At 44.0% G+C, this 72089-nt stretch overlaps 1 protein-coding gene across 3 annotated transcripts; it reads right to left on the reverse strand.

Annotated features, from left to right (window-relative positions):
- Nucleotides 1-9104: 9104 nt before the first annotated feature.
- On the reverse strand, nucleotides 9105-37728 carry MAPK6 (mitogen-activated protein kinase 6). Of its 3 annotated transcripts, XM_031046181.2 has the most exons (7): nucleotides 37514-37728; nucleotides 27402-27539; nucleotides 16172-17377; nucleotides 15318-15462; nucleotides 12881-13045; nucleotides 12081-12282; nucleotides 9105-11480 (listed from the first exon to the last, which is right to left on the reverse strand). In XM_031046181.2, exons 3-7 carry the CDS (start codon nucleotides 16724-16726, stop codon nucleotides 10382-10384), a joined length of 2166 nt encoding a protein of 721 aa, XP_030902041.1. In that variant the 5' UTR covers nucleotides 16727-17377; nucleotides 27402-27539; nucleotides 37514-37728; the 3' UTR covers nucleotides 9105-10381. The 3 variants fall into 3 exon arrangements, with proteins under 3 accessions (XP_030902041.1, XP_005145949.1, XP_005145950.1); XM_005145892.3 differs by lacking the exon at nucleotides 27402-27539; XM_005145893.2 differs by lacking the exons at nucleotides 27402-27539; nucleotides 37514-37728 and adding an exon at nucleotides 23382-23514.
- Between the last annotated feature and the right edge of the window lie 34361 nt (nucleotides 37729-72089).

Consider the following 72089-nt stretch of genomic DNA (forward strand, 5'->3'; position numbering starts at 1 on the left):
ATATATAGACACACAATCCCTGTGTGCACACTGGGATGAAGAATTACAGCTCTCAATATTCAAAACAGTTTCCTTTGCTTAAAAGACCAAAGAGGTTGACCCCAAGGGACTGTATCTATAGCATCCAGCTGCTGAGTCTGGATAATCACCACTATCACAGCACTGCTGCTGGAAAATGGGGGTGTCCTCACAGGAGCTGACACCAACGGGAACACCATGAGAGTATCCTGCAATTGCTGCTGTGAGCGAGGAGAAGGAAGGGATCCAAACATAACAAGTACCAACCAAACGATGTCCCTTCAGCAGGCACCATCCCTGGACAGGCACTGGCTGGCAGGTTGGGGATGGGATGGGGATTGGTCTGTGGCTGCAAAGGCCAGCACAGTCCCACAGCCATGGCCAGGCAGACATCTGAGCAGGGCACTGTGGCACCATTACCCCCACCGCTGGGCTGCTGGCTGGTGGAGCTGTTGGGTGCAATGCCAACAAAGGGTTATATAAATGTAAAAGCATTTTATATAAGCCTATTTTATCTGCACATCACTTATATTTAGAACACCTATTTCTACTGGAAACACTAAAACCGTGTTACATAAGAGCTCATTTAAGTCCTTTGGCTTAAGGTTTGGGCAGGGGGAGGGGTTGGTTCAGGCATGGTGCATTCGGTCTGTGTTTATAATCAGAGCCTGGACAGGCAGCCAAAAGGAGTCTTGAAATCCTTTTTGCTTTCACTCCACACTGCCCTGACAATAGCAGAATACTGCACCTGGGGGAAGTTTCCCTCCTCCTCAGTGCTGCCTTCGTATTTAGAAACGTTCATTGGTAGTGCTCTGGATGTGTTGCCAGCATAGCAGAGGCAGCAGCTCACACTGCCTGGCCAGCATCCCGACATCCGGGCTGCAATAGCAGGCAAGAACACCACTGACATCACCCGAGCGACTGCAGTGTGTTCTCAGAAACTGAAAACCCCATTAACTGGAACTGACGATTTAGCAATATAAAATGACTGATGTTGGCATTTGTGCAATAGTGTTTTTGAATGAATTTATGATTCCCCAAGCCCACCTCTGAGGGAAAAACAGGAAGGATGGTGACGCTGGCCATAAAATACATGTACAACTGCACTGGATGCAGCTGAATCACTCTGGATGCATGGCCACCTTGGGCCAGCTCTGCTGTGGCTGTGAAAAGGTTTGTTTCCTGTCACATGCCAGAACAAACTGCTTTGGGTTGTAATAAGACTGCACTGCACTGTGCTGTTGGGCCATGGATGCACATGGGCTTCATCACAGCTTTACAGCAGGGCTCACAGGGGAAGGCAGTCTCTGCCTGCACAGAAGTGCTGTGGTGGCCACTGCCAGCAATGTGTGGTGGGCTCCAGCACCATCATGCAAACAAGTCCTTAAGCAGTGGCTGGATGCTGGTCCCACCTCAGCTTCCCAGAGCTAGAAACTCCCAAAGAGAGAAGTGGAATATCCCACCTCACAATGGTGATGCCATCCCTGAGACCTCTTTGCTGGCCCAAGTCATGAATGCTACCTCTGTCATAGGGCGCTGCTCCCTGGCTCACTTTGCCCTCCCAAAGGAGCAGCACTGAGCTCTCATCTGAACGCTACCTTCAATCACTATCACTGCTGCAATTCTCACTGCAACTGCTCCATATTCAGATGATGTGGTTCATTAGTTTCTATAAATGGCCATGACATTGCATAGATTTCAGGGACAAAGTAAGAGCTGAAGCTCTAAATGACTTATTCCTTATCTTAAGGCTTCTTGCAGGGTGACTCAAACTCCAGCGTCTGTCTCCAGTTTCTGTGAGCTGCAATGGGAGTGGGGTGGTGTGCGGCACTGAGATGGTGTCCCTGACACCTGGAAGCAAATGCCCTGATGGAAAACTACCCAAAGGCAGGAGCAGTGGAGTCTCTGACTTGTTTTTCAGAGCAGCTTCATGGGCATTTTAAGGAGAAGGCAGGGAAAGACCGGTGGGCCGATGACCGACTGCCACTGTCCTCACAGGGTGCCTGTGCTGGCCAGCAGGAGCTTTCCCAAGCCCTCCTGGCTACTCAGCCGCCTGCTCCCAGGGGACAGGGGCAGTGCCCTGCCTGCATGCCCAGTTCCCCACAGAGGCACATCCCTGCTCCAATAGCTGGAGCAAAGTCTTCTCATCCTTCACTTGAGCCAGACACTGTAAATTGGATTAAAGTAGTGCCTGGAGAGATTTCTACCTCCAAACATTTGAAACTAACATGAACATGAAACTGACTCCCCTCTGGCATGCAGGGGGCTCCCCAGCTCTGGCTCCCCAGGCTTGAAGCCAGCTCTCCTGTGACACCACCAGCAGGTGACAAAATTCATGTCAAAACCTGCAATAGTGAAGAATTTCAGCTTAAAAAGATGCTTTTTCAATTTCTGCTTGGACAAAAATTGTACTGGGGCTGTTAAAGGAGCTGGGCATCCCCCTGAGCTCCTGGGCCTGGCAGGCCACTAACTCCAGCTAATTATTTCACTTTAAGCCCTCAATCATCTTCTGTTGTTTCTCACCTGCCATAAAAGTCAAGAGATGTAGTGAACATCTGTGATGTACATGGATGAGCATTTTGAGGTTTTTGGACCTGAAGAGCAAATCTGTCCCACTGAGCATGGAAGAACTGAAACCAAGGTGACAGAAAACACGAATCAGGCTGGCATCCTCAGGACCCAAATCATCTGGAACATGGATGAGGAAAGTAACTTGCAGGTACATCAGGGAAAGCCAGTGGAGCCCAGGTGCACAGCCAGAGGACCTGCATGGTGCTGGGCAGAGCCAGGGAGCCTGTCACTTACTGAGCTTTCCTTCCTTTGCTGAAAGGCTGCAGAGCACTGCAGTGATGCCTCTCAAGCTGTGATCCTAACTGGGAGATCACCAGATGACCAAGGAGAATTGCTCTGTGTTGACCAGCCCAGCTGATTAAAGCTGATGACATGGTCCTCACCCAGGGGCCGTTGTGCATTCGATTCTGCGTTGACAAACACCCACGGCTTGCAATGTACACAGCAGATTCAGTTTGACAGTGGAAGGTTAAAAAGTGGATAGCAGCACGGACTCATGGAAAAGATCAATTTTTCTTGTATCTTAAGGAATAAACCAGTTTGGTTTAGACTCAGAGATTTTATTACATATTTTCTACTGGCTCAGTGAACTCATACATCATGGAGTTAGGGCTGAGTTCGTGCTTGCTTCTGAGCATGGCCTACATGGGCTGGAGAATGGGACTTTGTAATGTAAAGACCTCTCATGAGCCCACCACATTCTCTCAGGCAGAAACCAGCCTCTGGCATCAAACCTCTCCCTGCTTGCAGAGGAGCAGAAATGCCTCAGTGATGGGTGTGTGAGGGTTTCGATGAGCTGCCAAGCACCCATCAGCAGCAAAACCTCTGATGGTCACAAACCAGCTACTGGCACTGGGAACCAACGCCCTGTCTGCAGGGACCTGCCAGCTTTGCTGTAAATCTGCACCGGTAACTGCTGCTGTCAGCCCCTGAAAGGAAGAGACAGTTAGCAAGAGAAAAAACAGTTTCGTTTTTACTTTGTCTGCGGCTGGAAGGGAGCCACGGATCACAGCTCGGAGAGCAGGAGAGAAATACAGCTCCCTGGTGACAGCCGAGCTGTGAAATAGAGCTGCCTCTTGCTGCTTGGCAGCGCCTGCGAGGTCATATCAATTAAATAAATGCGATGCCAGACTGCTGTGCTGCAGGGAATGGTTTATGACCTTCATCCGGTGAGAAAGGGAGAAGGCAGGTGTTGAGAGAAGGTGAGCGAATACATTGGTGTAAATAGCTGTAATCAGTCATATTTTGGGAACACAAAACGCCAGCCTGCTGCCAGCACAGCCTCTGCCTCAGGGCATTGGTGTGTCCTATAGGCACATGGGAACCGGGTGTTCTCCCCCGGACAGCCCCCATTTGAGAGCCTCCCAGCACCATCTGCCCAGCCAGCCCTGCAGCCCCACTCTGTGACCAGTTTTCCAGCATCCTGTTTTCACTGGGGTTATTTTAATCTCCCTGTTTCCCATCGTGTTTTTCATCCTGTCCATGCCAACACAGACTGATTCCTGGCAGCCAGGGCGGAAATCTCCTCCCCGGGCCATACCAGCATTCCTGGGGATGAGCTGGACTCGGCCCTGGTCACTCCTGGCTCCTCTCCCTCCAGGCACTGGTATCTGCTACTGGCTCAAAACCCCTACCATGACCAAATGCCTGCTTCACATCAAGCCATTCTGTGTTCACTCAACCACTAAATGGCTCAAGCAGCTCTGTGCTTCCATATTTTGCTCTATGGCAACTGAAGAACCAAAAAACCTGCTTTGCTGCTGACGGTTTGCTTTTACTGGGACAAGAGAAGTTGATGCAAGGTACGGATGAGCTATTCAAGAGCCACACACGAATGCTAGCAGTGAGTTTTTGGCAGCTGCAAAGTGTGAGCTGCTCAGTGGCTGCCCAGTTGCCACAGCTCCACTCTGGACTTCAGGGTTTGCTTCACTCCTGTATTTCCTCTGTCCTGGATGATGAATGTCCTTGCCCTGTACAGGTCCCTAAGCCAGTCACGGTGAGATTTTATATCTTGTCTCACTGGAAATCGATGCTGTGTGCTAGGTGATGTGGTTAGCAAGGCCAATAGAAATAAGGACAGAAGGGCCGGCAATACCCAAAGAACATTCCTGTCCACTCTGCACTCCAATAGCTGCATGGAACTGCACTTTGCTGCTTCACAGGGCTAGGTGTACAAAACTGAGAGACTCAAACAACTGAGAGTCTCTCTGCATAAAGCAAGAAAAACAAATGATGGAAAAATCAGTGAAATATCACATGTAAGGGTGCAAAAGATAATGTATTACATGGAAGTAACCCAATGTTTCAGTATGTGTCAACATCAAATTCACTATGAGACTGTAGCATTAGCTGGAAAAAATCTGAGGCAGACATAACAAAAGAAAACACAAACCTATCTACTTTCTTAATCACAGGCTTTAAAAATGTCTCTGCTAGCTATCCAGGTATTTAAAGAACTGTACCGTTTAAATCTATATCCAAACACAGAAGTCACAATAAATCTGTCATTCAGTTATTCAACTCTACGGATTCAAAAGATTAAAACCGATAAAATTCACAACAGATGTTAAATGGAAACACTGTTCCTCTACAGCCTCTAGCAATGAAGATTTGAGTTCTAATCCAGTCTGAACAGCACCCAAAAGAACAAGACAATGTCCTTTTATTGACAGAGTCTGGGTTTGGAGCATCAGTCCCTGAAGGCTCAGCTGCAAAGTAAAAGTGTGCCTAAGGATCAACCATTTGGTAAAGCAGAAACTCTGCCCTGGCTACACCTGCAGCACAGACACACCTTGAGAAAGATGCTGTGAGGATGGTGGCATGGGAAAATGACTGGGTTTATACTGACCTTGCACCAGCCATGGTGGGATTGGGGTGGCAAAAGCGCTTCCATGCTGCACAGCACCAGAGCCTTGGGGTATGGCTTGAGGAACAAATCAGGTACCAAGGAAGGCCTGTATCACATCTATTCTGAAAGTGGCCTCCAATCTTTAACCGAGCAGGCAGTGGAATGTCCACATGCCTTGGACTACAGTCCATGAATGGCTACTGTAAGTCTATAGAAGTCTAAACCAGAAGTTACAACAAGTCATGTAAGAGCCAGAGCTGGAGCGTTGCTGCACCGCTGCAGTCCTGCACCCACAGCTCAGCACCTTTATTCTATCAGCAAGAGAACCAAAGCTGGGGAGGTGAGCGGGTTGTCAAAAGCAGTATCACTGGCTCTGAAGCCAGACAAGTCATAAGTTCCCTGTCCCACACCCAACCGCAAAAAGCAGACTTTTGTATTTCATACCACACATAACAGCCAGGCCGGGTGACATAAAGGTTAAAAGTGATTTTGGCTGCAGTAGACCAGCACACAGATTATAAGAGGAATTTTATTATCAGAGTTCTCTATAGAAGGGCTGCTTTCCAGTCAGGATGCAATAGACAAATTCCAGAGGAAAGCCAGTGGTGTTATGTGCCTGCTGCTGGCTATTGAGACAGCTATTTGCAAAGCACAACGTCCACATGGGCTACCAGGGCAGAGCTCCCCCCTGCACATGGTGCATGCAAACCACCTCATCAGTGATGTTAATTCTCAGTCAAAAGAAGTCATTGAACTTTTCAACAGTCTATATTTTAAGGAGTTCTCAAATAGCACTTGGAGTAAGCAGATAACCACTTTAAATATAGAGACACGGGAATGGAAGCCCAAGAGTGCTGTGGTGATCTGGATTATTTGCTTGTTGCTAAATACCCTGCAGCATTACTTCCCAGGTTATTCCACTCACTGACGCAAACACTGGCAGAAGAACAAACAGGAATTTGCAGGGTTTTGTAAGAATTGAGGTAACTCAAAGAATAAGGAGCAAATTGGTTCAGGGTTGCTTTGCTCAGGATTGCATCTTTGGAGGAATGAGGACAGTTTACTGTTTAATTACATATAAACCCTAAGCGAAGGCTTGACAAGCACTTCTAAACCTCAGCAACAGAAAAGCAACACGAGTATAAATAAAGATGACTTGCAAGAGCAGATTTAGTTCAAGGATGCTTTTCCCCTCTATTGATACCCAGAAATAACATGAACCACAGCATGTCACTGCATTCCTAAGGACCCCAAGTACAGTTCTCTGTGGTTTGTAGTATACATGCCTGTAGAATAGGGAATGAAAGTCCACACATGGAAAAACTTGTTACCTCTGACTATCGCAGAGTTTAGAAGGGGACAGAAAAAGACAGCAAAAATAGCCCCAGAATAACATCAGTTTCATATGGAAGAAAAACTCTCCAGGAAGAAGCCTCCCCTCTACAAAAAAGGGTATTAAAAACCTGTTTGTAAACATCTCCAGGCAATAAGCCAGATTGAAGTGAGAACTTTGCAAGGTTTTAAATGAGGTATCAGCCACGCTTCTAAGAACTGCTGCAGCACAGAAAAAGCAACAGGAAGGTGACAGGAAAACAAAGTAAATTAAGGCATGCAACCTCAGCTCTAGGTGGCAGAGCTACTGCTGCAGGTCGAGGCTGTCCTGCTGACCAGGGCCATGGAGGAAACTCATGCTGTACTCATACCCTAACAGTCGCATGGGCAAAGTCTCATATAAATAGCTAAGGTATATATAGCAACTCTCATTTAATTATAATTAAATACAATTGTGAGGAAGTTAACTGACCATGACTGACAACTCCTGATCAGGACAAACTGTTCAGCATTGTGCCACTCTGCAATTATTAGATCTCATGTGATGGCAGAGCGCATGTAAAATGCTCTGTCCTGGCCTGTTCCATAAGGGTAAACATCACCTCTTTTAGCTGAAGTTCTTGTTGGATATACTTTAAAATGCTGCCTTTCCACTAAAGACCACAGAGAGAAGAAAAGGTATTTTGAAAAGATGGTTAGTATCATCATTCCTTACTGCTTTTTTGTTAAATAAGAGTGTTCCATTTTACTTGGCAAGTACCTTGGCATGGAACAGCAGCCCCTTTATCTAGTTTAAAAACAAATTATGGAAGAGGCTTTAATTATACATATCAGTTGCTAGGTCACAGCCAAAGGGTGACACATGTAACTGCCCTAGGATGGGCACAGCTGACAAGTGTGGGACAAAAACCACCTTCTATCCGCTGGAAGCATTCCAAGAAAGCCTGCTCTGCCCGCAGACTGCTCTCCTAACACAGGACTCCTTTGCTTTGCCAAGGGAGAAACCACCACCACACTCAGTATCTTTCTACCAGTAGACTTCACTTTGTCTTACAAAGCACTTTTACTCTCTTTAATCATCTCCACACAGGAAATTACTTCCAAGTAATAAGCCTGACTGCCCAGCTGAAACCTCCAACAACGGAGCCCATTTAGGGGAGCAGGGTTTTCACCAATGCAGCCAGCAGTACCTGTACAGCATTGTGTCCCCAGTGCAAGAAGTCCAAGGCAGTGAGAGCACTGTGCTGGATTTAAGCTCAGTGCTAGCATCTCCCTTTTTGAGTTTAAAAACGTTCCCTTTCTACCATTACAGGCTCAAGTTCCACTGGGTGTCACTGGTATGCTTAAAAGCTAAACAAATAAAGAAGATTCATTTGCCGAAGATGTGTTTTCAAGCTGAAATTTGTTTCCAGTTTCTAAGCACTCCCCACCCACTGCTTTCCATCTCAATAAAACCTACCACAGTCCCCTGCCTAGGAGAAAAGGCAATGAGCTATTTCTTCCTCCCCACAGCCCCATACATACAAACTGATGTAGCTAAGCATTCCCATGCCATACCCAACGACATACTCTGGGGCCCATCTCCCCAAGTGACCACTGTCTGCCACATTGAAGGGCACCTCCTTGCTTTATGCAAACTGTGTCTGTGCTACTTACCAGAGGAGGAGGGATGGAAAAACTGAAGGAACTAAGATACCATCATGGAAAAAGCTGCAGGGTTTGCCAAAAGATGTAGCTTTATTGCACAGGTAATTAGCTCCCCCAGGAACGGCTCTGACAGGAGGAACTGGAAGAGAAATACTCACTGATCTTAGGGCTTGCTGCAACAGAGACCTGATCTGCACATTTTGAAAACCCCATCGGAATTACCTGGTCCCACTCCTTGTGAAAGTGCTTCACAGGCTCTTGGCTGAAGGACCTGCATCAACGCCTTCATCCCATGTTGCCCGCAACATGAAGATGCTTACAGCAGCTTTTCTGCTTTAATGCTGTTATGTTTAAAAAGTTGATAGAACAGTAAGGCTCACTTACACCTGCAAGTCAGCTGTATTTTCAACAAAAATGATTATTGATGCTATGCACACCCACACACCCATAGTCATACCATTACACAATATTCTCTTTATTACAGGCCATGTGCACTGGGACAGTTACATTTCTGGAGGCTCCTTTCACTAGGACGCTGCACCCCCAGCAGCAGCACATCTAGTGTAAACTCCTAGAGAAAGCAATTCCTCCTGTTTCCCTGAGCGGGAATGTAGTAGAGGGAGTGCTGCCTTTCACAACATTACAGCAGCAGCTCTTTATCTTACATTGCACAAAGCAACACCAGTCATTTTTGCTGGCCATGTTTTTATTTGTTCTTCGTTTTAAACAGGGGAGCCAATGATACATCCAGTATTTAAAAAATAATCAGAAGGTAAAACAAATTTTCAGAAGACTGAGATGCTACATGCTATATTTATCCTAATTTTAGTCATGCTTGCTTTTGAGGGGGGGTGGGAGCGGGACAGGAATCATTCAGTAAAAACATACAGTAAAAACAAAATGTCTCACCATATAGAACTTTAACCTACAGTAATGTTGTACCTTAATTATTTCCATGCACACAACTAACATTACAAAATCTTTAAAAATGAACACAATTAAGACTTCTAGGAGCATTTGATAATAAAGCAATTCCTAATTTCTTTTGTCGAGATCAAGCACCTCCAATTACAAATTCCTATACACAGTGAGTGCTTTCATTGAAATGAAAACTAAGAAATAAAAATAAAAAGAATGTATTTGATAGCCTCAGAATAAGCTGATGTTAATATATATCCAGCTATGTAGGCAATAAAACCATAGTGCTAAACAGAAACTTTTATCTGAAAAGTAACTCAAAAATTAAGTTGACTTTCTATAATTACAGAAATATACTTATTTGCTAAAATAAATAAAAGTGCTGCATATTAACACTTCACTATAAAGAATGCATACCAGAACATTTATAAATATTGAATGATTTTCAATAAGAATAGCTACTACAATAATGCTGGCTAAATAGAAGTGCATAATGAGAAGCACTATGGGTGGTTAATGTTTTGCCACATACTGCTGTTACCTTGAGGTAGATAACACATGCGTACCAAATTCTGCATTCATTTCAGTTGCTGCTGGTATCATGTGTCTAAGAAATGTGTACAGTATGAAAAACTCTAAAATACGCATGAATGAAAAAATGTTTTGGGAAAAATAGATATTTTCATGCAGTTATGTACAGTCTCACTGTGTAAATTTCAAGGCAAGGTTCTTTTTCTGCAAAACATGGACACTGTTTTACTGAACGGTTTTTTTACTTGGTTTAGTGCATTTTTTTTGTTACCTCCTGCATTTTGCATTATTTTGCTCTATTCTTTAATTTTGTGTGCAAACGACATGCCAGTTTAAAAACAAAACTAACTTATGTATAGAAAGTAATTCTGGATTGTAAAAACAATGGTAAACAGAAAACTAATGAAATCCATACCAAAATTACACCATCTGATTCAAGTAAAAAAATTACTTACACTAGTAATAAAAAAAGACAAACACATCTCATGAATATAAAAGAAATGTCTGCTGAGTGTTTTAATTTAGATGTTTCAGAATGCTGCTGTAGGTTTTGTGGGGAATCTGGGGAGATGACTTCATAGCAGAAGGCGTTAATGTGGCCTGTATTGATTTCAGCGGCGAACCAACGGGGCTGTGAAACTGAGGAATACCTATAGCCTCAAGATGCTTGTTGAAGAGGAGCTCTCCACTGTTACTGAGAAAGCTCTCCTCTCTTTCCTTCTCCCCAAGCTTTCCCTCTTCTACTGGCTCAGTTTCTAGCATTTCAGCATCTTCTTTCTTACTAAAAAATTTGTCCAAATAACTGGTGTAAGTATTTTCTTTTTCAACTTGTTCATCTTTCCTTACTTCGCAACAAAACTGGTCTATGAGGAAGCATTCCTCCCCACTACTTACAAACTGACTGTCCCAGGAGGTTTGGTACAGAGCTTCTAACTGTGCCAAATTAGCCATTCCTTTCTCCTGCTTCTCTCTGCTTACTGACTTTGATATTAATCCTTTCAACTCTATTTGAGACACTGAGCTATTCAAGTCATTTAATTTATCAACATCAGTAGACTCGTGTTGTAAACTAAGCTGAATGGTTTCTGCTATAAAGGAATCAAAGTCAAATCCTTGATTCTTCTCCCTTTCTTTTTCAACAAGTTGCTGTGATGCTTCCTCAAGCGCTATCTGAGCTTTCACCAACCCATTCTTTTCACATTTAGACTTACCTTTCTTATCAGACTTTTCTTTGCTCTGTTCCTTCCAGTTTGAAAGATCTATAATAAGCTTGGGCTCATAGTAATGGTTAACTTCACTGTCTCGCCAAACTAAATTATCTAGGTATGAAGATGACCTCATTTTGTAATTACAAGTGTGACTACATTCCAGATCACAATACTTGTTTTCATGGTGATCTGAATACTGCCAGCAAGGCTCAGTAGAGAAGTGGGTGTCAAAGGCAGGATCCTCCAGATACTTTTCACGATCTCCATCCAAATATTTGCGAGGATCTACTTGCACTTCTTCCTCATCAGTAACATCAGAGAGAGCCCTTGGATCACGCTGAACTTCATCAGCTTCATAGTTATTATGAATAGGCCAGTCATGGTCTGAAAACTGACTTTCATGGTATCTGTAAAACAATTTCCTAAGTGTTAGCAGCTAAAAACCAGTCTTCTCACTCCCAAGACAGAGAGAGTTAAGTTTAGAAATTCTCTTACAGAATAATGACAATTTAACACAGATAAAATTTTTTCCTCAGTTCACTGGGTATGTCCTCCAGGCTTTTAAATTAATCTGGCATAAAACAATCCTCATACACATGTCTGACAGATTTAAATCCAGAATTATGTATGACAACTCACTTCATCTACAGAACTCTTCCTTAAAGTGTGTTAAACTGACTTTCAATAACTATTGTCAATCTATTTACTATAACATGCACTAAGCATTGGACGAGACATTCATACTTAAAATTGTTTTAGAGAAATATTTTTGGGAAAAAAAGTAATGGGGAGATTAGCTTTAGATTCTAGACTGCCAAGTGCATCTCAGGAATGCATCAGCATTGCCAAGTCACTCTCATGAATTATAAACCCAACGACAAGGCACTGCCTATAAGGGAAAAGTTTGTTCTCAGGTCAACTTGACAAGAAACAAGCACAAAAGGAAGTTATGACTATAAAGCAGTATTTCTTTGAGCACGTAACCATTCAGTAAGTGATAAATTTACCTTTCCCAATTATAAATATGGCTGTGACTTTCATCCATCAGCAGAATATCATCAACTTCATCTTCAATGTGAAAAGGATGACTTGAAATAGGCTCATCCGTTGGAAAGGAATAAATGCTCATATAAGGATGGGACAAAGCTTCTTCTGCTGTCAATCGATCCATGGGACTAAATGTCAAAATTTGCTCCAGAAAGTCCAGTGCTGCAGCAAAAAAGTTATAGTAAATAGGGGAGAAATTACATTTCAGACATCTAGAATTTAAGATTAAGGTGCAGAACTTTGCTCTAAAGGTGTGCATTTCCTTGAAAATAGCCAACTATGAAGTATCAGCTCTTGACAGTTTACTGCTAAGTATGCATTCTGTAGCCATAAGAAAGATAGAAAAGTAGACATCAAACCTATGATCAACAACAATTTAACTTCAAGTGGGAAAATATACTAAGAATAAGCTTCAAGCTGAATCAGTATCCACCTACAGCTACCAGGAAACACTGCTGTCAGTTCACTTGGGGGACACTTCTGAAAACATCTGAAAGGCAGTTGTTTTATACTGACTCCATTCCAGTGCTCCCTTATATTTACGAGGCCAATGTCTCAAAATAGAGCAATTCCAGTGCAAACAGGCCTAGCAGAGATTCACAATTCCACTCCAAAGATGACCAAGTAGCTATCATGCAAATAGATAATCCTCCTTCAGAGAACGCAGAGATTCTTCTAACTGACACTTGCTTTTAACAATCACACACATTCACTATTTTATGATTTTGAAACACAGGAAGTATTTTTCTTAATTACTTACCTTCAGGACTGATGCCTGGAAGCAGCTGAGTTAAAGGTTTATGTGGCTCAGTCATATCGTTTCTAATGTAAACTGGAATTACATTGAGAAGCTCCTGACGGTCCTCCTCGTGTACGACAGGAATTGATTCTAGGATCAACTGCATCTGTTCAAGTTCATGCGCACCTAAGCACCCAGAGAAAACACAAGCTGCCATTTCAACTTCAAACACTTCTGATCCCTGCATATGAAAAGCATGTAAAAATTTTGTGCTCTGAGTAGCTATTTTTAGCAAAAGACTATTATGTCCTACAACAGAGGAAAGGCTCGAGTTCTAAATTTAAATGATAAATCTGAAGAGCTTTCAAAAATGCGATAGCGTATGAAGAATTACAGTGCTGCTACACACAGATAAAATGACCCAATCTTAAGCTTTTGCAAGAATCTCTTCAACATGAAGTACTCTACAGCAACAACCTATCTTTTTGTTATATACTATACTGCTGCAATCCTCCTCCTTTGAACTGACCCACCTAATTAATTCAATATTTGACCTCAGTTTGAATTTTATATCCCTTATTAATAAAACCAGCTGTTTAGCTCAGCTAGAGATCTTACAGGACACAGCCATTTGTATTCACATACTGTGTTAGGATTGAAATTATAGTACACTTTTAGCACTACTGAAATTTCCTTGGGTAAGAACTGTAAGTAAACTGCAAGAATCACATAGCAGGTCAATTCTGAATAATGGACAGCATCTATATGCTGTACCAATGTAGCTGGAACAGCCAGAAATACAGCTTGTCTACCTCAGTCTATTGTTCAACTCCAAAAGCACACAGCGCCCTAGAAAGTCAACTAGCAGACTAAACTGCATAGAATTATCTCATGCCAGTGTTTCTCTCCTTCACCAAGCAGCTCTGGGAAATCATTTATACTGATGCATGTGACATTAAATACAGAAATAAATGGAGATTGTACCATCTCAAAATCTACACACTATCAGTTCACTTGAGCAGTCTGCACTGGACATCCTACCAACACATCTGCCAGATGACTTAAAGAAAAGCCAAGACAAAGCCACTGCAGAAAACATGACCCCAAATGAATTCTGGTTACTAAGACCAAGTTGGAAACCCCCAGAATTCTAGCTCACTGCACAGCTATTGGACCAATAAAAACTTTTGGCAAATACCAACACTACTCAAAACCAAAAAGCAAAAAATGCTAGCAGGTGCAATCAATCTATGCTGAGCACTGAAATCTGGAGACTTCCTCTGTTTCACTGTTTTCTAGCAGAACTGCTTGATGCAATGGAAACATAATAAATCTCTTATCAGTTGAGCATTTAATACACTGTGAACTTTACTGCAACAGTTAGTAACTCAAAGTTAGCAACTCACTGCAAGTTAAGAAAATCCTCTTTGCATAATAGTCACTGATTTCTATTAGCTATTATATGATTAATGATTAACTATTATGATTAATTTTAATTAATTAAAATAATGATTCCAAGGTGACAGAACTTCATTAACAGTACTTAATGGGAGAAGCTCTCAATTTCATTACCCTGACATACAAAGGTAAGAAGATGCGGTTTTAGTCCGCATGTATCTAAAGGAATGTGAACTTTGAAATGCAACCTCAGTTCTTAGAGGTTTTTTCTGTATTACTCTAGTAATTTAGACCAAAAGAAGCAAATCCAAGAGTGAGCTTGAATAAGGCAGCTGCTGTTGAGACTCCAGGATTTACAGAAAGTAAGCATGTTGGGGTTTACTCTAAGACTAGCTCACCTGCTCCCATGGACTGAATGCCTAACAGCAGGTGGAGCCTATGGGGTGATCTCCTACAATGCAAATGACAGTTTGATTTTATCTAAAAAGAGGTTACACATTCTTCTGGTATGTCACACTAAATTTTAAATCTTAAGTCTCCTTCCTAGACCAATAAAACAAAGGTCAGGCCAAACAAACCTGCAGATGATAAAAAAAAATTGGGAATGGGGAAAAAAGGCTCACTCTTCTGTAATTAAACATAAAAAAGTGAGATGTGATTAGGTTGACTGTACTTAAAAAAAATCTTTATATAATGCTCAGGGCATTCATAATCCTCAGATAGTCCCTGGATACACCAGTTCACTAAAACACATGTATTTAGAACACTTCATAGGTATACAATAAATTCAGCTTAACCTAATTACAGCCAGCTTTCCATATAGGAGTACTAAGTCAAATTGTGATCTATATACACACTGGTATGAGTAACAAAAATTGAAACATCTTGCTTTATAAATACATTGATCTTAGTTTGCTTATATAAATGCATGATAATATAGCATATCCTGATAAGTCTGTGACTAGTGATATTACCCATGAGAATCAGCCTTTCTGGAGGAAGATAATTATGCAGTACCGCTCCTTGCAGCAATTCACAAACATATTTCTATTCTACCCACCTGCAAAGAGGGTTTTCCCAGTCAGCATTTCAGCAAAGATGCAACCTGCAGCCCACATGTCAATGGCTTTAGTGTAGTTGTTAGGAGAAAGCAAAAGACGGGGCGATCTGTACCATTTAGTAACCAATCCTTCAGAAAGATGGCCCTAAATTGATTAAAAAATGAAAAGAGGTTACTTACATTTTTAAGAGGTATGGGTTTTTTAATTCCTTGCTCTTATTTTTTAATGCACTACTATAAGATGTTTTGGTCTCAAGGTCCTACCATGTGTCCCCTGCTGTGCCTTTCTGTCTTTTAAAATATAACAGCTGTGTCTTTACAAGTGCACAGCAGCAATGCTGAAATATCACACTATTCATTATGAGGTACTGCAAATGAGGTACTGCAGCAAAACTTTTTTATTCCCAGATGCCAAATAAACACAGAGATTATAACAAACTCTCCTGTGAAACATCTAAAACAATCCCAGGAAGTAGCCCCACTTGCACACTATGAATGCATCACATATAAACTTTCCTACCGCTTCTGGTAGTTATGCCTCTAAATGTTGCTCTTAATCTTGGGTCCTGTATTCAGTGCTAAAAATCTGCTTTTCTGAACACAGACAGTAAAAATAAAGTTTTATCTTATGCTTGCAGTAGTCCTGTCTGAGATAAAACATGTCATCATCAGAAAGAGATCTGCTTTACTTTATTCGCGAGCATTCCAGTTCTACTGTCTGATACCTAACATGATATCCTATCCGCTAACGAGACCTTCCACAGACTATCTACCTCTGTGAAAGGGAGAAAAACACTACTCTAAGAAGGGACAATTGTGAGAGCATCACTTGAATATTCCTACTCTTCACATACCTTGTGGGAATAATGAGGATCCATGATTCGTGCAAGACCAAAGTCACCAATCTTCAGCACCAAGTCTTCAGTATTAATGAAAAGATTAGCTGGTTTGAGATCTCTATGCAGAACATTTGCAGAGTGAATATACTTGAGCCCACGTAGCAGCTGGTACATGAAAAGTCTGGCATGATCTTCCAGTAAAGGGCCTTGCTCTAGCAGATTAGCCAGATCTGTCTCCATGTATTCCTGAACAATGTAAACACAGTTCAATTCTGTAAGGGAGCCCACATCATCTGTTAACTGGCTTCCACTAGGACCAAGGATTTCAAATACTTTGACAATGTTATCATGGTCAAGTCTTCTAATAATTTTGATCTCACGTAGAGCATGTTTAACACTCTGGGGATCTGTAAGGACAATTTTCTTGACAGCCACTCTTTTGTCACAGTCATTATCGACAGCAGAAAAAACTAAGCCATTTCCACCACAGCCTAGTGGTTTTAAGTCCATATACCGAGAGCCCAGATCAAATCCATGAATGTTCATGAGACTTTCAAATTTTTCTGCCATGTTTAAATTCTTTACGTTTCTCTTTTCTCAAACTACTAAGCTTCTGTAAACACGCGGAGACACTTCCACTGGTATCTGAAGGAAAGGTCTTATGGAAAGGGAGAAGAAACACTTGGCTTTGACTGCAAGATGGTTTCTTGACACTCTCATTTCATTATGAGCCAGCCAGGCCTGTTGTGTCCCCTTGAATTTAGAGCCCGTAAGCTCTAGAACTCAAACCGAGCATAAGATAGAAAGATTGCAGCATTCATAGTTCAAGAAAGGTGCAGCATTTCTGCAGACATTGAAGAAAATACAAGAAACTCAAGCGGAATGAAATGACATACTATGCACTCAGCTCTACTGGGCTAAACTGGTTAACATTTAACAAAAATGTGAATAAATATGCACATAATAGGCTTCTATTAACATCCTCCTCCTCACAGTGCAGATACATTCAGTGTTGGACTGGTCCTGAGCAGCGTCATTCTATGGTGCTGGTAAGCACTACCTTTTCTCTTCTTCCTCCTTTTTCTCTCCTTTGTTTACAGTCTAGTTAAATGGGAAACTGGCAGCTCTTGATTTACAGAAGATGCCTTCTGTTAATGATCAGGTGGCTCCAGCTCACCACAATCACAATCAAAGCTACCATCCATTTTACTCCGTGACAACCTGAAAAGCAGAGAAAAATAAATCAGTATTCCAGCACATACACAAGTCTTCCTCTCCCCCCCAGCTACTTAAGTCTCTCTAAATATACAATTTCAGTGCTTAGCTACAAAATAAGAAATGAACATAAAAGCTGAACTAACCAAAAATAGCATAGCCTTTTCATACTCTTGGAGGAAAACCAATGATAATCACCAACCATCTTTTATAAAAAAGTATTGTGAAAGTTTTAGATATAACCTGCTGAGAATATACAGCACACAACGAAAAATCTTACTGAATCTTAATAAAGAAGGGAATATCACAGAAAACTTGGTAATTCTCCAATACAGCTGTTAAGACAAGTCAGAAACACTCATATCCTGCACCTTAGTCACTAAATTCTGGAATAATTCTTTCCACTGAATTTTTACTCAAAGCCAAAATCTGACTATTTAATCATAATAAGAGATTACTGGGTACCATTCACAGAAACATAGTAATGGTTTGTGCACTCCTAGTATTTAGTGACTTTCCACAATATACAGCACATATCCATTGCTGCTTATAAAGCTTAAATCCTTCTGGTTTTGGATAAAGTTTACTAACAAATCAAATCATAATTTGGCCCCTCTAAATTAATTGCTACAGGAATCACATGGGTAATTCCTACATATTAGACAAACATTACCATATCAATTACCTCACACACAACTTAGATTACAAAGAGACATTTTACACAGTAACTGTTACACAAGTAACAGTTACACAATTACATTTTACATAGTAACTGATACATTCTATATCCATTTCTCCATACATATGGGCATTTCCAGAAATAATTTATTTTTGAATAGTCTAACAAATGCAACTTCTACTTATGAAAACACAAGTGGTAATTTCCTTGGTAAATGTCCCTATCTGCTGCAGCAGAATGCAGTCATAAAGACCACAGGTTGCATTTTGTGCATAACATCCTCATTTCTTTTAAAAGCTCAAAATACCACAAAGAGTCAAAGGCATACTTTGCACACTGTGGCAAGATTTGGGCAATTCCATTATAAGTCACTTGCATGCTCTTCCCCCACAACTATAGGTCACATCAAAACATTAAATGTCTTCTGTTCAACCTTAGGTTAACCCATTTCAGCTCTTCATCCAGCTCTCTAAGTTCTCCAAACTATCCCAACACTTCAGAATTAATTGTACAAATGTTCTCCCTTAAAACTGTGCCGGCACTTCAGTGGGACAACCGGGACCAAGCAAAACAAGTCTCCCACTCCTAACCGGGCAGCAAGAGCAGCTGACAAATTATTAGCATATTGGAAATAATGGCCTCAATTCACTAAAGTAATCAGAATTGCATACAGGAAAAAAATAAAGGCAGGCACACTGGCAAATAGAAACAAGACTGTTTCACCACATTTAAACATTACCATTCCTTAGGCTCAAGCCTGATTGCCACCAAGACACACAGCCCCAGTGCCCCAGGACTCACTCCCTCCCCTCCTGCCCCACACCACCTGCCTGCAGGTGTTTGTACAGCCACATAGCAAACACAGCAAAGAAGGAGCAAACACATGCTATCGTCTGCTGGGTTTGGGTTGTTTTTTTTTTTTTTTTCAGTAAAGATCACCAAATAGAGGATTTCTAAACTGAAAAGCATTCAGCTGTGCTCCACTGATGTGGTACAGTACCTTGCCAGAAGGGTGATCTTCAAAGCTTTCTTTACCAGGCACATGTATCTATTGCCTTGAGATTCCTTTCTTCACATGCTGCCAAAACCCCTAATTTTAGACAGTGTTTTACAAGAGTTATTATAACCTTCATACAGACATAATGAGGTAACTACCTTGAATTTGTATCAGTATTAAGAAAACAGAATAGGATCCCTTCTTACAATATATATATGTGTCTTCTTAAAGAAAAAGGAAGAAATTTAGCCTAAAGTTGATGCGGTGACTATCCAACTCTGCTCACAATTATAAAACCCAGAAGTCTAGCCTCTTGATTTTTCATTTTATTTCTTTAAACCTAAAAATACTCTCTCATTCATATACACCACTTTCAGGTTCACTCATTCTGAGCTGCTGCCTGTAAAAGAGTTTACATCAACCCAGCCCATTTCCCTTTCATTGTCAACCCCCTGCCAAAAAACTGTTATGGAAATTCGCTCTTGTAGCTCACACTAACACTTTAAATTCATGTTAACATGAATTGCATTAATGCAATTCATGATATATATTATAAATTATATAATATTTATATAATGTTAGTATAATATATAATAATATAGTATCATGTTAACAGAGGTCCAAGGCCTCTGTTCAAATACCCTGCAATAAGCTGTGGTTTATACCCTGGGGACCATCTAAACACAGTTGTATTCTTCCCCATAATCAGGCTTATTGTTTCACACTGCTGATGTCTTCAATATGCAGCCATACCAAAGAGGTCTGCACCAGCTGGGTCACACATCTGAAACCTCTCTTTTAGCTAGTTCCATAAAACAGCACAGGAACAGACTCCGAAAGATGTCTATGAGCAGCAAGGAGTAAGATCTGCCGATTGCTTCACTGTAACTCAGATTTTACCCCCTACTGTTATGACTAAACAAAGGCAGCAGAACAGTACAACACAAAAGCAGTAATGACATTACTGCTTTCAAGGAGAAACAGAATTATGGCCCACTTGCTTACTGAAGCAGGAGTCCTAAAATTTTCATTCTGTATCTCTGAAATGATGCATTTTTAATCAGTTTATACTATATCCTTCCACTAGACAACCATTAATCCAGAAGGCACATAATGATTTTCAGAATCAGTGATATAGCTAAGAAAACAAATACTGACAATACAAACAACCCATCACAGCCTTCAATTTGACCTGATCCTGCTACAAACTTCATTGATCCTGCTACAAAACTTCCTACGCAATTTCGGAGCAAATTACTTAATCCCAAAGACACAGGAAGCAGGGCCCAGCTATCATTCATAAAAGGATCTAGTCCTAATAAGCTGACCAGGAGGTAGCCTGTCTAGCAACCAGAGTACATCCCATGAATACAGTGAAGACAACTGGAGATTGTCCTAGCAAAAATGCCCCATTACTAAAGCATATTAAGATTCAGTAATGTTGTTTACTTGATGTTTTGTTTACTGCCACTGAAAATTCTACTTTGGAAATGTAATAGATGACAGTGCTGTAGCAGGTTCATATATCCTTGTCTACACAATAAAATCCTACTTCTAAGCTAATACCACAACTACACCCATCTTCTCTTTCACATTAAAGACATTTCTTCCACTACATCAGTTTCATCTCTCACTTAGCACAGCCCTCTGCTCACATGCTGTAGCCCCATTGCTGCCATCACCCCTGACCTGGCCCCCCTGCCAGGACTGCAGCTCCTGGAGCATCGCCTGTGCCAGGGGCCAGGGAAGCTGCTGAACTAGTTTCCCTATCATGAGTTAATAGCAAACAGACATTTAAGACAAACAGTCCTGGGGATCAGAAGCAGACAGGAGGGAGGGAAAATAAAAAGTTAACTCCAAACTTTCTTTCACTGTAAGATAATAGTTATTTAAGGGGTAATCAACCAGAAGAAAATAAGGCTTTCCTCAGGCCAAAAGTGAGCTCAAAATTGCATATTCTTCTTTGCGTTTTACAGAGATTTTTCAACTTTGGAAAATAATAAGGTGGATTTTTTAAAATACTACTATTTACAAAGAGTGACACCAACACCTGTTCAGTTTATACACTTTCAGTTTCAATGAAAGTCATAACCGTCAGTCCAACTGCCCATCTTGAAAATACACACTAAAACAAACATAAGTTTGTAAAACTCTTTACTCGTGCTCTGACCACCTGGACTATACTATCAAGAAAAAGAAGGATTTATCACCCCAATGCGTGCTAAACAAGTTATTCACACAAGCACTTCTGTTTTCATTTAGCCTAAACTGTCACCTTCCCAAGACTACTGTTTTGTGTAAGCAACACTTTTATTCCTTCCTCCCACAAAGTTTAAAGAGGGAAACACAAAGACACTAGTTTCTTAAGTGCTTTACAACTATGCTTTTAAAATAGCTTGGTTCTTGGGAGAAGGCAACAGAAGTGACCCACAGAAGGGCTGTCATCTTTGACATTATCCCTAGTGCTAGCAGACATCGTCAAACTCTGGCTTCATGCATTATGCAAGAAGCCCCTTCAATTCGAGCTCAACTTCTACACGTGGATTTATCACAGTTTTCAGGAAACAGGATGTACACTGAAACACAGTCAAGTATGAGACATTTACTTTTCCAGATACAAATAAGACAGATACCAGTTAATTTGATTATGCAGACCACATAATGATCAAATCATTACTCACAAGACAAAGACCAAGAATGACTAACAACATATTATACAACCTGCTAAGTACTATTCCTTTGACTATAAAAATACGGGGTGCAGAAGTATCTTTTTAGATCAGCCACGTTGCAGTCAGTAGGCAGAGTGAGTCATCGTCCAACTCACCAAACTGCTGCTTTTCTACAGCCTCCTACTTGCTCCCCACACTGTTTAGGGAACTCTGCGCTGGCAGTCAGCAAATGTTACTATGAGTTTATAAATCTTCTGAGGGCTCTGTAAAAGCACACAAAAAATCCATTGTGTTTTTCTGTATCAGAAATAAAAGTAATTTGGTACTACACAAAGTACATCCTTCTGTGCATCGGCAGATCTGCTACCGTGTGCTGTTCCGCTGAACAGTTACCTAGTCAAGAGCAAATTAAAGATAACAGCCACACTGCAAGGACTGAGCCTGAGAGAGGCTGAAATGAAAGTTCCTGCTTTAGCTTTACAGCACACATTTGCTGAAGCTGATTACCAAACCTACCTCTGTTGTGAGCCTGGAATTTGTAACTGGTTTATGAACTATCACACTGTTATTTTTACACACACATACATACATACATAAAAAAAATCCTACTTGTTGGCAAAAGCACTTTTATCAACGTTTGCATGAGCCATATGATAACACGCCAACCACTGTTTCTTTTTCCATGACACAATTAACTTCACCATTGCACTGAATTAGCCAGAGAAAGATATCATACAGAACCAAACTGTGTGCATCTGCCTGCCTAGCCAAGGATACCTGCTCTTCCCAATCCCGATACTCGAGCAGCCTCCCTTTAAGCTATTTTCATCGGGCGTTTCAAGCTACTTATGGGAAGTATTCAGTCACTTCTTCCGCACAAGGTGTTGGAGGTTACGGGGAGCCTGCGGGCGCACTGGCAGCAGGAGCCGGCGGTACCTGTCTCCATGCCTTCCGGCACGGCGGCTGCACAGCAGCGCCGAATGCCCCGCGGGGAACCGCCGCCGGCACCCAATTCAGCAGCAAAACTTCCGCAGACTTGGCAGAGCCGGGCCCGCCGCCAGCCCGCAGCCGTCCCGGCAGAGGACATCCTTCCTCCCGCCGCCCTCCGGGACGGGACGGCTGCGCCTGCCAGCGCCGCTCCTCCGAACGATCAGGCAGAGAGGACCCTCGCCCGCCATGCCCGGGGCCACAGCGGGAAAAAGGGAGCAGCAGCCCGGCCCCAGCCGCCCCGCTCTCGGCCAGCGGACCCGGCAGCCGCCGCAGCGCGGAGCCCTACCCCTACCTTCAAACGCCCTTCAGGGCGCCGCCGGGCCCGCTCCGGCGGGATAGCGACCCTCGGGGCCCTCAGGGCCGTTGGCAGCGACCCGCTCGCAGCACCGCGCGGCCACCCCCGCCCGCCCTGTTTGCGGCCGCTCGGCACCCTCAGCCCCGGGACCGCCTCTGCCCCCGGGCCGCAGCCGCCGCAGTGCGGAGGGGCCGGGCCAGGCCCCGGCGGAGCAGGGGAAAGGGGGTGCCGCGGTCCGCAGGGGGCCGGGGGGCGCCGCCGCCGTCCATCGGGAGGGAACAAAGCGCCTTTGTGCGGCGGGGCCGGGCCCGCGTGTGCAGCGGCCCGAAACCCCCCTCTCCCACCGCCCACCTCGCCGCCCGTCCCGCCGCACTCACGGGCCTTCCCAGGCTCATCGGGGGCTGCGCTGCTCACACGGCCAGGCCCCGCGGCCCCACCACCGGCTCCCGCCCGGCGCCCGCCCGCCTCGCCGCAGTTGCCACTGCCGCAGCCGCCGCCATGTAACCCGGCGCGGAGGGCAGGGAGGGGCGGCTCCGACGGCGGCTCCGCCTTGCAGGGGCGGGGAGCAGCGCACACAGCCCGGGGGTCTGGCATCGCGCGGCTGTGCCGCGGCTGCCACTGGGTCCTGCCCGCGGTCTGGAGGCCCAAGGAGCACTCGACCCCTTCTCCCTGGTGCTTGTGCCCCAGGGCCACGGCAGGACACGCTCTCGCTGAGCAATCACCTCAGAGCCTCGCCTGTCTCCGTGGCACATGGCTGCTCCGAGCAGCCCCTATGCCCAGTTAGAGAAATTCGGCACTTTCAAAGGACAGTTGAGCCAACAATTTCAAAGAAATGGGGCTAGTGGAGGGGTACACGCTGCTGCTGGACTTAACACAAGTTAGAGGCTTACAGATGCTAATAGTGGCCCTATTAGTACTTTAGAGCAGTGATGCTCTAAAGCTTCAACTACAGTTGCTGCTTCCTCCACCTATTTGATCTCTGCTGCCTCCTGAAAGCTTTACCTAGAATCAGACCTGGCCTTTCGAGCCCCCCAAATCCATCCTGAGCCCAGGCAAGGCCACACTCAGCAAGGCCTGGGGCTTTGCCTCAGCGTTTCCCTTGGCCACAACAGAGCATAGAATCATAGAATGGTTTGGGTTGGAAAGGACATTGAGATCATCCAATTGCAACCCGCTTGCACTGGACATTGCCCCCACCAGCAGGAGAGATGATACTTGACAACACAGCACTGTGCTGATACCACACATGCAGAAGTCACTAACTAACACTTTACAGTAGTTGGTAATTTATAGTCAGCTAACTATGCTACCAACAGCGGAGAAAAGTCAGAGACAAAGTTGCAGTTCTTCTGCCCATCCAGCAAAAGAGTTGGAAGATTACAGTGCTGGCTGCTCCAGAAGGCTGTATTTAAATACAGCCTATAAAGAAAACAAAACTGCAGGAGTGTATATTTGGAAGAGGTAATGTTAGGACAGCAAACAGAGCCAAGCCACAGAGGGGTATTTACTTGCATTAAAGAAAGAGATTTGGGACTCAAAAAAGGCAGGAGCAGCAGTGGTTGTTTGTCTAAACCTAGAGCTATTTAGTTAATTAAAGAATCCTTCCATCCTTACAAACTATTTTCATTATGAGAGGCAAAAGAGCTGATCCTAGGGTACTGCAGTAAGAAAAAGTTTCTATTATAAGCTTACAACAGCACCTAGAGAGCCCATCATCATATGCATCCATTGGGACTGTTTGCCAGTTCCCACACTGCCATTTCAGTCATGTGGAGAAGTTGCACATACATGGAGTTTGCCCTGCAGCAGCCCACACTATTTAGGAAACATGGAAGAGCCTTGGAGAAAATGGCACGCTTCCTTGTCTGGGTAGCACACACTCACTCATAAATCTCACATAGTCCAGAAGTACCACCATTTCGGGGAATTCCTCATTAATAAAATCAAGATCTACTTTCTTTTCTTCCCACGCCCCCAGTTATTTTCTGCAATTCTAAGAGTCTGTGGTGGGATCCAGTGAATGAGATCCTTCAGATTTAGAGGAAAATCATGCAACAAGGGGATGCAGCAATGTTACTTGTCTTCAGTCTCACTGTAGAATTACAATGCCTGTCAGAGAGAGTTGCCCAGAATTTAATTGTATATCACAGGGCTATCCTATTCAGCAAATTGCTAATCTGTTATCAGATTTTAAATATCCCATTGATTAGGCTATAAATTACTGTGCCAGATTGTTTCCCCATTCCCCAAAAATGCCATTAGGTAGCACATGGATGACATACTATATGATACCAACCCATTCTAAAGCATTTGCAGATACTAGCTCAGTAAAGTGCAGAGTAAGAAGAGCTGGACTTTGAAGGTCATAAAGCCCAGCAATTAAAAAATAATTAGAAGTGAAGCAGCGATTCATTTATTGTATGAAAGCTGAAAAAGATCAAACAGTAAATTCCAATGTAATATTTCAGTCCTCTGTGTTACTTGTGGCATAAAAGATAATGAAGTATTTTTAAGTGTTCACACCCATTATGATTGGCAAGGGAAGAAAGGTTTGGAGGCTGTTTGAAAAGGTTGCCCAAGGTGACTTGGCAGCTCCAGGACCTTTTTTTTTTTTCTCAGTTTCACTGCTTTGCTGGGCTTTTCTGCAGGAACTCTTTGTTTTCTGGCATTATGCCGCTCTCTCTCATGATTCCAGGTATTTTCAGAAAAGGCTCAACTTAAGTGCATAGATCACATCCAGCAGCCTCCACCTCCGGTGAAGATGAAGGTATCTAAGGTGACACCTGGCCCTTGGCCTGTCCTGCAGGATCAGTCCCCTGAGCAGCTGAATTTGCTAAGACACAAAGGAGAAGACGGACAGCAGACAGTACCTGGGGTGCCTGCTGAATGACTCCTGCTTGACTTACATGTCCTCCCAGAGGAAGGGAGGTGTATCCAATTTTAAGCACTGACCATGGTTTTTATCAAAGTCTAGGATTTTTTTTTCATGGTTATAGGGATGATTTTAGACAGAAAATCCAACTTACTAAAGGAGATGGGCAGAGGTTCAAGTAATACTCAATTTCTGCTGCCTCCCTGGCCTGTTCATGCTAACCTGTGTTCTACAGGGTGATCTGGGCCCTGAAGTACAATTTGGTTCGCCTGGCACAACTCTCAAGAGTCTAAATAGATTGTTTGGGTCTCTAACTGCTACCTTAACTGTGTTAGGCAGAGCCTTTACAAAGCACTCGTTCTTCGAGGTTACAGTTGCATAATGCTGATGTTCACTACAAACAGATAAATTGGAGTTTCACTGACAACCCAACTTCACTTCTTGTGCACCTCCGTTTCCTGGACTATAACTTTCCATACAGGACATAGGGGGTTTTTATTTGCTCTTTTTGAAACTCAAGCACATTCTCCTAATGAATGCTCTCTGGGTTTGTAGAGATTAAAGCTTTCCCAATAAATCATAAAGCATACTTCATGCCAGCATTATTAGCAGGTAACCACACAGAAGCTGCCGTCTTATAAACTTCTAAAAAATTTTGGGTTTGGTTTTTAGTTGAAGTCTGCTTGATAGTTGCCAAAGCTACCTAGGCACAGACAGCATGCTATCACCTCCTTTGCACTCCCTTGGTGGAACTAGCTTCGTTAGAGCAAGATTTGTACCATCTACATTCTGATCAGGAAAGAAGCTAGGACAATGTTAGGGGACTTAGAAGAAAGGAAAAGGGAAATCCTCAGATCTTCATCCCTGTGTGAAACAATAGGAAGACTGGAAAAGAACAGACCATTAGCAGAGAGCAGTTCAAACCAAAAGCAGCAAAGTATGAAGGGCAAATGAAGGTGGAAAAAGAAATTAGAGAAGATATTCAGCTTTGAGGTGAGAAAGAAATGGATTCTGTGACATACTTTGGAAATCATGTGAATCTGCAGGAAAAAAAGTCATTAAATGCTTAAACCAGAACAAGTCATTCTCCCCCCCTTGGTAGATCATCAGCAATCTAGGACACTTCAGTACAGCTAGCTACATGCAGGCTCCCCACTTAATATCACACATCTTCATTAAGCCAGACAATTCCATTGCCTACATTTTCTATGTCTTAGCCAACATTTTGCACAGAAGACATAGCAACTGCCTAAGGCAGTAGTTTGCAAAGCCGTAGCAATACTGGGAGAAGAGAAAAACTTAGAAAACTTGCCTTGTAGCTGGGTCATCACTGAAAGCATCAGCCCTCTTTGTGAAATTCACTTGAAGGGCTGGAGCTCTCCCAGACTTCTCAGCTTTTCATTAATTCCTCGTTAGTTAACCTTGCATAGAGACAGCTGTCAGTATTTCATGCACGAAATAGCAAACACATAGAAAAAGATTACCAAGGTAGGCAATTAAGGCAGTATGTGTTAGGTTTAATCACCTTTTAAAGCATGATGAGTACCAACGTTTTCACACTTGGGTTCTTCAAGTGACCAAAGTTGCTTCTAGCTTCCCAGCATGGGACACGGGAGGTGTGCTGGAACCAGGCTGTAGATCCAATCAGTGGATGAATCTACAGCTAAAAAACATTCCACAGAAAGAGGAAAAGGGCTGTTGTGACAAGGCAAAGCGTAGAATGAGTTGGAAACAAGAAGAACCTAATGTTTTTTCCCAGCACAAGAGAATTTTGTGTGCAACAGTTATGCCCTGTTCAGACCTGCAGGAAGACACTGCTCTCATCCCCACCTCCAAGAGACCAAATGAAGTAGTTAGAACACATCTGCCCACTGAAGTGGCACCAGAGCAATTGTCTAAGGCACCTTTGTTCTAGTTACTGCATTGGCTGCAGTGCTGCTAGAGTTGTAAGGCAGCATATTACTGTACAGGTATTATTTAAGTATCTGTAATACCTTGAGTACTCCAATGTGAAGAGATGCCCTGGAAGCAGGGTGGGGTGCTCTCAGCAAAAAGTGCGTTTGGTTTTGAATCCCTACTGGAACATACGTCACCTCTTGAACAGAAGTAATAAAGGCCCAATGATGGATTTATGTAGAACAATTATATGTTTTTGTAAAACTGTTGCATTTAATGGCAGAACTATACATATTGCTATGTAGAACTGTTCTGTTCATTCCTACAGAATGGTAAACCCTCCTACATGCAGCATTTTGATGTCTATTGCATTGCAGAGATAAAACCTCTGCTGTGCAATTGTAAATACAGCTGGTGCTGCAGAGTTTGTAATTTACAGAGGAAAAAATAATTAAACTAACATACACTGACATTTTCACCAACACCAGGATCCTCTTGAAATACATTTACAGGGGCCAAACCTCAATACAAATACATGGGCATCAGATAATTCACTGCTTTAAGCAGCCTGAGGCTACAAAACTTCTACGTATCAAATAGCAACAAATGTTATCTACAATCTTACAAGGGGGGAAAGGAGGTGCAGTAAGTTAAGGCATTTCAAACACTTTCAAATATTATTTTGCAATAACCCACATATGAACGGCATGGCCAGAAGTGAATCTTTGTCAACCATAAAGTGGATTATCCGTTGCTGCCATGAGAAACTTAGGGTTGGAAAAGCAATACTAATCGGTTATAGTGGAATAGTGTCAAACCTCTTTTGCTACTTAGATTTGTACCCTGTAGAGGCCTTCATGGGTGAGACATGGACTCCAGTCATGCCTAGGCACCTGCAGGACTCTGGTACATTTTATAGCAGTTTGTGAAAACAGAATGAAACAGGCTGGACTGGGAGACAAATTAGGAAATTGCATCTTTGTGACTGCTCAGGCAAAGGTCATCCTCCATTCACTTTACCCTGCACACAGGGGTCTCCAACATGCCAAAGCTCATGGATACAGCAGTTTCACAAGCAAGCAGCATATTTGATGGCTAGAGATAAAGAGACAAGAAGCACGGTGCCAGCAGGGTCAAGGCAGGCCAGTGGGAAGCCGATGTGAGTGCCGTTGCTCAGGGTGTGTTTTGTCTGTGGCCAACATGCTTTTTCAGGATTCCCAAAATAGCACTTATCATAAACAGCAGATTCACTGGGGAGCACACTGCTTCACTTAGTGCCTCTTACTGTCCCTGTCAGACTCCTACCCCAGTGAGTCTCCTGAAGCTAAAAAGATGGAAAAACTAAGAAATATTGAAAAGTAGAAACTTTTAATAGAACATCTACCATCAAATTACATGTCAAAACCTCAGTAGCACAGAAGCTGCTTTGAGTCACTTCTGTTACATCTTCAGACATCAAAACCCAAAGTTTTTATTTGTTAACAAACTTTGTAACCACCTCTGTCCCTTAATGCTTTGTAACATTTTCGCAGCACATGTTGCGCTATCTACTTCTAAAGATTTTTCTACAAATATACGGGGTTATTAAATGCCCCATATTCCCCAATCCCAATATATTTTAGCTTTCATTAAGATTTTCTAGGACATTTCAGGTTTTCTCAACAGTTTTGGGATACTTGCTGGGAGGGAGTACATTTCCAAATTGTTTTCTCATGAAAACTGGGTTTTGCCTATGTGCCAGAATCAGGAGACGTTTTATAAATAGCTTTGGACAGATGACAGGAAATGATGCAAGATCTCAGGCCACTCCACAGAGGCCAACTGTCTGAAGTGCTCAGGAAAGAGGGACTTGCACCATTGACTGCTACACAGGGAAGAAAAAAGGCACAGAAGCATCATTTACTACAGAGGGTATCAAGCTTATGAAACATAGGATCTCTCTATCATATTGCAGCTCAAGCAAAAAGCTTGCAACTACACTACAATGAAAACAAGTAAAAGTGAATGTTCCTTTGAAGGGGAAAAACTGAACAGAATTGTCTAAACTTGCTTTGTCTTTTACTCTCAAGGAGGAGCTTTCCCCTCCTAACACACTTATAAATGCTAACACATGCATTAGAGATTCTCCAGACACTGACTGGTGCCAGACACTGGGATCTTCTTCTTACCTTGGCATTTACAATCAGCTTCAGCAAAGGCCTTCCAACTCAAACTGCTTTAAATGGGCTCCAATAATAGCTCCAATAATAACTACATAGAAGTTAATCTGCATCTATTCATCTGATCCCAGGAACTATCCATTTGTATTCAGAATAGTAATACAGAATTGAGCATCAACTCACTGCCTCATTTGGTTTCTATCAGCTTCCATGAAGATAAAGCACAGTAATTTAACCTCAAATAAATGCTTTATTTGGAATAGGAGCAAACTCTCAGCATTCTTAAGTCATGTCAAAATTCTCAACAGATTTAATTTAAATGCACTGACTCTGGCCTTCTCCCCCATTACCAAGTTGCCTCCTATTCCTAACAGCAGCAAGCACCTCTCAGCCCACTCCTTACCACACTTTCACACTGCTGACTGAACAGAGTGATATACATGTAAGACTACAAGTATTAGTGAGAAATAGATAGTGTACCTCCCCAGCAGATGTGCTTTTGAGTCATCCAGTCCAGTGTGTGATGCATTTAAATCCTCTATTCCCACACTGCAGTTAAGCATCGCATGGAGCTAGAGGAGCTGGCCTTGAAGCAGTCACAGTCATTGTCATAACCAGCCACTGTGTTTTCTCCCAGAGACCCAGCATTGTGGAAACTAGCCTGAGACTTCTGCTGAGATTTCACTTTAACAGACAATGGTATATCTGATCCTTCTCGTGACCCATACCTCAGAAACATCCTACTCTCCAGAGTGGATGGTTTCTACCCATCATTTGTAAGCTACATGTTCCCATGGCAGACAGAAAAGCCTAGAAGCCTTTCTACCTATGACAGGGGTAAATAATACACCACACATTTTTTGAGCTTTTGTGCTAGCTGATTTTACCCATGATCTATCTTTCTGTAAGTCTAAAGAACTTTTTTTTTTCATTAAAGACATTAAATCTGATGAAATCTTTGTTGTTTTAAAAATATAAGATTTATTACCTCTATTTTTATTATGTCTCTTAGAGATACAACAGTGTTGAAACTGGGCCATCCCAAAGTTTCTCTGTTAAAGGCTGTACAAACAGAAGTGGAATACATCTGTTCCTGCATACAGTACAGGACATAAAAGCAAATCCATTTGTTACTGAGTGTTCACACACTGCATGTGTGCAAGAGAGAAGGCTATAAGTGAAGGTGAAGAAGGTGAAGAAGGCCCCTGTAGAGCTCAACAAGAGCTCCAGTGCATGAGATCCAGCTCTCCTTAATGACCACAAGCATAAAACCTCCCACAATTGTAAACACAGACTGCATTCTTTTCTGCACTTGGAAAGAGATCCTGTATATCTTTTTTGCTTCTTGACCTGTGAGAAATTGTGTCTCACATGCCTCTTAATGCACTGCTGTGTAGCTGCCCCCACAGAGACACGCTCTTCTTGTCAAGGGCTCCTGCAGGCTGCTTCCCAAAAATAACTCCATGGGACACCCTGGTGTGAGTAATCACTGAGAAGCAGTCCTAAAACCAGAAAGTGGTCTTGTAGAGGTAAACTGTATCGTTATAGCTAAAGGGTTTTTTCCATTATTTGAAACATGAGATTTACTTTGCAAGTGAGCTGAAATTAAGATAAAGAGGTAGAGAAACCTTCTGCTTTTCAGTGCATCAGCATTCTCTTATCTTCAGCATATCTCTAAATTGTTTTCAATCGCATTCAGTGGAAAACTGTTCAATGAAAACTTAAAAGATTACACGTACATATAAAGCTAGATTTTATGACAGGGGAAAGCTGTTACTCCCTCATTCTTTGCAGTTTATGAAGCCCTGGAGAACCATTTAAGCCTCAGTTAAAATAAAATCAATTCCTGGTAAGCCTATTTTAGTAAACACAAAAAGTTGCTAACCATTATCTCAAATTTCTCTGTACTGTTTAAACTGGACACTCCCAAAACAAAAGCAGTCAGATGATTCAAAGAAAATGAGTTTCAACCTTTAGCAGCAATTCAACAGACTCCAATATGATCATAGGGTTCATGTATGCTCTGTGACATCATTGCCCTAGATGTGGTTCCTATATGTAATCTAGTGTATCCAGTGGCACACAGCACCACAAGCCAATTGAACGACCCTTCTTCTGTTCCTTTGTATCCATTAGCACAGAAGTTAGGTGCACAAATCCATTCACTTGTGTTCAGTAATGGGAGACTTTGTGACAAGGTGCGCAGTAGAGATCCCAGTCACCCAAATCAGTGGCTTTAGCCACTAGACAACAGTGGGCAAACCCTTCCTGGTAGCCTATGTCCTGAAATGGTGCCCTAGAGGGGCAAGACTGCAGCTCACAAACCTCTCAGCTTTTCCTTGCAGTTAACTTTTCCAGGACAGACAGTCTCCTTGGCTACAGACTGTCTTAGAAAAGATATATCCCAGAAACCCAGGAGGGACATGAGTCTTAGCCCTTGCTTTCAGAGCCGAACCCTCTTGCTAGGGCTGGACGAGGAGTCTCATTGCTGCTGCCCAAACCATCCTGCTCCAGGGGCAGCTCCAAGGAGCACTTAACACTCTCAAGCCTGTCTGTCAGAGATGCTTCACAAAGACTTCACAAGACAGTACAATATTAATCCAAACCAAGGTGGTGGTATCCGCTCAATCTAGCAAAGGTTTCAAGATGTCAGCTATTTTTTTTCCTGGCAAACTACCCAAGCTGGTATTTCCACAGCTGCATGAACTGCCTAAATGCTTCCTAGAATAGACAAAAGTAAAATTATTATGGTTTGTGATAATTTTGCTGTTTAAATAATTAAAGCAATTCATTTGCTTGTAGTAGAAACGATTCAAGGACTATGTACAATTTGAGATCAAAGTACTACCCTGCACCCCATGTTTATCATCCTAGGTCCAATGACGTTTGTTAGTAAACAATACAAGTGTAATCATTGCTAGGTGATAGTAAATCAGTGGCAAGGCTTGAACAGGCTGTTGTCAAGTAGGAAAACTTCAACCAAGAACCTGCGGTGCTTGCTGTAATCAAGTGAAACAGCAGGGTAGTAATGGAAACTTTTGAACCTTTTCACACAGAGGAACAAGATTTATCTTCCTGATTGCCCTGATGTTTCAGATAGCAGGAGAACATGGGAATATGGGCCTTAATGTCAGCTTCTTTGACCTTTGAAGGGAACTGCATGTGACATGACAATCACAGTAATCAGAACAAGCTCTATCTGCTCTGATACAGCTTTACTGCATGAGCAGATACTCCACTTGCAAGTGCTCAGCCCTCTGCTTCATTCATTGCGCAAGACAAACGGTGCTCACCTGATTATCTGTAACTGGATACCAGAAAAAATCAGTGTGCTGCCCTATGTCTTATTCGTCACATATTGCCTCAGTCTAAAGACAGAGCCACCAGGTTTTAAGGGCTCTGCATATACCCATTAAATTAATTTCCACAATCTGCAAAAACATCAGGGTATTAGCATTTCCACTTTCCTGACCTGAGCCACAAAGATCAAGGTTGCAGGAGCCCTTAACAGCAGATACATTAATTACTAGAGCTGAATTTTGCAAGGGGTTGGTACTTTATTCCACTATTGAACTTTCCAACCCACTTTTCAAAGTGATTGGTACTTCTTGCAGTACCTGCAGATCCCCAAAGCTCTGAATTCTTGTTCTTTGCAAGTTATCCTAGGCTTTGTCCACTGATTTTCCTCATCACCAGAAGCCCCTAGTAGCTGTGTTTGCAAACCCTCCATGCCAGCTTCTTCATTCCTACTCATCTAGTTTACCCAAGTTTCCTTCAATTTCCCAGTTTCTTGGTTTTCTTTTTTTCCTCCTTTTTTTCCTCATTTTTTACAAGCTTTTTCTCCAAGCCTATTCCTGAAAATTTTCCTATTTTGTCCTTGCTTCTATCAGGTAGCTACCTCCATCTTCATAACTGAAGCCAACAGGAGCCTGTAAAGCAGTGCATGGGAGGAACAGTTCACTTCCATTCAATTAAGATGCCCAGATCCAACACAGCCTGCAGTAGCCTTGGATGCAGTCACAGGAGAATTTCTATTCAGGAGTGAACTGGGCAGGAGCACACCCAGGACCGACAGCACGGCGATTTACCTGCTACTGCATCTATCCAGTCTGCAAAACGTGAGGTCTCCAGGTCATAGACATCAAGAGATTTTCTATGAGGATAAAATGTGCATCTTTGAGTGTGGATTTCAAGAATGCTTTCCTTTTCTGGAACAGGCAAAGGCCTTTTAAGAGCCTTTTCCTGCCTGATTTTAGGTAGGACAAAATCAATGCTTTCCTCCATGTCAGTTCTTGTAAAACAACAAAATATTTGAGCTAAACATTCCAGCAGAGTTCAGATTTGGAAATATACCTGGCACAAAAATGTTTCCATCCAAAGAATTAGACGTCAGCAAGATCATGGTCTATCAACACTGAGGCAAGCACTAAGACCAAGGTACACAAGAACTTCCCAGCCTTGCCCAAGCCACCAAGAGGTGTACTTCTCCCACTTGTACAGCCCCTCTCCATCACTGCTTCTCTGTCTGGGCAAAGGAATAGGCACATGCACACCCTCTCCACTCCCAGGAGAAGGTACCCAGAAAGTTAAAATGGGCTGCATCACCTCTCTGGGCATCCTTCTGACATCTCTGGGGCTGGAAAGCCATTAGCTGTCAGGGAAGGTGGTGGTGAAAGGGTCTTTCTACACAGGAATGCGTTGGGGTGGGGGGGTGAGGGTGGGGGGAAGTGGACCAGACAGCTTCTGAGAAAGATATGGTCCTATCAGTGTTCTCCCTGTGATGAGAGGTTTCTAGGAGGGCACAGGGCACCCCTACAGGGACACTTGCTGCTGGGCCCTGTTCAAGCTTCTTTTCACCTTTGTGAAGCTATTTTGGAAAGGGCTCTCAGCAAGGGAAAGCAGGAGGCTGGGCTGTTTCCTGTAAGGAAATACCCCACTCCCCAGGACAAGGCTTCTTCTATTATCTTGCTCTGATGCACAGTCACACAGCCTCTCCTACCACCCAGGAGGCCTGCAGTTACACAGAGAGGCCAAAGACCAGGGGAATGCAACAGAGGAGGTGAGGAGATAAGTGTTTTAATAATCTCCATCGTTATCTTCTCTGTAATCTCAGTTTTTGGCTGGTTGGAGGGATGGACAGAAACCACATGTAACTGTGTGCAGTGGATGGGGACAACAGCAACATCAGCCTGCATTTCTGATGGTTACAGAGGCTGTACTTTATTTTTATTCTCCCTGTATCCTGTGTGCAAAGCATTTCAATACCTCCCCTACCCCCAGATCCTACCATGAAAAACTGGATCTCACAAAGCTGCTTCCCAGTGTGTCAAATTCAGGTTTCAAGGCTCTGTCTGACATTTCCATGAAGACAGTATTAACTTCCAACTGAGCGTAAGCAACCAGGTCACTGAACACTAGGAGTGCATGAAACAGCACCCCATTGCCTTGCCTGGGTCAGATGTGCTTTTCAGAGCCCCCATCGGCAGAGCCTGCCCCACCCCTCCATCCTTCAGCAGCCAGCCATGGGGCACCCACTGCAGCAGGGTGCTTGCTCACCTGCAGCAGGCACTATCTAGGTAACATACCCCAAATCTACCTTTCTGTTCTTTAAAACAGACTTTTATTTATACTGCTGCTGGTGGCAGAAAATAGCCCAGATTCCCACTGTACCTTCAGTTACCTTTTACCATGTGCAGAGCTGAAGCTCTGAAGCTCCTCTCCCTCTGCAGAGCGAACACAGCACTTGCAGGACTAAAGCTGTGCTTATATAAGCTCCCGAGAATGCCAAGTTGAACGTCTGACAGAGGAAAAACTTCTGCTAAACCCCGATTTTTTGTCTTTTTGAGAGATCTAATCTACCGTCTGTGCATTCCTGACCTTCAGAAAGTATTTTCATCTCACACGTTAAGTATAACAATCCTCTTACCAAGGGAACATTTTGTTAGAGCTTTAAATTGGGTTACGTAAATTATTTGTAGTTCTGACAGCAGGTTTCTCTTCCGTCCACAGGGACAGTTACGAGATCGCTACAAGGTTCAGTCGTAATCACTGCAGATAATCATCTGAAGGGACTGTTTGAAACGAGATCTAATCTGGGGGATATGCTACAAGTTTACCAAGGCTTTTTATAAAAACAGTGCTTTTGCCAAATAATTTGCAATACAGAAACCTGCACCAGAACTAAGACCTTCCCAATGTGGATGGTAAATTGAGGAAAAAAAATCTATCTCCCACAAACTTGAGAATGAACAGAACACAAAGGGCAGAAAAATACATATATATGTGTATAAAGGTGGTACTGAGCATGTCTCAGTCCATGAGTTTCCTCTTGCTGACTACAGTGGGAACTGCAGACAGGATCAAGCTCTTTGTTTCCACTAAGTAATTGTACAGAAAAAGCAGAGTGGAAAAAATACTCAAGAAGCAACAGCACTACTGTTAACAGTACATCAGAGCAGCCAGTGACTGAGGAACACATTCTCTACTCTCTTTTCACTTTTATGTCTCCCCATCCCTTAACCAGGTGTGGGGGTAGGCACTGATTTTGAATGGAAAGAGTTCTCAGGCAGTAGAAGCCTCCTGCATTACTTTCTCTTGTCATGGGTAGGGCTGATTGGGAAAAAAAGTTTCTATGGATTACTTCAGGACTGGGAAAAGAAGGGAATAATTTATAAATTGTGATTTACTTTTCAAGTTTCCCATTTTATTTACAAGCTACTCAAAAAACCCAAACCAAAGCAATAAAACAATAGTTTATTCAAATGGAAAGCATTTATTTGACTTTTTTTGCTGATTTGTTAAATCAAGATATTGGAATGAAAAATTTCAAAGAAAAATATGGACATTTAATTTTAAAATCTTTGTAAGAGCATTTCAGATTTTTTCCTGCCTAAGTAACGAGAGCAATGAGTTTCATCCAATGTTAAATACAAGCAATTGAGCAAATCCAGTAAACCTGATTTCTACATGCTCCTGCTAGCTTTAAGTCCTCCACAGAAGTGGTCCAGAAACCAACAAACCCAGCTGCTCCTTCTGCAGCATGAAAGTACTCCAAGGAGGGACATTTTCAAGGAGAGAAAACCCACGCACATGCACAAACACAAGAAGCATGCAAAAGGTGCTCAGCAGAGGAGGGCCTTTACCCACAAAATTTAACATCTGCTAACATTTGTAAATCTTCAGGGACTGCTTTGCATTGGTATTTCCAATTGTATCGAGCTCTCATGGTGGTTTATCTTTCCTTCATATTCCCTCCCTTCTCTGTTTGATGCCAAATACTTGTTTTCAGCAGTCAGTACAGAGTTGTTTTTTGATTTTATTAGCAATCTCTCTTACAATACGTTATCTGCAGAGAATGCAATGCATTAGTACTTCTAGGTACAATGTTAGGTATTCCTCTGGATTACCTACAGACACTAATATACAGTGATTTTATTTCTATGAATATACTATTATTTCGTTAATTCTCAAAGAGAGAAGTGTTTTTAAGGGTTAGTTGGAAAGACTGATCTTAATCCTTTGTAATTCTTTCTCTCTAAACAAGCAGACCTCATAGGAGAATACACACAGATATTTAACTTACCATTACTGAAGCTATCTTTTGACTTCCTCAGTATCATTCATATTTAAGCAGAAAGAGCAGAACAAACAATTATCTGAATGATACCACACCAGAACTAACAAAGTAACTTTAAAAAAGTCATCCAGAAGAAGTGAGAAGGTCGACCAGAAAAGGCGAGTCAGGAATAGCTGTGCTCTGATGAGGAGAGGAAGGTTATGTTGCTGTGATATGAGCAGTGCACAGCTGTTACTCTAGTAATAATTCATCATATTAATATTTAAATGAGAGGAGGAGGAGAGCATGAGATTGTGTGTGACTCAATGGTCCCTCCCTGTCCTTAAGCAGAAAAATAGGCCATGAATACAGAAGAAGTATTAGGAGCTCCAGAGTGGGAAGGCTTGCTTTCATTACCTCATGAATAAAAGCAGGCAAACTGGTCCCTGAAGAAGTCTAGAAATTATCCTGGTTTTACTACTGCAAGTTAAATTCAGTTTCTACTCTCAGAAGCAGCCATTACCTAAGGAACAAATCAATCCAGCAACCAGTGCTCCAGGTCTGTACATGGTGTTTCTTGGATTTCAGTGTATTTCCAGCAAGCTTCGATGCTTCCTGCAAAAAGCTGCCTGTGGGAGCCTAGCCTGGCAGTTCCTCACCAGGAATTGCTGAGTCGCTGCTGTACTTTGCCATTTATCTACAGACATGTTGATAATCAAGGCTCACTTACCTCCAGGCTTGTTCCATCATCTTGGCCTATCGGGGTCCCTGGCATGGGCAGGCTTAGGAGACCTGAGCAGGAGTGGCTACCTGCAGGAGCAGGTATGAGGAGCAGAGCCTGAGCCCTGGGGAGCCTGGGGGAGCTTCAGGAGGTAGAGCAGCAGCACCCAGCAAGAGCAGGCTCAGCACAAGGTGGAGGGCTGGAGGAAACAGCTGATGCAGGCATAACCCAGACAGATGTGGGTGGCATCCCTGGCAGCAGAGGCAGCCTGACCATGCTTGATTGCATATAGGCTTGCACAACTTCATCCAACAATTCAATATAAACACACTTCTCACATGCTGTTTTTTTGGGGCTGGGTTTTTATTTTTAATTCTTCACAACTCCTCCTGGTTAGCAGAGAGTGTTACTATGACACACCTGGTGGAGGACTGCCTTGTTGGCTATATAACTCCATATAGGTAATAAACATCCATTTAACTAGCTATACAGGCACAAACTCCAGAAACAGCCATGAGGCTAAGTAACAAATAGTTTGTAACAGAACACATCCACAGAGAAGCATTCAGCTTAGTGCTCAGCATGAATGCAAGGCACACAAAGTACAACCATTAAGAGATGCCAAACTCATGCAGTGACATCAGTTCTCGGCACACCAAGGTAAATTCTTCATCAGAAATTTTCTATCTGCTTTGTATTCAAGCAAAGACATTTCCCCTCTTCATTTCTTTAGCCTAACCCTTTGAAATCAAGTTTGCAAACATCCTGAGTTAATGCTGATACTGTTTTCTGCTGACTGATATGGAGGTTTTATTTGATGCACCCTGTGTAAAAGGGTTCACAATATTAATAAATTACAGAAACATCTCTCATCAGATCTCTCCATATCTGTTGTCAGTGTCCCCACAGAGTGACCATTTAAAACCGGTCCCCAGAACTTGTTACATAGTTTTGTACATAAACCAAAATCAGACCCCTGGGCACGTTGCAGGAATGGGAATTATCAGTCTAGACTGCTCACAAGAGTAAATTACAAGGTCTACAGGAAAATACACTCTTCTCTGTTTTTGTAATAATGCAGGAGAGGTTAGGTTCTTCCTCCTTGGATTTTGGGAGTGCTGGAAGAACAGGCCTACCATACTGGCTTTAACTCCTGGCACCAGCTCCACCACCACTGCTGCCTCATGTGTAAGATGGGTACAAGAGACTGGAATTAGCCATCTCCCCCGTTAGCACTCCAAACTGGAACACATGCTCCCAGGCACATGCGGAGGAAGAAGCTGTGCCTTAAGCTTCCTCTGTCCAACCCCTTAGGCTTCTGTGTCAGTCTCTAGTGGCAGCTCTGGCCCCAACAAGTGTCTGATTACTGCAAGTTGAAGACCATTTGGCTCCCAAGACAGAAGCCTCACTAGTATCTCAATAGCCAGAGGGCTGTTTTCAGCCAGCTTGGACGCTGAGTATTGTCACTGGCCACAGAAGAAAAATGCTAGAAGAAGCAGAAAAGTCCCTCAAGTAGCAAACCTCTCTTTATGTGGAGGGATTTGGTCTGGTCCACTGGAATACAAAATATTTGCTGCTCCCTATACTAGTAGTGTCAAACACGACTTAAGTCCGACTCCCTTCGTCCTTGTACATTCTCCTCCACACTATATACATACATACTATTTCAGAACCAACATCCTCCTTTTGCATGCAGTTGTCCAGATTTCAAGGCATTCATGTACTATTGCTAAAAAAATCTGCAGAGCAGCCTCCAATTTCCCCGTTGTTCTTCAGTAGCCTGAAAAGTTTAGCAAGCCAAAGAGGTCTCATGACTATTCCTTCCTTCCCTTTAGTCTGCATTTTAAAAAGCAAGTGCATGAAGCATAGTAATACACATTAACAAGGAGAAAAGACTAACATATCATTTTAAATCAGAATTAAAACTGTGGATGAAGGTTAAAAAGTCTTTGCAACCACTGAATTGTTACTAGAAGGTGAATGTGTGATCAAAGATAAACATTTTCAGGTACAGATTGGGTCAGCTGACAGTTAACAGCTTCCATAAAACACCACATTGCAACAGCTTTTATACTGTCTTTATAGGCAAGCATCAATTTCCAGCTTGACTTGGTGGCAACCAGATCAACATAATAAGACCGGGGAGGCTCAGAAGCCACTGCTCAGATTCTCTCTTCTTGACTGAAGAAAAGACTCCCTTTGCCCTTGTACATTCTCCTCCACACTATATACACACATACTATTTCAGAACCAACATCCTCCTTGTGCAAGCAGTTGTCTTGATCAGTTTAATCCAAAACAATTGTATTGGTTCAGAAGAGGCTCCAGCCTCTGTTGTCAAGTATCTTCGAGGTCAAGGCTTTTTCAAGGGTTGTCCAATGTCTGTTCAAACGCCAACCATTCCAGCCTATGCTCCTTTTTGCTTCTAAAATACAATATAAACAAGGAAATGAATCCTGCCCAAGGAAACTACCATGAATTTCTCAAGTGCCCTTGGATACACTTTTGTGCTGAAATTCCTCTCCTGTGGATTTGGGGGTAGCCTCTGTTCACCTTGGAGAAGTCATGTGCAAGTCACAGCAGGATTGAGTACAAAATTTGAAGGCTGATCAGCAGCAGTTAGCTCTGTTGGTGTTTCATTTCAAGAGAAGTAACCTAACTCCTGACTCAGGAGGTATCTATCATACCATTCATTCATTCCTCTTATAACCAAGCATCAGGCCTGCCTGCTGCACTTGCTCTAGGAACAGAAAGGTCAGTGTGATGGGCCATGCCCTCACTGCATGCAAATTCTAATTTAACTAGTATCACTAGGGTTTTAACGTACGACCACCAGATGCAGACTGCTGGCCTGAACATATGGTCAAACACAGCACAAACCCATGCCCAACCTTTCCTTAACCAGATAGGCTCCATAGCTCAGTTTTTCTAGATGAAACCAGGCAGTTGCGCTTCCTGAAGGCCACACAAGTGGACAAACTCCTCTTTGGGTCTGCAAAGGAGCACTTGAGGAGAGAGCAAATGCTCTCAGAACTGCTGTGTCTTAGATTCCAAGTAACAGCAGCAAAGCTTAAATAGTTAAAAAAGAAGGGCAGGCTTTTTATAGTCTAAACTTTGTGAAGTGATAACAATCTATTAATCATCTAACACACAGTTTATCTACAGACAAATAGAATTAAAAATAGAGCAAGTACTTTTGTCTCCCGCTTTTTTTACTTGGAATGCGAACAGAAAGAAAGCTGGCAGATGAGGAAGAAGAAGGCTGATGAAGATGCTCAGCACAAGGCTACAGCTGAGAAGTGCAGTGTGAGCTTCCTCAGTTATTGCATCTCCCTGATGAGAGGCCAGATCTTAGGTACTCTCAAGTGGCCCTTTTCTGTAATAAGGATCTCAGTATTTGGCCTATTCATATTTTTCATTTCTCTGCACTTGGGCCAAGAAAGCACAGGGCTTGACATTTTACCACTGGAATCGATGCAAAGACTTCTGCCTTTTAAGTGCTTGGCTCTGCCTCAGAGTTTTTTAATCTTTCCTTTCCTAAATGTAACTGATTGATGGGAGTGTGCATCCCTGAGTCAGTTTTCAGCTCTTGATCCAAATAGCTCCTCTTAACTTGGAAGAAATCCCAACAGTTTCCCAAAGAATTTTCATTGGGACAGTCTGGAAACCCTCTTTGCCAATAAATAATTTCTACCAAGTGAAACACTGACAGAGCTACTCTGCTCAGCTAACTATAATGTGAAACATTAACCTCCTTCCCTGCCCGTTGTGGCAGAGACTGTGTTTTGCTGCTTCATGACCCAGGACTCACCTCGCTGTGGACTCCTGTATTTTCAGCATACCTCTGGGATTGAGTTACATGGCACCTCCACTTACAGAAACAGATGGGAAAAAATAGCTTTCATTTCTTCCTTGTCTATTGGCCATTATATGCAGTGCAAGGGGACAGATAATGCCAGGACTACCTGTTCCTCATCCAAGGATGCTTGGTTTCTCCAACATACACACATTCTGTTGCATGGTAGTGGAGCTACCTGATGTAAAGGGTTCTGCTTGCCATCATCCAGGGATCTTGTTGCACCAGCACACTCAGAAGAGCTGTGGCTATGATGGATGGGGAGGAAGAGAAAGAATATACTGCCAAGGAGAGTGAAGGCAAATGCCTGCAGGAGAACCAGAGGGCTATGGGATTACAGGGGCCACACTGGTGACCTGACACATGTCCCTGACATTGCTCCCTGGACACAGCCATGCCCAGCAGTTGGTGGCACAGTTGGGCAGCACCAGCATGTCCAGTAACACCACTGTCATCCCAGAGGTCCCTGAGGCTGAGGGACATGGGTGGCACATACTTGAATGCCATTATGTGTTTGGTTGTGCCTGCAGCAAGATCATAGAATAGAATAATAGAATAATAGAATAGTTAGGATTGGAAAGGACCTCAAGATCATCTAGTTCCAACCCCCCTGCCATAGGCAGGGACACCTCACACTAAACCATATCACCCAAGGTTTCATCCAACCTGGCCTTGAACACTGCCAGGGATGGAGCATTCACAACCTCCCTGGGCAACCCATTCCAGTACCTCACCACCCTAACAGGAAAGAATTTCTTCCTTATATCCAGTCTAAACCTCTGCTGTTTAAGTTTCAACCCATTACCCCTTGTCCTATCACTACAGTCCCTAATGAATAGTCCCTCCCCAGCATCCCTGTAGGCCCCCTTCAGATACTGGAAGGCTGCTATGAGGTCTCCACGCAGCCTTCTCTTCTCCAGGCTGAACAGCCTCAGCTTTCTCAGCTTTGCACCCATTGCTGCTGGTCGGGAACAGTGACACTGGAGACACCAGGGCTGATGTCCCATGGAGCTCCAGGACCATGCGATGAATGCCTGAGCATTTCAGAGCATGAGATGTGCTGAGAGACCCCTCCTCACTCTAACAACCCCACCACAGAGGGTTTGGCCAGAAGATCATGCATGATGCCAGAGCAGCACATGGGCAGGAGCAACGAGTATCCTAATTGACACCTATGCCTCTGGCTCTTCCCTATCCACTCCTTCCAACCTCACCCCTCCACTGAGTAGTTTCTCTACACCCACTCTTCTCCACACCCACAATTCTTTCTCATTATATGCAGCCTGGCTGTGCTGCCAAGCCCATACCACACTGTTCACTCTTGCTAGCAAGCCCAGGAAAAGAAAGCCTTTTTCAGGCCCCTACTTTTGGGGTACAAACCAAGCAGAACACCAGATCTCCCTTCCTGCTTCCTCTCTACAGGAGGTTTATGCCTGGTGGCATTGCTCTGCACAGGTATCCCATCTCAGGAGGGCTGCATGGCTGTGCCAAGCCTGCACCAGCAGCCCTGAGCTATTCTGTAATTAGGATGCTTCACTCTAGCAAGGGAAGTTGTTCAAAGAAGCAAGTGTAGAAGAGTGTTCTGGAAAGGGCTGGGTAAGAACAGGCCAGCTTCATGTTTCCAGAGAGCACTGGTCCAGAAAGGGAAAAAGGAAAATATTTTCCTTTTCATTAAAAACCAAACCAAAACAGGACCCACTTCTCCTTCAGCGTGAGCAGAGCACACAGCCTCCCGCAGGAAGGCAGCTCCAGCCCTGCGAGCTGGCCCAGACTTGACAGTGCTGCACCAGGAGAAAGAAGGAGGCCAAACCAAACAAAAGCCCTGCTCTTATTCAGGAGCCAGCTCTGTGGCTGCAACTTGCACACACGAGTCACAGCACAGCCAGGACAGCCAAGGAGAGATTAGGTCAGCCTACGGGAACAAGCTCACACAGCTCAGAGTCCACAGCTCCCTGGCAGCCCCATGCTTTCACCAGGGCTGGCCAAGCTTAGTCCTGCTCTCCCTTTGTGCCCCAGCTTCTCTTTGGAACTCGTGCTCTGAGGGGCCCTGAGCAGCTCCTGAGGGTCACAGGGAACAAAGTTCCTACCTTGTCCTAGCCAAGCACTGCTGGACACAGTGTACAAGGGGCCCTGAGGTGCCTCCTGCTTCTGGACCAGAGACTCAGATGCTGGGCTGCCCATTTACATGCTCACAAAGATGTCTTCAGTACCAAGCTGTGAGGCTCAGCAGAACTCCAAAGGAAAAGCCATGCAGCCCTCAGCTGTCTTGATGTCCAGTGAGCACCTCTGCTCATGAGAGCTGCCACTGCCAGGCCAAGTGTCCCTGGAGAGCCCACTTCCTGATGCTGTGGGTTTGGTACATGGGCCTCATGCTGCCACCTGCATGGACTGCTGTGTGCCAGCACCTGGTGGGTCCTCAGCCTTCTGCTGGCTCAGCACGAAGGAGCTGTCAGAGGAGCTATCTATGGGTGCGCTCTTGGCTGACCTCTCCCTCCAGAGCCCATGGCTGAACTTTCACTGTTGTGCCTTCAGCACCAGCAGTTCTCATGCTTTCAACAGAGATCCTAAAGCAGGCTGAGATATTGTTTGACAAGCCCAGCTCTCTGCTCTACCTGCTTTACCTGCTCAGCCTCCCTTACAGCCCTTCCTTGGCCCAGCTAAAGTCATTTCAGCAACTTCGTCTGTAAAACATTAAGCCTTAAGGTCACAGCTGGGAGGAAGCTGTAACAGGGCAGCATAGACACAGCCATCCTTACACATCCCTACAAGTTCTCTGAAGACAGGTGGTTGTACAATAAGAGATGGTGTTAGTGCCTGCTGTACAGTCCAGCTATGAGAGGTAAATCTATATGGAGCAATTCACGCTGCTCCCTACTGACTTGCCCTAAAATGTTTGGATGTGTATATTCAGAGCCTAGAAGCATAATATCCTCAACAGATACACCACCCCAGCCATAGAAATATTCCTGCTACATGCTCCCTGTAGCTGGCTCAGTCTTGACCCTGTAAATGAACAGTGCCTAATGCTGGTGAAAGTAGCAAAGCCTCTCTCAGGAGCTCAAACTCCAGAGCAAACAACTGTTATAAGGAGGGGGAACAGGGGAAAGAGGAAAGTGAAATAAGAAAGGTAAAAAATTCAACAGAGATTGTACTGTGCATGAGGATCAGGCAGCTTAAAGTGCCATAAAATCCTTTACATAAATGTTCTTGCAGTAAAATGAAATAGCAAATATTCTCAGGGAACCTGTAGCTACCCTCAGTGATTATTATAATAGCCTGAATGATGTGGTATTTTTTCATTTTTGAACCAAATGCTAGAAGTAGTAGTATGCACCTGTATTAGAGAATACTTTAGATCAGCATGTCAAGTTCAAATGCAAACTGTTTACTACATCTATACACCCAGGCTGGACAGGGCTTTGTTCAATAACCATTTCTTGTGATGAGATAAGGGACAGAACTATATGCAGCCATTAACTGTCAAAGCACATGTCAGTTTATTCATGACCCTCCATACCCCTGGGAAAAGATAAGCAGTTTAGATATCCCTCAGTTAAATCTCTCCAGGACCACCTAGACACAGATTTGCTTTCAATATCCTACTTTTAAAGTTTTTGTCGCCAGCTACCGAGTCCATTACTTGCTGTTTGTGCAGCATTACACTTTATTTCAGCCTTGGCTTTTGCCGTAAGGTTAGTCAGCACCTTGAGTCTTACTCCACTTGTTCAGACAAAATCTCATTGATCACCAAGATGAATGGGGCTCATTTCCTCACTTTGTCTCATGGGACAAGAAATGTACTTTACAATGCTCCAGGTTACATATGGCTCTTATATACTGCCAGGGCCTTCCAGCACTACCTGTTCTGGAGCAGATTTCCTGTATCCCAGACAGCTTCCCATTTAAACAGGCACAGGCTTCCTTCCCACCATGCAGGTGGGACTGTAAGTACCTATGATCCTGCATTATTAAGCCCATATCTCCTGAGTAGGTCACAAGGGCATATTGGAAGCAAAGAGGCAGTGTTTAAGCTGCCAAACAGCTATTCTTTCATCAGAGCAGCACTGAAACCAGCACTGCACAGATCCAAAGAGGAAATTCTGCCATAACAAGCTTAAATCAGGGTCTAAAGTAGGTGGAAACATGCCAGTTAATGACCTCCAGCTCCAGCATGGAGAGCACGCTGGGGGATGGCAAATGGAGCAATGTCTGTTCTCAGCTTGAGAAGTCACAGAGTTCCTTTCTTCTAGATGCTCCATTTGTGTATTTGGGGAGGGGGTGGCTTTAGGGATGGACACACACAGTGACAATTAGAAACATACCACACATTCGGATTTCAAATCAGGCAGGCCCCCCCAGCATTCTGTAGTATTAATAGTTGGCTCTTTGTTTAACCCATTACAGGACAGAGCTATTACATGTATTCAGACGTCTCACCAAGTCCTAGGACCAGTACTGCTTCTCCTTTGGGGCTGGGAATGCAGGGAAGAGATGGAGGGCTGGGAGCCATCACCTGCACTTGAGTTCCATCTTTCCTTCCTCACAGATTTCAGCCCAGGTACTTCCAAAAGATACTGAACTTTTCATAGAAGAAAGGGCAGAGCCACAATCTCACCCTGCACAGGACACAGAGAAATCCTCCAGCATGCAGCCAAGGCATCCAACCAGGACTAAAGGACAAGGGAAGGGAAAGAAAACCACATCTTTGATTAGCATTGAATTAAAGATTGAGCTCAATGATGCAGAGCACTCTCAGATTCTGGGCTTGACAGAAACTCAGGCACTACCCACTCACCAGGACCAGTAACTACCTGGGAACCAGCAACAGGTCCATGGACAAAGAGAAGCAGGTCAAAAGTCTCTAAGGTTCAACCATTATATTCATCACACACAACCAAAAGGGCCAAAAAGCCTGCAGGTCTGCACACACAAGCAGCAGGACTGCTGCAGGCCATGCTATGACTCCATTTCATCATTCCCACTAAAGTCAGTTCACTGTTCCATTGTTTCTCAGATGTCCACCTTTACTGTTCATGGCTCCCACAGTCAGAGGGAAGTTTTGGACTGAAATCCCAGGCTCCCATCAATTTGCTCCCTTAGCCATGCAGTTCCCCTGCTCTTCAGCAGGCTCCCAGATTTGAACACCCCCATGGGATCCCCCTGCTTTGTCCTGCCTCCCTCCTCCACCACCCCTCCGGAGGCTGAGCGCAGGTCCCGTCATGCATTACCAGGCAGCCAGGCAGTGTATGCTGCAGGTTTCAGTGCATGCACAGCACACAAGGGGAGGGTGTCCTTGCTGGTGGAACAAACAGCCAGATGCCAGCCAGAAGCCCCTCAGATAAAACCACCTGCAGGTAAGGCTGGAGAAGGATGAGAAGCAGAAGGATACTCACTGTCTCTGCTCTCACCAAGAGATACCTTTCTGCTCACTGAAGGGTGATTTGAGGCTGAACAAATCTGAAACCTCAGCTTTCAGGAGTTTGTGTTAATGCTTCTGCCTGGTCCTTTTGCAGCATGTGAACCTTGCTTTCGGTGCAGGTTTCCACCCAAAACTCAAAGCAAAACTGCTGAAACCACAAGCTTTTACAGAATCTTCACCCAAAATAACTACCTTAGCTCAAAATCTCTCTGTGGGCAGGGCAAGGGGTTTCAGGCTGGTGAGGAAAACATCAGCTAGGGACTCCAAATGTAGGACTAAGGCAGAGAGAGCAGGCAAGTCAGGAGCCCAGCCTGCTTCTCTGAGCAGCAGACCGTCCTCTGTGCAGCCCTGCAACTCTGTATCTATTGCTTGAACCTTCAAGCCTGTTCCTGAGTTGTCAGCATTTCTGAGTGTAAATCCGTGTGATGATGAGGTTCTTTGCCTTAATTACCACATCTGTTTGCTGCCCACTGAGTATAAGGACCATAAACCTTTCCAACACTCACAGGCTCTTGACAAGCTACCTGCTACCCCCACTTTGTGGCCACTCAGTGGGTTAAGCACCCCACATTCTGCCCATGCTCCAGCCATGAGCTTGTGCCTTCCCTCTGTTGTAATCCAAGCTGGGAACCTACTTCACTTACTCTTTTTAGCAGCCTGTTCTCCTTATCAGTTATAAACTTAGCAATGCTAAAATTGTAGGACACAATAGCACTTGGATGGGATGTCCCATGTCAGGAATAGCTCCCCTGGCTCCCTGAGCAGGACCAAGGCTTGACAAGCATCATCACAAGCCTTGGAGAATGTGGGAACAGCTCTTCCCTCCTGTGGGTTGGATCTGCTGCTCTCCTCCCTGCATAAAAGGCTGCTCTGTGCCTTCCAGGGCTGCCAGAACAGCCAGAAGCCACTCTTCTTTTTTTTTTTTTTTTTCCCTATAAACCACAGACAGAAGAAAACCACAGAGGGAAAAAAAAAGCCTTAAATCAGCACTGGAGATTTGGCTACTACACCTCATTTCTCTCTTTCATTTTTTAACCAGGCAGATCTATAGCAGAGATAACTGTATGCGTAAACAGTTTGCTGAATCAGAATCAAAAGAGCACTCAGCCTTTCCACTCAGTAGTTGCTTTGATACCTCATCTGTGCTGTTCACTTAAGCAGTACATGTAAGTGAAATACATCTTTCTTTTTCCCATGCTTTTGATGGCGATATTGCTGTACAAAAACTGTGTATCCTATTTCTAACAGAACTCATTCTTCACCAGCAAGACCAGCACTGCTGCATGGCACAAGCAGGTGGTCACCTTGTCAGAAGTGTTGCTGACAGTCAGTGGGCTTTGGTACCCAGGAGTCAGGCTGCTAGAGTCAGTTTGGCAACTACTCGCTATCCAAAGGACTCCTAAATCTCTGCTCTGAAGGCACAGTCTAGACTAAAAAAAGCCCTTACATAACAGTCCTGTCTCTAACACCAGATTTTCTCAGGGCAGTAAAAATGACAAACTTCCCTAGTAAGGGTACTTCTGCTGGCAGAACATCTCCCAGTTCAGTAAGTAAAATAACCTAAACAGGAAAAAAGTCATGTTGATTTAATTATACACCTACAATGGGATTTTAATGATACAGAAATGGCATAAAAGAAATCTTTTCTTTAATCAGCATTTCCTTATTATCATAAGCTTCTAGTGTGGGGCTGGCTCTAAGGACCTGTGGGACAAATTTAAGCTGCAAGTCACTTTATGCTGGAAAAATCTGCAGCCATTGTCCTTTGCAGATGCAGAAGGCAGTGTACCCTGCTACACAAAGCAAAATCACTTGCTTTGGGTTTTGTTTTCCAAGAGGCAACTGTTCACTCAGTTTTAATTTCCCCCCTTACAATAGAGAACAGCCCTAAGGAGCTCTGCAGCCAGCTTTTCAAAATAAACACCCAACCTCACGCTGTTGTGGAGAGCAGGGAGAGAACAAACCCTGCACCCTGGAAGGAGGAAGTGAATGCTGGGGGGGCAGGAAGCTCCCCAGTGAGGACAGCAGGTCCCTGGGAGCACCCAATACCAGGCTGGCTGCTCCCAGCCCCGTGCTCGCTGTATCAGTGCAACGTCTGATGTCCCACTTCAAAGGCAGGCTTTGCAGTTCATTGCTGAAAAGCTTTATATTAAGAAAACCCCAACAACTAAATAAACCAAAGCAAGGCTTACCTCTGAAGTTACACATGGTTGCATGCTTTAAATGTCATCACAGGAATGATAGCACTGCAGGATATGACCCACTTAGTTACACATACAGTTCAATGGGCTGTAATCCAACGTTGTGTTGTACATCTATTTTTTATATATGTATGAGCTGAAACCCTCCGTTAATTTCTACAGTTAATGACCAGGAGGTTAGTGAAGGAGCAAAAGCAGCCCTCATTCAGATAAATGTTTGCCTGGGTTTCAACACTGGTCAAATAGGAAGCTTGCAAAGTAGGCCTAAAGGAGTGATTAGAAGAGGTTGACCTCAGTGTTAAAGCATTGCATGTTCTCCTCAGAGGGCAGGTGATTGCATGCAATCAAGTTGGAGCAATTAAAACAAAATTACCATCCCAGCAGCTGAGAAGGACCACCCTGATCAGTTTAAGCTCCCTGCAGCAGGTGACTGAAGGTGTCCTGTCTGATTATGCACTAGGAACACAACCAACACCCGTTCATGTATCCTTGCTGAGGGAACTAAGACATCTTTACCACCACCGCTGGTTCACCTGTGATGGTCTGGCCATTGTTTCTGCTGTGGCATAGGCTCTTATAGGCGCCCTTATAGCATAACATATGTGACTTTCAAAACTGAAGAAGGAGGGATTAGCTTTCTGCTGTCCCCTGGGCTTTGCTCTGGCAGCAGTGCATTTGGCAGCAGTGCCAAGGCAATGACTGACATGCTGTGCTACAAGGAAATGGGATTTCTGGGTGTCAGAATCGTCATTCCCAGCTACAACACAGTGCAACAGTTGGGTCTCCTTCTAGGGAAAGCATCCCCTTCCCCATGCAGAGCAGCAGCAGCTTGGGAGTGCTTGATGGGAAGTGGGGCTTTCTCCTACATAGACTGTATTAAAACCAGTGAGCAGTTCATTCCAGCTAAGTTACTCCCAAAGTAACCAAATATCATCCTGCCCTGCTCATGGTTGTTTTGCTTCAGTTGCCTGCTTTTCTCCCTTGTTCTGAGAAGGAAAGGCCAGGGTGAAAAGAGGGAAAACAAGTTTTCTGCCTTCTTTTGAGCAACAGAAGATTCTGCAATACACTGATCTGTGCAACAGCAAATACCAGGAAGGGACAGAACAGTCTGAAACTCCTTTGGCCTCGTGAAGCTGGCAAGAACTTTACCATTGGCCCTATATATGCTGTATGAGTAAAGCCCAGGGACTGTTTATGCAGTAGTGGGCATTTGATGTCTGAATGAGGGGTGTAATTAACATTGACCATGCCAGCTGTAGCAAAGATAACTTTTTCTTTCATTTGTTTAATCAATTCAAAAAACAACTCTTCTCAAACCGTTAAATTCTGTGAGAATAAACACCCATTTGGAGCCTATACTTATTTTAAAGGAGGGGGAGGAATCCATTTCCCCTACATAACCTTAATACAATGTAATAAACCTTTCAGTTTTGCTGTCACCGTTACTGAACCTAGTATCGAGATGTTGCTTTTCTAAGAGGAAAAAATGGATGCATAAATTGTCAAGAGGTATCATCACAGTCGTATACTGCTTCCCCCTGACAACACCGAGCTCTTTCCTCGACAGGAAGGCTAATGAGTCCCTTCAGAGAATGGCACTGTTTTTGGCTCATTTCCACAGAAATAGAAATAGAGAAGTCGTTGGCAAGGCCAAGAGGGTAGGAAAGGCTCCACACGGAGTAATCCTGTGAGATACCAAGCTGCCCTGGGCAGGGGCTGAAGGCATGCAGTGCTGGGCAGAAAGGCTGTAGCATCCTGCAGAATCAAGCTGTTACTACCAAATTCCTTTCCTTTGCGCTCTGTCAGGGAACAGCTGCGCCAAAGTGGAAAAAAATCCGGGAAACTTACTGAAACATTCTCACTATTACAGCCCTCATGTTTCCATCGCAAATGGATAAAACTCCCAGAGAGGTTTCTGGTGTCTTTTAAGGTCAGTGTTTGCGGCATTAAAGGGTATCAGGCATTCTGTGATGCTGTACTCATGGATTTGGGGAACATTTTTAAGTAAGACTAGAAAAAAACTGTAATTTTCTTGTTGTGATTTACAGCACTGCTTGCCTGTAAGCATACATAAAACTGATTTACTGCACTTTCTTGGTACTGCTCTGCCCATGGCAGGGGGGTTGGAGCTAGATGACCTTAAGGTCCTTTCCAGCTGTAACTATTCTATGGTCTGACCCCTGTTTCCTTCTGACTTCACCCCAGTTTGATCTAATAACAGGGGCTACTTTAAAGCAATCTTTAATTTCCTTCATTTGAATCGCTAATGAAAGGGACAGCAGTGACATGGTATGGGACTGCACAGCACTCTGCTACCTTTGGCTGTAAGGATAAATATTCTATTCCTGTTGCTCAAACTGGCAATCCCCGAAAGAAGGATTTAAAGAGAGGCATCACAGCAACCACTTCTCATCCTCCTTCATCTACACCAGTATCCCCACCAAGGTGGGGGAAAAGATTGCAGGCAGCAAAATTAGCCGTGCTGTCTCTGAACTGCATTGCCTCATTCTTTCCATAATTGCTAGTATATAATACCCCTCTTGGGAAACAACCCCTTTTGCTGACAGAACTGAGGATCGCTTCAGACTGAAAGCATTTCCCCCCTTTTTCATCACTTTAGAAGTGCACTCTGGATTGACAGATTTTAATATCTCTCTTGCCAAGGAGAGATCAGACACTACATGGCATACCATGCAAGTGAGGACTCATTACTGTGAAACTGTTGTTTCTTGCCCAGCCAGTTAATTGGAGCCTATAAAATTTCCATTGTTCAAACCTGGATTATCTCACAGGTATTTGCCTGGACAAGGAAAATCCCAAGCCCTCATCCACTGGACTGATACATGGGATCCCAAACACGCACAGGATGGAGAAGTAACCCAAGACTGTGCCATTTGAGCAGGTTCTGCCCAAGGATCTCTAGCAGAGGTTTTAATCCCATCTGTGGAGGCAAAGACACCGAAAGGTGAAGTCACTTGCCTTGAGGCATGCAACAGTTTAGTTGCAGAGCTGGAAATAAAACTGAGGAATATGAACATGCTGGACCATGCTATAATCAGCAGATGCTATTGCTTCCAAGTTCTAATTAAAGAGCTGTCATTACACAAAAAGCATTTGTAGTTTGCAGTAAAACTGATAAAGCTCAATAGTCTGGAGTACTGGAGAGGAGGCATATGCTTTTTAAATATCCCAAAGATGATAATATAGCCTTTTTATTAAAGCTTGCCTCAGCCTCTGCAGCTAGCTAATCCTAGCTATGATGTCTCTCTCTGCTCTAACAAACCCAGGATCCTGCCAGTACAAATTGAATAATGCTTAAAATATATAATCTACACCACACTTTCCTACCTGAGACCAATTTGTGTGAAAGCAACTGCACTGTAGCACTTTCATGAAATAGAATAGAGAACCAGTGGGAAAAATAACAAGTCTGGGAGAGAACAGAAGTGGTTGATGTGCTGCAGCCATCATTAACACAGCTGGCAATATTTAAATGCGTGAAAATAGGTGGTAATAATACAAATATAAATGAACCAATTAGATCCCTTGGCCATGCAAGTGCACACACAAACACATAAATACACATGCATTTCTCTGCAAAGGGAGCCCCTGCTTCCAGCTAATGCTGTGCCTAGCTCTGCTCCAGCAAATGCTTGGCATTAGGTCCAGCCCCAGTGCTAAGGGTTTGATTGCCTTAGCCCTGGAGCAGTTGTTGGATTTTCATCCCCAGCTCTGTGAGCCAGGCAGGGTCTCAGCTCTGCTGCTCCTGCTCGGAGATGCCTCACATGGGCTGGTTGCACCCCAGGACTGATGGTACCCCAGGGCCAGTGGCAAGGTTCTGGTGGTGGCACCCCAGGACCAACCTGCACGTAGGCAGTGTGCTTGGGCTGGGAGGGGGGGAATGTGTGCCCAGGGTTGCTCAATGCCAATGCCTCCAGCTGAATGAGGAGCAACAGAAACTGCCTCTTCAGAGTCCTGTCCAGCCCTGCTCCTTCATGCAGACAGCACCTTAACACAGGCCATTGCAAAAGGTGAATGGCTGGGGCAAGTGCACTTCTGTTTCCCACAGAAATGAAATACCTCAAAGATATTACTACAATCCAGTGATTACTTGGGTTTCTTACCTGGTAGGCACATATGGCTGTGAAAACCAGGGTAAGGCGGGTGCAATCACTGCTGGGAGCACAAAGAAGCTTCATTTGCAGCCAAAGACCAGATGTATTTGTGTGAACTGCATCCAGCCATGAGTGACAGACAGCTGGCATGTCCCACAGCTTCCAGTACCAGTTGTGCTAGGGGAAAATTGAAAGGTATCAAAATGAGGCCTTCAATTGAGAAATAGAAAATGAGAGCCAGCAGTGCCACACTGTGCGGCACTGGCAAACAGGGACACCACATTCCCCCTCTGCAGATGGCTGTCAGATGTTTGTGGTTGCAGTCTAGAGCCCAGCAGTGTCTCAGCTGCAGAAATGCTGTTTTCTGTCCTGCACCTCTGATTTTTCCCTATTTGATTGAGTTTGACGAAGGCTCTGCAGGAAGCAGGCTTTAACGGTGACTCAAGCACACATCAGCTCTACAGAGGTGCAGCATAGGCATGTAGGTACTGGGGCAGCGTGCAGGTTAAAACCAAGAAGCCCTGCATCGCTGCAAGCATGGTTATGCACAGCTTAAATCCTTCTACCTCCACCTTACATGGGATTTTGTTATGGGCACGGCCGGAGCACAGTGAAAAACATCTTGGAAGGGGTTCAGCCAGTGCTTCAGCAGAACTCTACCAATGTCTACCATAAAAAGAGAGAAAGAGAAAATACCTTGAAATAGCACAACCAGAATTATCTGTTGGGTGCCAGGGGCCAACAAGGGGCTAGGTACATCCGTCTCTAGGAGATAAAGGGGAGTAGAAAACCCCAAAACCAAACAAACAAAAGGTCCCCAACAAACTAGGTGTAGTTGAGGTCTTTGGCACAAAATAGGAGATGAGATAAAGGCTGGTGTAACTGCTCTTCAGACAGCAAACCAGGGCAGGTTTCAGGAAATAAGAGAGAAAAGCCAATTGTGTTGCTGTGCCTCAGAGATGAGACACGGGGTCATTGCCCTCTGGGAGCCATTGGCTCCCGTGACTTTGCTCTGTTCACAGAAGCTGGAGGTGACCAGTTGGCAGGTCATAGTATTCTCTTGAAAGGAGCAAGGTACTTGCAATGCACGTGCAATTAGTGCGTCACTGTGAGCACCAGGGTTGAGAGTATCTAGTCCCAACTAGATCTAGCGTAGTGGCTATTCCATCTGTCCTTGGTCAGAAACCATCTTTGAACTGCTAGTTCCATGGCTCTTTCTGATTCAGAATTGATCATAAGCATCTATCTGGTTGGGTTGCAGCTACTGAATTTCTCAGATTGTTGTGGAACTCTCAGCTGTGTCACTGCCTGCTGCAACTGCTGGGAATGTAGCTCATGCTTCCCTTGTACTTTCACTACATACAAGAGTAACACCCCACACACATACCTGTGAACAAGTTGAGGTTGCCTGTAGGGAAGGTCATGCTTGGTAAAGAGAATTGCAAATTTGATTCCAACAGCACTAAACAAACTGCCTAATCAGACTGAGGGGGTCACACAAATTACCAAAGGATCAAAAAGAGAAGTTCCTGACCTCCACCCTAACCAGAATTCGTCAGGGTATTTTGTTGAGATGTGTTTCAGTCCCAACAGGGTGAAAAACAGGTACTGTATTTAGGTTGGCAAACCATGTGCTATGTGCCATGCACAGCCCAGCCCAGTCCGCCTGCTCCTGCCTTCCCAAGCACAGCTCACTTGGGGAAGGGCAGGACTGCAGGACCCCTAACACCTTGCACACACTCTGCATGACCAAAAGCAGAACATCTACACAGTCTGCACTGCAAAAGAGGCTCTCAGAAAAGAAAGGGCTTTTCCCCCTGCCTGCTCAGAAATGAGGAGATCAAGTGAGAAGTCCTGACTCAAGTAAAACTAGCAGGACTTTGCCACTGATTTCAACAGGCCCAGCTTTTCACCCCAAGAGTCTGCTCTGCTGTTGAGTAAGGAGATAAGCTGCCAGCAGCAACAGTCTGGCCTCAGAAATCTGGAGGGGTTTGTTGGCTGATTGCAGAAGCAGCAAATGCACAGCTCACCCACAGTGCAGATGTAACTTGCATGCCTCCCACTTTCAGAAAAGCTGAGGGCTCCGTGTTTATTGTGCAATTGGAAGACATTAATAATCATGCCTGACGATGTTTAAGAATGGAGATAAAATTCTCTATTATCGCAGATTATCGGTTTGTCAAAGGGGATGCTGGCAGACAGAAGGTTTACTGGGATGAGGTTTGCATTTCAATGAGCAATCTGCATGAACAGCTTTCAGCTCCTCCATGCATCAGATCCAGGCAGAAGCAGATCTGTGCTGAAGCATCGTTCCAAGATGCCCTGCAGTGCTTAGAGAGGTCTGACTACAGCCAGGTCACGGTCAAGGCTGTCAAAGCTAGAAATTATAGACAGCCTTAACTGCAGAAGATGCTGGGCTCACTACAGGGTGAGTAATGAGGGTTTTAGAAAAAGCACACTGAGAATGACCACATTTTCTGCTATTTATAAAATCCTGCTAAAGTACAAACTGAAGGCACTGGCACAATGCTCCCACAGCGCTCCCTCAGACCCAAGGTGCTCAGATCCTCTCATGAAGAGACTGATAGAAGCAATCATCCAGCCACCTTGAAAGGACTTCAGAGGCTTTGCTGGGAACTGGAGCCAAGCTCAAGCATCCAAAGACAAAGAGTGTGAATACGTAAGAGCAGCACCTCGCCTCGTGGGGACTGTGCTGAGCCCCACACAGACAAGCCTTGCTGCAAGCATGCTGCTGGTTGTCTAAGCCAGTGGTGATTACAAGGGAACCCAGAGTGGCATTTCTGTCCCTCCCAACCTCTTCCCAGCACCATCCTTCTCCCATCACACTTCTCTAGCCTGCAGCCAACCTGCGTGGCAGGTAAAGCACCTTCCACAGCTTGCTGGACAAGCCTAACAAAGGGCTCTTCTAGCAGTCATTTCCTTGATATTCATTAGTCTTGCACAATGCCTGGGAGTGGAATACTCTGAATTAGGGGTTTTCAAGAGGCAGTAGTACCAGTACAAAACTTTGTACAGATCTGAACTTAAAACCAATGCTCAGCATGAAGAAAAGGTTATGACCCCTTTGCATTTTTAAGTCTCTGCAAGCTGGAAACATCTCTTCTTCCTCATTGCCCTTTAAAGAGTACTTCAGCTTCTCTGAAATACTGTGTGTTGAGCAGCTGTCTCTTTGCCAAGCTACCAAGCATCTTGGGACTCACAATGGAGTCCCAGGAGCAGATAAAGCTCTCTGTGCTTGTGGTTGAGAAGGCTCTGGGGGATGAAAGGCAAGCCTCATCCCTGCTTTCCACCTTATTTCTACCATCCACAAGACTCACACCAGAGACAATATTGGCTGCATAAATTCTCATGGCTCCAAGGACCTCAGTGCAGGAGTTCGCTGCCAGCAAAATCAGATTTTTCCTGCATGCAGCACAACCCTCTGCCGTGCTTTAAAACAGACCTGAGAACACCAGCAGTCACAAGGCAAAACACCGGCTGCTCTCCATTTGCTCTGCAGGATGCAGTCGGCAGGCTTGTGTGGCTGTACGTGCAGGGAGCATCTGCTGTGTGTGCAGGAGTGCCAGTGGCTTGGGTACACACACATACACCCCTCATGGGCACACATGCTCATCAGCTACAGCCTTACACCATAAACACAAGCTGCTGCTCAAGTGCAATGCTTGGCTGAGCTCCCTTACACCGAGCAGTTCAGAAACAAGCTGATTGCTGGGATCAAAGCAACCAGATAATATTTCTTCTGCTGCAGGCCTGCTCCTGCAGGTTTAATACCTGACATTTGCATAGCATTCTTTCCCATAGGGCCCCCACATATGAAAATGACATGCATGCAAGGGGGGAGGCATCAGCCCTAGTTTTCAGGTAAAAGCACTCAATGCTTTGCACATTGATCGGATTCCCTGCAGCAGAAAGGCAGGAGTCTGGTCTCAGGCTCCTGCGTCACAATGACCCTTCTCACTGCAGGTTCAGCCCACTTCTTCTTGTGTCATCCACCAGTATGGTGCTGACTTCACATCTGAACCCTAATTTCCCCCTCTAATTCTTTGTAGTTTAGGCTGGATAACCCTTATTTCAGTTGTTCCATATGGAATATGTTGCAGGGGAGTAGTGCTGCTGTTACTTCTGCTGCTCTTTTCTAGTGTGATCCACCACTTTCATCAACTAGAGCACCCAAAACCCAGACCCAGAATTTCAGCTGTAGCCTGCTGAACATGGTCCAAGAATCCCTTGTCTGGGTCTTACTGGCTACACTGCCATTCACCTGAGCCAGTGTGCATAGTCCACTGCTATGTGATGTGAATGTACAGGTCCACTGCATCTAGGCAAGGAAAAGGCAATTGAGAACTCGAGGAGGCAAGTGCAAGGGGGGCTCCCTGATTGCAAACCTGTTTTTCTGTGTCCATTTCTATATGATAGGGAAAGAGGAGGTTTGAAAAGCATATCCCTTTGCAAGCCATGAGATCCTGAAAGTCCTCTGTCAAGGAGAGCTCCAGCACCCAGTTGCCTGCACCAAACAAAGGGCAGCAATGGCTGTGGCTGCAGATGCTGTTTGGAGGCAGCAAAACCCACATGCATCTAACAGACAAAACCTGAATGGGCTAAGCATGTAGAGTGAGTTGACACAGCTGCCTCCCTCTTTGCTGTCTCTGCTCTCCACAGAAATGCTCAGCTTGTGCTTTGCTGCCCAGGGCACAGGACATGCATTGCTGTCTGGGCTGTCTCACCCTCCCTCTCCTCAGCTCTGCCACCCCAGAGCAAACCGTACAGGTTTAACCTGCCTCTCTCCACCTCCCCTCTTTCCAGGGGCTGGGCTCACCCTTACAGGGAGCACCCATCACCTGTGCTGGTCTCACACAGCCAGCCTTCACAGATGGCCACAGCATGAAGTTTTCAATACACGAAGCAGTTGAAATGACAAAAGCGCTGCTGAGGCTGATTCAGCTCGTGAGCCTGCATCCCATTAAACCAGTCATCTTTTCCAGTTGTTCTGCACAGGAACCGTGTGGCTGCACACAGCTTCCCAGGCAGTGGTTGCACTGAATCACATCTCCCATCTAGGCTGCCCACAGACAGCTTACCCCAAACTGGACCGAAGTGTCTCCTTCTACACTAGAAAACAAGTCCTTGTGAAAACAAACCCTTGTGACAAGGACTTCCAGACAATTTTATACTGGCAATCCAGCATGCTGCACCCACTAGCAGCCCTCTCAAGGGCATGCTGCTGCATTTTGAGAGAACAATTCTGCTGATGGCCCAATTCTGGCCAAATGCAAAAAGGAGGGAGTCTGTCAACATCCCCAGCTGGTACCTCCCAGAATCTCACAGGTACCACTCATGGTCTGGAAAACAATGGAGGTGGCTGTGATGCTTTGTGGAGTACAAGGGGCAGCACTGCTCCCAGGGAGCTGCGAGGGGGCAGGCACCACTGTGGCTCTTGCACACAGACCATTACAATCTAGAGCCATAGCAGACAGATTAAACCTGCCTTTGTATCATGTCCCAGATTTACAGTGTCTCACAGACAGCTTCTCACATGAATCTTGGCCCTTTGAGACATCCAAACTCAGAGTACAAACAGATTCTCAGACTCTAGCAAAGCCTTCAGCAGGTGGTACAGTTCTACAGCTGTTTTTCTGCTTGACCACTGATGGGTTTTTTGCTGCTCATGAAGGGATGCTGTTTCCAGACAGGATGTGGTTTGTGCCGTTCTGTACGTTATCCACAGAAGATGCTAGACTGGAACAGTCATCAGCTGGGAGATTTCAAGCAAGACTTAAAAAATGAAATTAAAGTGGGTGGATATCCACAGGGACTCACAAAGATCCCATTATAAACTAGGAATGAAAATCCCACCCGAAAGCATAGGTGATAGGAACTGAATGTAACTGCATCTTTCAGGGATTGCCTGCCTTTGAAAACATGGCCTTTAGTCATTTAGCTCAAGCCACAGTTGCTTTTAATTTAGCTTGGGAGGCTCTAACTCAAGAAACAGCTTATAATTACTATTGACATATATACTGTTCTCTAAAGTAAGGCACACTGAACTGTGAGCTTTAGTAACAATAGGATAAATATTAACTGGCTAACCATTTTGCAATTATTAAGCAAAGTCTAGAGATACAGGAGTTTGGCTGACAAAACAGTTCAGAGGAGTTTGCCATAGCCCTGGACATGCCTTCAAGTAAAAGTCATAACCACGTTGCGCTGGAATCACATGAAGAAGATGATGGTAGAATCATCTGTTTGAAGATTTGACTGCTGGAGCAGACTGATGAATGTTTTTGGACTGAAAATGAAGGCTCTTATCCACTGTGCAAATGTCTACTTGTTGGAAACATGAGGAGTCATGTAACCGATAACACCAAATCTGATAGCGATCATGGAGCTGATCCAGAGACACATACATGTGCAGGATACTCTTTGTGCTCTGACAGCTTCAAATGTTGACCATGAAGCTTTGGATGACCCTTGGGTGTTTCACCAACTGCTAACCTTTAGAGAAGACCCAAACATGCTTCTCACTTTCATGGAGCTCAGCCTCTATACTTAGAGATTTCTGCTGCTTTTTTTCTGTTTTCTTCTATATTTGACAGTTTTGAAAAGATGATATGTATTTAACAGTGTGAAGCAGTGAGCACTCACTTAATAAATGTTACCGGCATTTCTGTACTGCTTACAGGCAGTGTTTCCCCTAAAGCACCATCAACAGCCTGGTGCTGCACTCATGTTCACTTGTTGCCTTCCCTGGCAGTGTCCATGCCACAGCATGGCATTTGGCCTTAGTTCCTCATTAAACACTGTGTTTGGCTGCATTTTGTTTATGCCAGATTACAGTGTTTTGAACTTGGATGATGAGTATCACATTGCAGGATAGCGTCTGATCTAGATAATCTGAAGCCAAAGCAGTGCTAATCTTGCACTGAATCCATGTCAACATGCTTACTCATGTCTCCTGGGTTAGGGAATGCAGCACTTTCCCTTCAGCCTGAGGTTGGACCAAAAATACCAAAGTGACTCTGGCAGAAACTGTAATTATAAATGAAGACATCATGAAACCAGCCCTGCATGAGGCTGAGATCATGCTCCAGCCTTGAGCTGGCTGCTGCATTGAAGTTACAGAGTGAAACGAGTATGGAATCTGTCAGTATCACTGGGAAGCATTACCTTTGTTTCATACCCCTACCACAAACCACTACAGTGAAGCTAAAAAGTGTTACAGCTAAATAAAACTTGGCAAGCCATGCACACCCAGGACTTTACAGAAATTGAAAACTTGGCTGTACCAACTTCCTGGTGCAGGATAGGAGGGGTTTAGCCCACATTTTCATAAGCCATGAACTACATAACATTTAGACACTGACATAAAAATTGAATCACCTCAGATATTTTTCTTCCTTTGGGCTAAGTATGTATTTTGGAGACAGTCCATCGGCTATCCAGTAAACAGTATAGCTCACAAAATTACCCGTTTCCTCCCCGTGCAGCCAGACTGTTTAAAGGAGATGTTCATTTGCTTCCTGTAAGTAACACTTGTGGAAGAATTTTCCACTGCGAAGCAGGTCAAAAGCCAGCAAACAGCCCTGTGCAAAACCCACTTGGTGGAGCAAGTCAGGGAAAGCCCACACCAAAGTAGCAGAGATGGGAATGCCGGCATGGAATGGTAGCGCCTGCCCAGCGTCAGCTGAATACATTTTGCTAGACAGGAGGCTGTAGGAAAAGTGTAAGGAAAAGGTATTAAGATAATCATTTGTTTTCCTAAAGCCCATAGGCATTAGACTATATAAGTGCACAGTATCTTCTACAGCCACAGGCTTTGAGACCCAAATCCCAAAAGAACACAGGGTCTGGTGCCTGGTACAGTTACACCAGGCAAACTCTTGCTCCTGCTGCTCTCTCCTCCCAGCAGTCCTCCAAGTCCTGTTTACTCTGTGGGGCCATTTGCACCCATTAGTTTCTGTAGGGTTAGCTTCACATTAAAGAAGAAAACCAAACTCAAATTGTTCCAGCTTTCAAGTGTAACAATACTAACAAGTGAGGACTTCCAGCTCATGAGCAAAGGCCATGGTCTTTAACTGCACTCTTTAAGCAGAAGAGAACCACCACAGTGGGTCAGACCAGATCAGACCAACAGTCAGTCTAGCCTAACCCTGTTTCTGACACCGGCCAATACAAGGCCATTAAGGAAAGAGTAGGAAAAGAGGATGAAATCAGGAGGAATTCAGTGGCAGGTTTCATCATTCCCTTGGAGAAGGTGAATATGACCAGGACTGGCCCAGAGATGAAGGTACGCAATAGAAAAACAGTATCTGTGGATCAAGTAAAACCCTTCATTGTCACCTTGCCTGTAGCCAACACTCATTGTCGCTAAGGCATAACTTGCTTCAAAGCACCAATGTGTTTTAGAGGTACCCAACTGTCTTGGTTTGAGCATGTTTTGAGGGTGTTTTTGTTCAAGGTTTTTTCCAGCCAGGTGGAGGAGGAGAGACAGGACACCTGACCCGGGCTAGCCGATGAGGTATTCCATACCATAGCATGTGATGCCCAGGATGCATACTGGGAAAGAGAGGGCTGGAGGGGTGGAGCTCTAGAGGAAAATGGAGGAGGGAGCACGCGGTGCTCGGCCGGGCAGGGTGGAGTGAGTTATGGGTTGGTGGCTGGTGGGTTGTTGTATTCTTTTCGCTTGTTATTGGCTGTATCATTATTATTGTGTTATGCCTTAGCTATTAAACCATTCTTATCTCAATCTGTGAGGGCTACATTCTTTGGATTTTCCTTCCTAACTCTCAGGGAGTTGGGGGACTTGGTTTAAACCACGACACCAACCTACTCAGAACACACTTGCACAGATTGCAAATGCACAAAATGCTTGAAACACCAAATGCATCAGATGGATTAATACCTGTAGCCTTTCTCTGTTAGAAAGGTACAAGAGGTCCAAATCAGCCAGTAAACACTGAAACCCAGGTAAGCACTTGTGTAGCCTGGATTTCCAGACATGCAGGAATCCCAACAAATGCGCAAAATGTCCAGCTTTCCTTTGGATAAAACTTGCAGGTGTAAGAAAGGACACACCTAAAGGGAAGTCTCCTGCTTAAAGCAGAAGTGCTAACTTATTATTAGACCTGACTGAAAAATGCCCAGCAGTCATTGAACAATACAGCTTTGTAGCTCTCTGCCCATCTGTGGGAATGTTTGGACAAAAGGATGAAATGACCCAAGACTTCAAGCCAATGTGAGGTACTGGGAAGAGTGACAAGTGGGTGCTGCTGTGAGACAGCTTAGTAGCACTGTGGAATCCAGATGTACTCCTAAATTGCAGATGGAATTGGACAATTATGGCTTTCTGCTTCCAACCAAAGACACCACACCTTATCTTAAAGCTCTTCAGAATGCTTTCTTCTGTCCCCAGAATGTTCTTTGCCTGCCTGCCATGGCAGCTGGTTTTCCTCCAGGAGCTGATCTCATGCAAGCTGTAACCTCACTGGGGGTGTGATGTGGTCAAACATAATGAAGAAAGGCCACAGCTGTCTCTCACTGTGATCTTAACTAGCATTGGGGCACAGATCTCCATACGAGTTCAGATAGTGGCTGATGGGATGGTAACAAGTAACGCAGTTTCTGGAGTCACTGATGTGAAAAGGAGCTGGTAGGTACTTCTACAACATTTTGAAGAGATGAATGCTGGCTATTAAAGCCAAACATTTCTGAAGAAACATAACGTAAATAAAGATAAGCAGTCATGTAATAAAAGACAAGAAAGCAGCAGTCTTAAAAACTGCTTGTTTTCAACTGTAGTGATTGTTAAACATCAGAGCTCTTTTGCAGCTTTGCTGTCTCAACCCCAAAGAGGTAAATAGTACGTTGTGCCATAGCTGTTGTTCTTTAGGACAAACATGGGATATTATACTTTCATTTAAAGATATAATCTTGAATGCTTATGAGGTGTTACTCACAAGGAGAAAGTATGCAGTGTAGAGCAAGCCATATGTTACAGATAATAAATAAAGGAAATAGAGCTGAAGTGTTAGCAAAGAGTTGCATTACTGCAGGAAAAAGGGCTTCTGGGAGGGCTTCTTGATACAGTCTTTGAACCCCCATAATCCAGCTGGATTCTGCTGCTGGCGACATTTGCCATACGTGGTTTTAGAGGCTAACATCAATAAAAGTAACCTGCAGTTCTCAGCACCTCGTATGGCCCTAGCTGAATTGAAGGGCTTTGTCAGCTGGCATAGCTTCTAAGCACTGCTAGAACAACTTTATACCAAAACAAACTAATTATCACAGCCTGCTTCCAAGATGGGTTCTCATATATTATTATATTGTCAAGAAAAAAACTGTGGCCTCCCTAAAGATCTGAAGAAATTCCCAAACTAATCACTGTTGTATATACCCAGTTACAGAGCAGAACGTTAAAACACTGTATTTCAAAGTTGAAAAGAGTTTAAAAAAAGAAAAGTACTAAATATCTAACATTACAAAAATTCATTATAAAGGATCAAATGCAGCTTTAAATTTGATGCTACTTCGCTGTCCTCCCACACAACCCCCAGGCATGAGCAGACCCTTCATTGTCCCAGACCTCACCCACCAATGTTTTTATATGCCTTGAAATAGCCTCCTCTGGTATCAGATGCAAAAGCTACACTGCTCGCGGCACAGAAATCACAGTCCTCCCTATTTTGGTCCACATACCTCCAGAAGAAGTGACAAGAGCTAGAAAGCTTTCTCTACCTGTGCCATCTGCCACTGACTTTCACATCTCTTGTCCTCCATATATCTCAAGTATTACACTTCCAGATGAGGGAAGTGATAATCATAGCTTGGATTATTTGTGAAAAATTGACCTAGAAATGCTCCTCTGGATCACATTTCTACTTGGGTTTTTTTTGTTAGCAACCAATACATACTTGTAGGCTGGTTTTAGCATTCAGTCACAATAACAGGTTTATGTTTTTCATCAGGAAAAAAAATCATTTACAAAGACTCAGTTTAACAGTCTGATTGATTTCAACAATTTTAAGACTGCCTCTTACTGCTGGCCACATCTGGAAGCCGAAGTGTTGCTTCCACAGAGGACAAGAGTGTAAGACTGGAGAGTCCTCTGTGATCAGACACCTTGATTTCCCCAGGCCACAGGTCTCTCCTCACAGTTTCAGTATGAAGGTTCAAACTTGCATGTCTGTTTCATTTATCTCTAACACTTAAACTGTTCCCAGGCTTTACAGCAGATGTGCTCACTCTGAAGATGGGTAGAATTGGAAGGTCCAGAGAGGCTTGGTAAGTTGTCCTAAAGGTTCTCCATGGATAGATTTAAACCAACACAAAAATCACTGGATCTCTTTCTCCTGCTCTCTTAGCAAAAGAATAGTGTCTGGTCCTGACATTTGGATAGTTTTAAAATGGGCAAAGAGATCTTATGGTGGAGATTCCACTCTCATGCTCAAATATCTTACATCAAAGGGCACTGCTGGGGGAGAGCTAATAGGATCCCTGGCAAAGTTCATAAGGCATTTTGTACTCTGCATGCAGAGATCAAGGGCCTCAGGCTCTGCAACTCCCTTTGTCCTGTGGCCAAGGCTTTGCTGAGGGAATATAATGCCAACTATAGCTATCAAGTGTAGTATTTGCTCCAAGACAATTTCCTTTAGGGGAGTTGTTCATTGCAGCACGTGGAAACCAGGAGTGGGGGAAGATAAAAATCTCTCCCATTTGTTCTGTTTTCAGCTGTCACCATCCACACTCAAGAATCAAACTTGAGCTGGCAGTTTGGTTGGTGACACAGGGCTCTGGTCAAAGCACATCAGCTCACTGCAGGGCTAGTCAAAAAACTCTCATATAAACAGAATCCAAAATAAGTCACCACCATGTCTAACAAGCAGACAGATAAGTCAGGAGGTGGGTTTCCACACCAGGGCATAGACATTTATCATTAGAATATACCAACTTCTTCATCAGCTATTTGACCATCAAGGGGGTTTTATTTCAGTGGAGAGAAAAGATTCAGGGTATTTTCAAGCCTCCAGGTGCATTTCTGTAAGAAGTGGGCCATCTGCTTCCTTTGTATTTCTGTTTCCCTTTGCTTCAGGTTACACAGATTAGTATTGCCAGTAGATTATTTGCAATGCTGACTAAAGATCATTACTGTAGGGACACAGAGAGGAAAAGGATCCTCTGCAGCTGTCAACAGCCATAACATAACCACTCTGGAGTTATTACAACTTTCAGCATACACAGAGCGTGGCAGGAATGCTGCTTGTTCTAACAGACCGTGTCCATGGGTAATTATTTATAAAATATGGGACAGCTCAAGCTTGGGACTGAGGACTCCACCGCTCATTGACTGTTGTTGAAATGAAAATGATCTTACTGGCTCCTGAGCCTTCTGTATCTGAGCAGAGACAAACATTGCCACAAAGCACCTACTCTAATGAACTTATTTATACAACTCTCTTTCTTTATGGTCATTAACTTCCATAAAATTAACAACATATAATTGTAATCTGTAGAATCCAGGCTCATAAATCCAATGGGATCCACTCATTGAGAGCAAAGAGGAAGTTTAAAATGTACATTAACAAGTAGATGATGAAGAAGCAGTGCTCCAGGCCCCAGACATGCTATGTGGGAAGAAATATGGAAATCCACCATTCTTTTCCTTGGACTGCCTCTAAACGTCTCTGTCTTTCTCTTCTGTAAGCTTTCCATCCATGTTTATGCCCAAATGAAACTGATCTAGTAGATCTAGGCATATCTCCTATTCAAATGTGTCAGGAATGAAACTGGTTAAAATTTTGCCCTTTTTTTTTCTTCCTGGTTTTTACTCTGAGAATTTCATTTTACTTTAAATCTTAAAATCAGGGAGTGGACTTATTTACAAGGAACGTGCAAATTCCTGTTTCCCTAAAGGAGCTTGGTAGCAGCAGCCTGGTTCTTTGCTCCAATTTTCTTCCTGCAGTTACTGTTTAACTGCAGAGGTTCCCTCTCTTTTTTGGGGGAAAATTAAATCAAAGAATTTAAGAGCGAAACAACTATTTTGGATGAATGCTATAAAAACTGCTGTTCTAGAGCCAGGAAAATGCCTTTGGAAACAAATTAAGCTAAGCCACAATGAAAAAACATTCAACCTGCCATATGTGTGTGAGACAAGTTAATCAGAAATAGTTCTAGTGGTACAGCCATTCCAGAATAACTCTCTGAACTCCTGCTATAGCTGTGAGTACTTTTCTGCTCCCTCTCCCCTTGCTGCTGTCTCCTTCAAGCATACACAATAAGGGCATAAACAGGACACAACAAATTATTTCCACCAACATGCTCTGATTTTCATGTGATGTGTGTTAGGTAAGGGGATCAACTGCTGCTTGACACAGAACTTTTTGTTTCTGACAGCCTTCTGAATGGGCAGTGCCATCCAGACCAGCAGGGTTTCTCCAGAGCCTCAGAAGTAAGCAGTGCCCCAGCTTTAACAGGAGGAAACAGAGATATCAGAAACTCAGTTCAGAGTGAGTGACACAACAAATTGACGTCAAACAGGATTAGCACCTTCGTATCTTGGTTCCTCAGTAAATACTTTATATCAATGGGTTACTTGCCTTAATTCCTGTCCCTCTGAAGATATGAATTCAGTTTTTCTTTCAAATCAACTTTCATGTGAGATATTGAAGCACTTGGGAATAATTCACAATGAAATTAATTTAACATGGTGTAAAGACTTAGTAGTAGCATATGAACTATTTGCATAAGAACAGAATGAGGAACCTAGCGTTAATCTCCTGGTTTCTGAAAGCATTAGAAACAACAGCTCTTAGCTCAGCACATCTTAAAATCAGGCACATCCAACTGGGCACACAGCACACAGCTGACTGAGAGCTTCCATACCACCACCCCTAAAAGAGTTAAGAGCTGAAGCCATTGAGCCAGGTCATCTTGTAGAAGCTGGAAAGAAAACTGCTTCCCAGACCTGATGACCCAGAACTGTCTGGGGGAAGCCTCATAGTGACACAGACACACAGGTTTCTTCTTGCTTTTTCAATTTCATTCTCAAGGTTAAGGACGCTTGTTACCCGTATTCACTATGAGAATATCGTCCAATCACTCCCTACTCAAGTGGTGAAACATTATTCTGTGCATCCAAATTCATCCTTATTAGGAAGAAGCTGGAACCAGTTTTATATGTAAAGAATTTCCATTTCTACTCTCATTTCACAGAAAATGGGGCAAAGTATTTAAAAACAAACAAACAAAATCCCCTCCACAACCCCCATCTAAAAACAAAGCAATACCAAAATGAGATATTTGCTGTGAGTCACCTAAAGCACAGCAGGGAATCCCCAGAATTTCTTCGATTAGAGAGTGTAATCATGGATTTGCATACAGACACACAAAAGGGACCTATGCTATAAAGAGACACTCCCTCTTTCACTTGAACAAATACCAACTATTGAAGCATGTCATATGAACTGTGAGATGCAAATGGATCTTGAAAAAAGGCCCCATCTGCAAGTTATTTACTCTGTGGAGGGAGTGATTTGCAACAGCATTTGTTCTTCTGCTGGGGAGAACAACTCACAATACAACCACAGAATAACCCCTTGTTATAATCCTTCAAAACAACCCCAAAACCCCACCAAACTAGGACTTGCAATGAAAATGCTTCAATCTCACCTGTGCATGCCAGAGCAGGCTGGAATGCAGACAGGACACCATTGAGTTACAACACAGTGCCGTGGTGGGATAAGGCTTGCTGCCGTGGGGAGCTCTGAATGCTCCAGCTGCTTTCACATTGCAAATACATCACCAGAGCCCAAGGAAAGTGTTGGACAATGGGATATTAATTTACTTCCTGACATGCTGCAGGCAAGCAAGGGAAAGCAACCAGAGGGAAGGGTTGCTCAAGGATGACTTGGAGATGTTAAGACTTGAAGGTCTGTAGGGAGCCTCGCCGCTGAGCGACTGTCTGCACAGGGAACTGGAGGAGAAACTAGGAAAGCCTGGGAGTTACCAAGTTTCAGGGGTGAGGCAGAAAACCGAAACAAGCTGCCTGCAGCAGAACTCGGTCAGCCCAGCTACAGCTCAGAAGCTGTCTTAGCTTTAGTCCAAGATTTACACTGCTTTCTCTCCCGTGTTTCTGAGGCTACAGAAGGCTTACCCCATTGCACTGTGCTTTTTCTTTATAAAGTGATTGATGCAGTCCAGCTTGTCTGAAAGCAGTGAAGACCAGTCTCGTTAATTCTAAGAACAATAAAGGCTGGTGCAAGACCACATCACATCAGCATTTCCCTGTTCAGTACTCTCAGAAAACATAGGAAAGTTGCATTGACTTTAACAGCCACATGCATTTATCTTGGCCGTAGCTGTATCAGGTTGCTACATGCCACAGGAGAGTGGGGAAAAAAGGCAACGTGATGCTTGGTGTCACATTGTACAGCAGTTCAAAGGAAGTCAGCTTCTGTACAGGAGAAAGCAATTAGCTGGGAACAATGGGTATGTCCTGTACTGGCAGTCTGGAGTGGGAGAGCTGGCTGAGTAGGCTAATGGTTGGCCAGCTAGGACAGGAAAAATAAACTGCCTTGGCTTGTGCTCCCAGTGTCTAAATGATACATCTACTCATGTACGTTTTCTGCTTAAACACAATTAAATTTAGGGAAAAGAAACAGCTACTGGAAAAACCCAGAGTGAATGAATCAGAAGTTGCTAAAGAATACTCTCAGGCAGCAAGATAACTGGATCCAAAGGCAACTGCAAGAGCAACAATCCCAAATTGCAGGGTTTTACAGGACATGATGCAGTGGGACTCACACTGCTGACACCTCTTACCTAAAGCATAGCTGCTGGGGCTACAATAGAAGTGTACTTGGAGCAATGTAAGGTCTTACCATGGACTAAGTGTGTATGTGTTTATTTAGCCAGTTCCCACAATCTGCGTTGAATGCTGTGTTATCCTGATGAACTGGAGCACTACCTTACCTGAATTAACCAGCACAGAGCCAGTTGAGGTATGCCTTGACATCTGCTGACTTACCAGAATACTAGTCTTTCTATTTCTTATGCCTGCTCAGGCACGTTAGAAATGACTTGCTGCATTTCATACCACTTCAGATGAGGCTGTAACAGCAAAAGAGGTATTTAATAATACCTGGGATCAAAGACTACTCTGTAACCTCAGTGCAATGCTCCTGATTTGATTTATCATTAAAAAGATCATTCACAATGGAAAAGTCAAAGATTAAGTGATTTCCTTTTTCCTTTCATATCTAAAGAGCTTCATGTGACTTCATCCCATGGTGATAGTCTGTACTTACTGTCGCTTTGAAGTACGTCATTACCTACAAGCTGTATTCAGTGTGGCAGTGAGGGAAGTATTGCTAACCCTGTTTTACAGAAAGGAAAACCAAACCATGGAGCCATGAGGTCTCTTCCCCAAGGCTATCTCCTGAAACCAGTTCTCCAGGTGAGGGTGCAGCTCCAAGGCCACGCTGGGTCCCAAGGACAATAAAGAAGAAGACTTGCCTCCAGCCCTCCACACAAACCATATGCCCACCTTAAACGTTTTGCCATACAACCTCACCACCACACATCACCCCTGAAGATGCTCCCACCGCAGACCTTTGCTGCTCTTGGATGGAGGTTGGAGCAGGCTCTGTAGCACAGGCAGGGCTGCAGCACAAGGCTTGCTTTGAAGCGTGGATCAAATACAAGCAGTGATTGTTCCTGCAGCACTGAGAGGGAAACCTCACTGCAGAGACCGGAAACGAGACGTTAAAGCACAGATTTCAAAACCTGTTACCACAGGAGAGGTCTCCAACATGTGGCTCTTCCAGCTGTGATATTATTAGGGGGCTGTGGAACACTTGTTGGGGATTAGTCTTTGTTAGAGAAGCTCACAAACAACATTCATAGGAAAACAGTTGCACAAACTTTACAAGTCCAGCTGCACACAGGGAGTTATATGTATAAACACAGAAAAAGTAGGTCCAAAACCAATTCATTTTGACTGGAGGAGGCTAGGCACCTCCAGCAGCAAATCTGGAGATCTCTGTAAAAGCAGATGGTTCTGCTATGAAGGCAGGAGCTGGAGAAGGGCATTTGTCCATGAGCCGTATCCAAGCACCTCCCAGTCCACGCCAAAGAAAAGTCTACCAGCTCTCAGTAAATGAGGGTCCAGAGAGGTTTGGTGCTGTATTAGTTCAAAGCCACTCCTTCAGCTACCCTGGTGCAAAGCTCTTTGCAAGTGAAGCCTCAGAAAAAGTATTCCTAAAGTGCAGTTTCGCCTGAAGAGCCAGGAATCTGGGATTTACAGCACCATTCCCCTATCACTTGAGATATGGTACTACTAATCCCTAAAGCTCTTCTGCTTTATTCCTGTTGTGAGGGCTGCCAAAGATGCAACTTTCCCTGCAACTATCCCTCCACCCCAGCTCCCCCAGCTACACCCAGGACTTTTTGAGCTCTTTTAGACTCCACAGCTTCTGTTCCCAGGCTTGACAGGAGCACACATCCTCACAGTGCCCATGAGAAGCACACTGCCCAGCTCCTGATGGCCACTGTTCCTTATCTAACTATCCATGGGGCTCATATTGCCTCAGAGAGGGATTGATCTTCAGCAGTTTGAAGGGAGGATTGTCAGTCAACAGTTTTCCAAAGGTGTTTCTGGCACAGAGGTCATGTCAGCAATGGAAAGACATGTGCATGGGACTGAAGCCTGTTCACATCAGCTGAGGTTTGGACTGTCGAATTGTCCTCAGGTGGCGAAACATAATCAGCTTCAAGTGTGTGTGTGATGCTGTGCAGTCAGGAGCTGGCACAGGAGCATTGCTCCTGCCTGGTGCTCACTGGTGAGACACATCAGATGCACCACTGAGGGGTGAGGAGCTCTCTGCAGGCACACTTTGTTCCCCAGTGCAGCTCCCTGCATAAAAGTGGATTAATCCAAACTGTGTCTGCAAAGGCTCCACTCCCATGATTTCTCATCATCTCAGACATGTGAATAACTGACTGTGGCAAACACCTCTGTGCGAGACAATCAGCAACACCAGCACTTCTTTCTGATGTCAAGGTCTTCTGAAGACACACAGGTTATGTCTGTTAGCTAGAAAGCTTGCTGGTCACATTTGCATGGGGAGAAAAAAAAAGGCAGCAGGAATGAGGATGCATTCTGGGAAGGATTACTGAGCTGGCAGAGGAGAAAGTGCAATTTAGCGCTAAAAATAATGGTAACATAAGGAGATTCTTGGAGAGATTTTCCAGTTATGCCGGTGGGCACTGGAGAGGAAT

This window comes from Melopsittacus undulatus, chromosome 9 (genome assembly GCF_012275295.1).
Source record: "Melopsittacus undulatus isolate bMelUnd1 chromosome 9, bMelUnd1.mat.Z, whole genome shotgun sequence".
In the NCBI taxonomy this organism is placed as follows: Eukaryota; Metazoa; Chordata; class Aves; order Psittaciformes; family Psittaculidae; genus Melopsittacus; species Melopsittacus undulatus.

Excerpts from the sequence above, each read along its gene's own strand:
- MAPK6 (XM_005145892.3), bottom strand. The coding sequence starts at position 16,726 with ATGGCAGAAAAATTTGAAAGTCTCATGAACATTCATGGATTTGATCTG. Across the intron at positions 12,283-12,880 it reads TCCAGGCATCAGTCCTGAAG|CACTGGACTTTCTGGAGCAA; the intron begins GTAAGTAATTAA and ends TTTTTGCTGCAG. Across the intron at positions 11,481-12,080 it reads CATATTTATAATTGGGAAAG|ATACCATGAAAGTCAGTTTT; the intron begins GTAAATTTATCA and ends ATTGTTTTACAG.